This window comes from Manduca sexta, chromosome 22 (genome assembly GCF_014839805.1).
Source record: "Manduca sexta isolate Smith_Timp_Sample1 chromosome 22, JHU_Msex_v1.0, whole genome shotgun sequence".
Classification (NCBI taxonomy): Eukaryota; Metazoa; Arthropoda; class Insecta; order Lepidoptera; family Sphingidae; genus Manduca; species Manduca sexta.
The window spans coordinates 7,978,489-8,042,373 of NC_051136.1; the positions used below are offsets into that span (position 1 = coordinate 7,978,489).

Genomic DNA, 63,885 nt, shown 5'->3' on the forward strand with positions numbered 1-63,885 from the left:
GGTCATCGAGGAAGTAGATGAGCAAGCCACAATTACAAGTATGGGCAAACGGCCGGATGTTAGGTACAGTATTCTAATAAATTTACATTCCGCATTTCATGCAACAAGGGTAAAGATTTTAACAATCTTTCAACAAATTTTAAAAGGTTTTTATTTTTAATGTTCATATTAATCTATTGCCTTGAAAAGTTGATTGAGATAAATTAGGTAGTTTCACTAGAATTTGATCCAGTACGAACATGTTTTGCTACATTTTCTTTGTTGTATTTATTGCATTGTTATTTGTAAATTACGTGGCAATATAATTAAGGACGCAAAAACAATTACATGCGGATACAATCTTTTGTTCTTGGAATGTATTTTTAAAATTGAACTAATTTTCAAGGTTGTTCTTTTTCGTATAGCCAACCCGCACAAGAAACTATTCAACAATAACAAATCCATTCAAATAATAAACTTTAGTAACAAAATCCAATGCTTTTGTTTCTTGAAACTTTCAACATAGTCCTATTTATAGGAATGACGGGCTGGCATTGTTTATGAAAGTTTTTAATATTACACTTTAACTAAAATTATACTAGGCACTTACACTCATTAGGTGTGAGTGAAAGTTTTTATTATTTCTTACTCAGATATTAAAACACAACAGTAAAAACAAAACGTATCAAAATATTGTTTTAATCCAGCCACCCCTAATGAATATCTCCAATTACACTGATAAGAACATCCATAATTATATAATTCATGGATTGGGTCTTTATCAATGTATGCATTAAGACTTGCTGTACTCATTCACAAGACATAAGTTAACTAATACCTGTCACCTACGAGTAAATCTAAACTAGCAAAAAGTAGTGACTCAAACATCTACGTTTGAATGTTGGTTAGGAATTCTATTGGTATGTAGTTTCCATTGTCATTTACCTTATTAAATAATAGACGGTGCATAGACTATGTTCTACGATAGGGACAAAATGTTTTAAATTGATGATGCCACATTGAATGGATAATTTCTGTATAATATAAGCTACAAATATGATTTATACCATATCAACTACCATCGATACGATCTAAGTTAGGTCATAGGTCTATCATAATTTTATAATATCAAGATAAATTACGGAAGTCACTTTATACCCACACATTTAAATAGGTACTGGTTTCTGTATTAGTAATGAAGCTTCAACCGTCTGTTCGTAGTATATCATGTTTCTATAAATTATCACTATAACAATTACCGTGTTATGGCGGCTAGTCGCGGGTACATATCGCGAAACAACCCGAAAACGAAATGGTTTTGAGTTCACACTTCGCAACGTTCGAATATTGGTGTCTGTTTTTACTCCCGCGATAAAAGTGGTTCATGCTTAGTTTGTGGCGAGTAAAATTTATGCATAGAAGTTCAAGGGGGAGTGTAGAGCCGGATTTAATTAAGCTTGGTATCGATAGACGTGAATGGGATTTCTACGCTAAATTCGATATAAATTCATTGCTATTTGTCAGGAAATGCTTACGTCATTTTTTCTGAGTAACCAACTCACAACATCACTTATTACAGCCACTGAACAATATAAATGAGTCATAATACGTACCAATGATAATACAGCATATTCACGTGACTTTTTATGGTACAATATCAATTTTTAAAATAATAAGATAAGATTTAGAATAACGGTAACGAATAACAAGGGCTTACACACCATTAAGTATATGTAAGCCCTTCCAAATCTTGTGAAAGGCATAAGTAATCAAAAACGACGGATGGTCAAAAACGTTATCATTATACTGATACTAATATTCGGAATATGAAACGCTAGCTTATATTCCTTATTTTCTTTCCTATTCGTGTTTGTAAAAGATTTTTGTATATATAAAATATTTAATGTGTAACGGAATTAGCAAGTTCTCACTATATTTTTTTTATTCTTCAATCGACATGACACCACAATATAGGTTCTGAGATTTTTATACGAACCATCAGTATAAACTATAAACTCACCCGGGTCCCGATAATATAATCATTTAAATATCTATTCTATATATAAATATTAAAGACTATAATAATGTATTCCGATTATAATTCCTATTTTTATTGGCAGGCCAACGGCGATGAGTCTCTTCGCGCAAAAGCCGGCTGCACCCAGTGATCCAGTCAATGTTCCTTCGCGAAACTCCAATCACAACTCTAGTAAGTATCTATTTATAATTTTAAAAGTAATCAGGGATTGCTGTTGGGTATACGCTTCCACATTGCCAAGTAGGTAAGTTGTATACAAAAGTCCGTAATAACTCAAAAAGTTCTTAAGAGTTTCTTATCTTAACATTAAATTATATTATGTTGTTTGTGTATAATAGCTAAGTAGTTGCATAATTCTGATTATTAATTTACTATGAATCATAACGAATGGTCTGATAAGTGGAAAGAACTGAAAAATTAACACGATCAAAAGCTATGAGTGTTTATGTCGCATATTTTGAAAATTCCCTACGGAATTAAAACCTATAGAGTACTTGCCTTTGACCTAGAATCAATAAATATAGTCGTACAGCACGTATACTTAAAGAAACAAATCTGAAAATCAAAAATATGTACTTACCTACTTTAATAACAAAAAAGGCAAATTTACAATTACAAACGTATTATTTGCGGTTGGTACCATAACTGTGTCGAGATATCGAGCAGCTTTGATATTATAATATACTAAGATACCTTACTTACATTACCATTTCCTTGTACGGAACCCTTGATGGGCGACTCTAACTCCCACTTGTCTGTTTTTTTTTGTCACCTTTATTGGAACGCTGCTCTATTCATTGACATGAGTTCGTAAATGTTTGGCTAAAAATTAAATATCTCAACCGATATTCATTTTATTATTATTAGGGTAATGAAATATTACCAATTAATTATTTTGTTAATTCCGTTTAATCCAACACTTGAGTCCGGCTGAAGTTATCAGTTTGTAAACTGATTATAATTAAGGCGGTTGCAATAAGCATTGTTAAATGCCGTTGTTGTTACGCCTCGCGCTCTCCGGCCCGGCGCACTCTGGCAGAACGACTTGCGATGCCGACTTTTAGGGTGTGCCGGGCGTTCTCGAAATCTAGTCATTGATCCGAATACACACAAACACACAGGCATTGCCCTTTTTGAGCCTCATGTGATAGGTACTAAAATGATACCAGTCTTGCATTTTATTACCGTTTTGATGCGCACGCGCCTTCTCTACTACTGAGATGATTAAGGTCTTAGTCCGCCATACTAACCTAGTGCGGGTTGGATATACCTCCGAAATTTTGACGAGCTGATGGGAGCAAAAAAAGTAGCTGAATTCAACAAAGGCCTGCACCACACGAAGCCCGTATAAGCGCAAAGCTTCTTTGGTGGACAAAGATTTTAGTGTAGGCATCGACCAACCATATCATACTCTACCCGCTATGTTCATTTGTTGAGGTTTCTTTACGATGTTTTCCTATACATTAATGTGAACGGTAATATATATTTGCAGAAGAGGACACGCGGCTGTCGCAGTCGGCGCCGAACCCGTGGGGCACCGCGGCGGCAGCGCCGGGTGACCGCAGCCCGGCGGCGCGGTCGCTCAGCACGCAGGCGTCGTTCCCGAGCATGGACGGCGAGCGCCGCCCGCGCCTCGACAGCGACGTCGGCGCCTCGCTCAGCGCCGCCGGCAGCCAGACACTACGTAAGTTAACATGAATATTTTATGACTAGCTTTTGCCCGCGGCTCCACCCGCGTTATAAAGTTTTTCGGGCTAAAGATTTCCGTTATAAAAGTCACGCTATATATTTTCCCGGGAGTCTATGTACTTCCCACGGTCTCAAACTGTCTCCATACAAAATTTTATCTTAATACGTTGGGTAGTTTTTGGGTTCAACACGTTCAGGCAGACAGATGCAGCGGGGGGCTTTGTTTTATAATATATTTTTGTAAAACTTTTTAAGAGGAACAATCCCGTCATACATCATTGTTGCATAACTTTAACCGTTTACGCAGCGCACGCAACAGAAGCTCTCAAAACTAATAATTTTTCCCGTTTTTGCAACATGTTTCATTACTGCTCCGCTCCTATTGGTCATAGCGTGATGATATATAGCCTATAGTACTTCACGAACAAAGGGCTATCCAACACAAAAAGAATTTTTCAGTTTGAACCGGTAGTTCCTGATATTAGCGCGTTCAAACAAACAAACAAACAAACTCTTCAGCTTTATATAATAGTATAGATTCCCTAAACAACTAGTTGGGCTCTTAATTACACTTCATGAAGCTATTAAATGGAGTTTTTTCACGGTTCTATTTCAAATCGTTTTTCCACGATTTTAACTTCTTGTTTGATTGTTTTCATCAAAAATTCTATTAGTGTATGGAAATTGCCATGCCCAAGCCTTTTATCACTAATAGCTAATAAAATTTGTAATGTAGTTTAACATAAACCTGTGGGCATAATAAGATTGCTTTCTTCGTACTTTCCTTTCTTGGACATACGATAAATAAAATCCAGATGAAAGTTTTGAATAACCATCTGAAAACTGCAAAAAACGTTGTACCCTGTTAAATAAAATTATATTAATTTTCCATTGCTATTTTCTTCTCGTAATCTTTATTCATGTGCACGTCAAAAGTGCTTCATAAACGTTCGCGACTTGCTTCGCAATTATGCTGTCCCAAGGTAATATATTTGCCGAAATACATTAATTCACATCAGCCGATCATTATTAAATACCTACTACTAAATTGTGCACTTTTTTATTACCCATCCATAAGGGGCCGTTCAAGTATTACGTAAAGCAATTTGAGGGGGAGGGTGGTCTTGTAAAACGTTACGATGCGTTACAGGGGCGGGGGAGTCTCGTACAAAGCTTTATGTAACATTGTTTTTTTTATTTTAAAACAATATCAAAAGTATTTTAGCGACTTTCCGGTATTTTGCGTAAAATAATTGTGAATATTACAAAAAAAATTAAACTTTAAGTGTTACGTAACTTTTGGCGGGGGAGGGGGGCGTACAGGAAAACGTGGCAAGGGGGAGTGGGGGGTCAAAACTATTCAAAAATTGCGTTACGTAATACTTGAACGGCTTGTAAATTTCAAAAATTAATTATTTTAAAAAGAAGCAACTATTTCTCAATTCATTATATTCTACATTTGTGTATTATGTTTATATTTCAGTAGACGAAGTGGATGGCGAAGAAGAGCCCGACATGGACGACTTCGACAGGCTGCGCAGCATACGAGAACAGCATCGCAGAGAAAAATACTTGCAAAAACTGATGGCGCGATCAGTTAGTGCACAACAGGTACTCATGAGTTTCATTTAACCTTTATGTCCGAAAAGTGTTGTATATAAGTTGGGTCAAAATCTATTGAATCGTTATAAAAAAATATTGGACCAGCAGATAGACAAAAAATTAACTAAAAGTGTGGGAAAACGCTTGTATTTCCAAATCACAGAGACACATTTTTGTTATATACACTTATTTACATTGAATAACTTCAGCATAATTTATTTTTATAGTCTAAAGCCAAGTTTAAACTAGCAAGTTCTTCTAGCAATTTATTGTGTAATAACATATTGATGCGTTTACACTAGCGAGATTATATATGTATAAATGATATACACATGCGACTTTCCCCAATTGTACCAAGCTTCAAAATAATAATATGTAGCAATTGTGATTGTTTATACGAGGAAAATAGCTTGCGGACGATAATTTCTGCAAGTTTTGCTAAACTAAACCTGACTTAATTAAGATATTAGTATTTTTTTTAAAGTATAAACTTTAGAATAAGCATAAATTCTTCCTAAGACTGATGTAAAATATTATCCGAATATATGCTTATTCTTATATAGGGCAAAGAAAGTTAAGTCGTAGCAATTTCTGTATAAGTAACTACAACAATAATAAACAAATAAAACACTAACCACTAATTCGATAGTTATGGAGTCAGTCACCGCGCGGTCTTAATGCTACGGGTATGCTGTGTCATATCATATGCGGAGTTGTGGTCAGTGGTCTAGAGATGACTCGTAATTACTAGAACAAGTCTGCTAATGGGGTATTTTACAAGACTAAGCGGCACCTTTAAAATTTTCGTGTCTCAACGTTACGAACGTTATTGGTGAATACTAATAACGTTCTATTCTATGAAGTATGCTTACGCACGATGGTTTGTCTTGAACGATGAACTTAGAAACAGACTATTTAGCATATTATTGCCCATTTAAGTAACATTTGTGAAAGAATGGCTCATCAGATTTTAGCACGCGTCCATTGCAAGTCTTTATAAATATTAGTTTATCTAAGTACTAGAGACTATAGACAAAGTAGTTGTACCATAATCAATTAGCAATTTTATTGTTAACCCTTAAATAGTTATTTGGATCGTGTATTTTTAAAGTATAGAATTAGGTTCTGAGTGCAAATAATTTCAAATTTTTGCCTAATATTTAAGAAGATATGCCCAAATAGCGTAACTTAATTGTGTATGAAAATTCGTTTATTAATTTATCTTACCAATCTTTTTTTTTTCAGCGAACTGGAAGTACAGAACTAATAGATAATGATATTTTATTAGAAGATTTATTAACACAATCAGGAGCATTAAAGAAGGAGGAAAAGAGCGGTCCCAAAGAAGACACCACTTGACATAGCCGAAGTATGATATTTATGTGGGATTAGATCGACATCTCAGCGCCTTACAGTATTAACCAAAATGTGATATGTTAAAATGAAGTACAAGAACATGTACGTGGCAGTGTTAGATTTTAACATAAAATCGTTATCAAAATGTAAATAATATATTGTTTTATTTAAAACGACTTTTAATTTTAACGAATAAAAATAGATACTTGCTTATTATTATACATTTTCCGTGTTTTCATTAACGACCAAGAGCAAGATGTTATCGAAGTCTGTCTCCAATCTCCGTATTCTGGGTGTAGTTATTGTGCCTCGTCTATCAAATGAAAACTAGATATTTAAGTTTTAGGTAAACTCGGGCGGTCTTAGATTCGAAATCTGATCGGACACTGTACAACCGTCTGCCTTAAACAATGCATGATCTGAAATTTATAGTTCAACAAGTAGGTAGGGACAGTAGTCGTGAAATGCTTTATAGTCATGCGCCCAGTTCCACGTCTTACGTAACGGACGGCACGCAACAAACGGATCCGTTCGGGCAGCTTAGTCCACTATATCCGCAACAATCCAAAGCAGACTCAGTTATCAGATTTCCGATGCCACTTTTCGTAAGCCGACGTGTGAAAACTGAATGGCAATCCGTAAGACTTCATCGGTACTTACGCATCACTGCGTCGGCATTCCAGGTCGATATGTGGTTAGGTAGTGCGATGCAAACCGGTGGACCCATTTGTAAGAGTATCTATACAAAGTATACCTACTAAAATCTGTTTCAGGTGATGAGTTTGATATGGAACTGTGGACTTCTATCGTTCCGTACTCCCGTACATAACCAGCGCGTATCGATATGAATTTTACCAAGTCCGTGAATTACAGTATAAATATATCTTACTTTCAAAACTGATAATTATCTTATTATTGTCAAATTTTATTTATATCTTTTTTTTCGATTGAATTAGTATACAAGTAAAGCGCTTGTTTGACTAAGCGAGAAGATTAACCAATATTACCAATTAACATAATATTTTTTATTACAAACAGAGCAGTGCTCACTATCCTGAGACATCATGTGAAGTCTAGTCTCATATTTTTATAATCCTTCAAACAGCTACAAAATTTTCTTGGTGAGCAATATATAGGTTTTCACAATAAAGTCAAACTTTTATAGTAACAGATGTTATTGAAATTAACGAATGTGTCTAATGTCTTTACATAATCACACAAATTGGGATATAAATTATAATGAAACACATTAGGGTTTTATGTTGGGGATTTATTTAACTTAGTCGATATGCTGGTAAGCTTACAACTTGAGCTTAGTCCTCCTCCAGTGACGCCTCTTGGCGTTGTATCTGTAAAACAAGGAATAATTCTGTTAATAAATGTGAATACAGATTTCATTGTGCATAAAAAGACATCTGTAAATAGTCTGTATATTGTAGATATTGAGAAGAAACAATAATGTGGGGGGAGTTCTTTAATAGAGCAATACAAGCTAAAATATAAATTTTTAGAATTATATTTATTTTATTATATATATTTTAACTCGGAAATATGAAGTGGGACCCAAAAAAACTTTTTCATGCAGGCAGAGCTGCAAGCAAAAGAAAACCATGGGCAATTTCTACATTCACACAAATTTACATTATGGTAAATTAACTCAGTCTATAAAAATTTCATGCTAAAACTACAGAAAAAAATCTACATGGGACAGAATAAACATGAAAAAAAATGAGTGCACTAGTTGCCAAACCCTTACCCCCTTATTCATAGATATTATTTATCTAAGGACAGAGCATTGCTGTGATAACAAGTATGTTTCTCAGCTTTGTTTATCTGACAGCCAACTAGATTCAAGTTGTATCTCAATATTAGCCAATCACAACGGCCATATGTCTACGCACTGCGAAGGCTGCCATGCCGTCAGCACTGAGAATAACAAGTATGTTTCTCAGCTTTGTTTATCTGACAGCCAACTAGATTCAAGTTGTATCTCAATATTAGCCAATCACAACGGCCCTATGTTCACGCACTGCGAAGGCTGCCATGCCGTCAGCACTGAGAAACAGATTTGTTATCACAGCAATGCTCCGTCCTTAGATAAAAAATGTCTATGAATAAGAGGGTTAAAGGACAAACTTCACAAGTATGTATGTATACTACATAATATAAAGTAATGGATATATGGACCCAGTTATGCCAAAATGTACCAACCAAAAAATATTAAAAAATAAGTTATTCATATTTAACATGCAATCAATTGAAAAGTGATCATTAACTGTTCAGCAAAACACACCAAGATCTATTTCCAAGTCCCTCAAGAATAAAATCTCATCTGCAAAATATCTAGTTGCAGTTTGAAGGTTTAAAGTTAAGTGAAAATATAAAAATCAATTACTTACCTCAAAATAGAAATGAAATAATTTTTTGATAACAATCAATAACTTTGAAACAAGTAATTGATATTTATATTTTTACCTAACATAAAACCTTCATATTGCAACTAGACATTTTACAGATGAGATTTTGTTCTTGGGGATTGTCGATTTATACCTAACACAAAAAAAAAGTATGTGTGAATCAATCTACACAATATCTCTATACATAGAAACAAGTCAATTGTTGTTTAACAGTAGTTGGTAAATTTTGGTATAACTCAGTCCAATGAATAATGTAACAGAGGGATGTAGCCAGGTATTTTGTGAATTTATTGTGGCCGGAGTTACCATTGCAAGTGGTAAAGGCTGTTTAAAAATACTATTTAAGTCTGCATATACTAGGTAATCCAGTAGATGCGGTAATTAAGTCTTTCTCATACAGGGCTGGCACTATTACTTTTTAGAATTAATCAGTAAGTTACTTCACTAATTTGACTATACTATACCTATAATACCGACAGTATTTTTTTGGTATATGCTTCCAATCATACAACCAAATATAATACGAAGCAGCTTGGCTGTGTCCTTGCAATTGAGAGGTGCATATGGCAATGTTTACTGTTTACCATCAGGTGGTTCATTAACAGGATTTTAACTATAAGCCCATTATATACTTCGATATTTACACCAATAAACTGCTCTAAGGTCTAATAAGTCGGTCATATTAATAAAATATTGAACCATTGGATGAATATTGGTTATATGCCTATCAATTACTTTGTAATGTTACTGAATATGCAGTATTTACTCTTTGGCAAGGTTACAATATTGTGCGTAATTGTCACACTTATACTATCATTTTTAGGATGTAGAAAAGGTAAATGCGAGCACCTCATGTGTTTAAAATGTCTAAAATAAAAGATATAAGGCTCGTAACCAAGCTTTTGCCTATTTTACAATTCACATTGAAAGTACTACAAATGACCAGAATACAGTATTTGACAATTTCATAATCCTTGTACCAAATTGTATAAAAAATAACTACGGTACATACCTAATAGTGTTCCCCGTGCGCATTCTGACCCATTGGGGAATAGGTCTGTTTTGTTTCAGCTTCTTAGCAAGTTTTCGCTTAATAATAAATGTCTTGTGGGCCGACTGGAATGAAAGAAATTATAAATACACTGTTAAATAGAGTAGAAATATAATGATGGCTAAGATATTTTCAAGTTTTTTTAAGAAAAATACACTAACCATTGCGACGGCTTTGGCTGTCAAAACAAAGTGAACGAAATATGAATGAACGATCAATGATTGTTATTTGAACTTAGTTGTTGCCAGGGGTAAAATTATTAAATAACAAACTGCCTTTTACGCCTGGCTTATACATCTGGAATAGCATGCTAAAACCAAAAAACAAAATTAAGAAATTGAGGACTCTTGCCTCACATTTACTTGAATACTATGTTGCCATTTCCTTAATAGATGGTATAAAAAAAAGGTAAATTACTTACTGTTTATATAAAAACAGTGCCAGGCAAGCGTCAGTTTTTAGAATGACTTAAATTCAATTTCAGATTTTAGATCGTCATTCCAAATGAATAAACCCGGCCTTCCAGGAAACAGTCTTTACGCGTGATTCAGGGTAAGTAAAAAACAAAAATTTGATACATGACAGACGAGTGTAAAATTATGATTTGGAAGCATGGTCTGACTTTAGCTGCTTCTTTGTGAAACGAAGTAAAAAAAAGTGATTGCAAGCTGACACTAGAGTTGGATAGGACATGACATGAAAAAGAGTTTGTAAGAGTAGCCTCTTTTTAGCATTGAGCCGGTACAATGTCCTACTTCAAATGAGACGAGGCGAACTGAGGCTCGGCGCTTCAATGCGCGCCTTACAGTATTTTATAATGTTAACACTCAAAATATTTCCCTTTTGCTCGCGAGTCGAAACGCAGTAATTTAATGTTCATTGTAAAATAACGTCCTATTGTAATTTGTAGCATTCGGTTCTCTACCTCACTGTCCTCGTCCTTTAACCAAAGACGGAGAATGAGTAACGCGACTATCGCGACATAAAATTTGAAGTAGTACAATATATAATTTTGAGCCACTCTTACATTTTGACGTCATGTACCGGACAAATGTACCGCCTCTTGTATGTCCTATCAACATTAGCTGACACAAGATATGACACTTGACATACGAATTTCCATATTATATATTATAATTATTTGTCTCTGTCTGATTATAACTCTGTTTAGGTTTAGTGTTATTGCTTGATTTATATTTTTACGGCTTTATATGGAATATCTATGAGAATAATTGAACATAATAAATTCACTATGAATAAATTTATGGGACTTTTTCGTATGAAAAGCTTACTGGAGTTCCGGACAGTAAGTACACGAATAACAGCAGATGGTAAAGAAGTACCCAAAACCAAAAATTTAGAAAATAGAATTACTCTGATTGGTGCTGATAATAGCGTTAGTATAACAGATCTCAAAAGTGCTCAAAATTTGTCTTTAAAACGTGAGTTAAAATTAGTAAAAATTCAAGATGTTGATTCCAAAACTAGACGGCCTGTCTATAAGTAAGTATACAAAAATTACTGCAATGTAGCCATTCTGTATACCCATTCTTTGAAACTTATCTTTTGATATAATAAAATTGAAACAAAAACAACACCTAGAATTATTGTTGTCTGTATGTCTTTATATTTTTACACGCATCATACACAAGTGCTGCATGGAATTGAATGCAGTTTTCACTAATGAATTATTATATTACCAATGTCTGTAGGCCCCACTTTAATCTGGAAAATATAAAGCAGGACTTTTATCACAGATGCAAACTTTGTCATGCGATGAAGCAATTGGCAATTGTGTTAATATTATTATCTGGACCTCAACTTTAATTGATGTTCATTCATTAGAATTTAGGCTATAAAGTACTAATAGGGTACCAGACTCATTTTTGTTCTTTACTATTATCAAATATTTACGTTATATAAATTATAACACAAAAGGAATTATGAAAATCCAGTAAAAAATCAACAAGTTATAAGTCTTTGAATTTTGGTGGAAAGGGTAGATAACAAGAAACAAAAAAGAGAAAATATCCACATATGACATCATCGGGAATTACGACGCGTGCGAAAGAAAGAGATGAAGCAATATCCCCACATCGTGCCCACTTCTGCACGTTACAATATTTTAAATATGAATTACTCGCTCATTTTTTAACCAATTTTTATGCTGTTTTCGCAGACATGCTTCTTTTTCGTATTAAAAGCCATTACATATAGAATAATGTACAAAATCAAGCATAGGCCGGTCCCCTATTCTGGTTTTATTCTGAAAATGTGTTTTAGTCTGTGATAATGTTGGATTATAGGATTTTTGTAAAAGTAAGGGATAATATTTTTAGGAGAAAACAAAATTTTACTACATCCAGTCCTTTTTAATTGAAATGTTTGGGTGCACTATTCTAAGTTTGGAATTTTTTAGGCTTATGAACAATGCAGAATATCATGCAGAAGAATTAGCAAGAAGAAAGGAAAAACAAGCTGTTCGGCAAAACAGTTTTATAAAACGAGAAAAGTTTCTAACATTTTCATCACGAATTGGTGAACATGACTTAATGACTGGTGTGAAAAAAATGATTAAATTATTGGAAAAGCAATATGAAATAAAAGTTGTTGTGGCTGGTGAAGGGGAAGGGACAGCAAAAATAGTAAGCAATTTTTTGTTATGTATATTGTAGCATATGAAGACAAAAACAAAAATATTATGTTCTATATTATGAAAAAGTTTCCCCATCCTGGTATCACTCTTAACATATTACATAAGCTATTTTTTAAGCAGTTAATCATGAGTACTGCATCTAAAACAATAGACATATCTCATACCACAATAGTATCTACTTTGTACATTGTACACTTTTAATTAATTCTTATTTTAGTTGTGTAATTTTTTCTTGAGGTCATGTTTAATGAGGTCTTTAAAAATAAATATATATGTTAATTTCTTACTATCTTTAGATACAGTTTATGTGTCTACTTGCTAAAAGAAATAAAATTTGCTGCTAACTAGATTATATTATAAGCATAGGCACATAAAACACTATAAAAATTTTGGCAGGTCTGTCTAGTAGGTGTTTAAATAGCAGTGAAAAATTTAAGCATTTCAAAAATACTTATGTGAATGTATTTCATTTCAGGAACAGATTTCTGATGTTGTGGAAAAGAATATTAAAGCAATTGGTAAAATGGTGCAAAAACGAAACAAAGGAAATAACTTAAAATTTCAATTAGTACCTATAAAACAGAACTTGTCTCAAGACTCCAATGAAAAGAGCTCAAGTGGAAATGAGAGTGACCATGGGCCCCTATGACTAGCAGCGTGTTTACTGGTAATTTTAGTTACAAAGTATATCATTTGGAAAAAATACTTTATTTCCAATAGTAAAATGTCATTAAGAAATTCAGAGCACTTGCCTAAAGATGTAGAAGCTGCAGTAGACGATGATGCTACATACAGTCATTGAGAGGAGTTTAAACTATTTGTACATAAAACAAAATGAGAATTTTATAAAACAATCAATTTAGTTAACATACTTAGAATTTATGTTTGTGTAATAAAATATGTAAATATATTTTTGTGCGTTTTTATAAGGGGCATAGCAAAAAATGGACTTGGTCTACCTGATACAGGGATGGTAACACCTATTATCATAATATACTAGGAGAAAAATACAAGAGAAATATTCCAGACATGCTTAAAATAAATATCTGAATACTGATTTCTAAAAAAAATATTGCTTGACTAGAATGTAGTATTTAAAACCCTTTGTATTATTATAGGCACAACTTTAATTTCTAATATTTCAGATTTATTAGGACATTGCATTTTAATATTTTAGTAAAAAATATCAAAGGGGGCGTCCATAAATTACGTGAGATGTTTAAAGGGGGGGGGGGGGGGGGGGGTCGAGTCAAATCTCATCTTACGTTGGGGAGAGAGGGGGGGGGGTCTCGGCAAATATCACGCAATTTTTATTCTGGTTGAAACAAAAAAAATATATACTATTTTGGTCCATTTAATCCAGATTGTACATGCTTAAAATTTCTTCCTAAGCGTAATCGTAATACGTATAAGATCATTCACTAACCCGTTCGAAAGAAAATAATTTCATTCATATTTTGACGTGACTGTCAAACCACCATATTTGTTTCATACCAAATAGCTCAATTTAAACTGAATTTACGGTAAAGTGTAGCCCGTCCTTTGCTTTCGCACCACTGTCAGCTGAACGCGCGACTCGATGAATGAGAACGTACGAGCTGAGTGGCAGCGACATACGGACAGTTTATTAAAGAAACCCACATTTTGAAAAATCTCACGTGAGATTGGGGGATGGGGGAGGGGGTTGAATAAAATCTCACCAGTGTGGGAGGGAGGGACAGAAAATTTAAAAAACAACCCACGTAATTTATGGACGCCCCCAAACATCCTGTGTAGGTAGGTCAGTTATGTTCAAAAAGAAAAAAAAAAAATGACCGTTATGTTTTGTTCAGCATTATTGCTATTTGCTATACTATATTATTGATCTCTAGAGGTTTACAATTTGTGTCTTTTTTATTTAGGGGGTGCATATTTTTTTACAAATGAAAATATTCATTCAAAATAGATTTTTTTTTTTTAGTGTAGATTACTAAAGTATAATGTTTGTATTGGAAGGCTGGTTAGTTGGTTAGTGGTGGTTGCTGGTATAAGCCATAAGGCCTCTTTTTAATTCCTTTAATGCAAAGTGTATAATCCTCTCAGATATTAGACGTATAATGATATTATTATTTGAGTCCGTTTCACAACTTCTGAGTAAATGCTGTTAGAATGTTATGGTTAGATCTCCTTCCGGATCCTGCTCTCTGGTTTATCGCGTCATGTAAACGAATGTCTACGAAATAAATAATTAAGTAAAACAAAACGTTTCATTTGTAGACCAGCCACTAGCCAGCACATAAACGTTGCAAATATAATAATAAATGCTACTCGTCACATAAACGCATAAGCCGATTAAATGTCATACTCTAATTTATGCTCCTAAATAAATGATGACAAAATTAATATTATCATCTACTTCAGCTGTTTAATATAACTCACAAATAAAATTTACTTGAAACTTGTAAAACAGGCCCTTGTTGTCATTGAAATAGCAATGTAATAGTATGGTAATGCTACAATTCGTGACATATAATATTTCGTTTTACAGTAATATATTTGGCTAAGGCTCAAAAAAAATTACCTCACCTATAATTTTCATTAGCCAAACTACGTCGTACGAAAAATGTGAGTTCGAAAGTTAATAAAATTAAAATAAATATTCCTTTGTTGGCTACTATTCATATTTCAATGTTAAGCTATTTTATGGTTTGATATTATTAAATTTAATCGAAAATTATTTGGTATAATAAAATAGCTTACTTCTTGTTTCATACAAAAATAAAATGTGCCCACCCCTAGTCAAATATATTTTTTTTTATAACGTCTTGAATCATATACTTATAGTGAGATCTCGTAGACATGTTAAAAGCATGCAAATAAAGCTATAATCAGTTTTGTAGATATATTAAAATAAGCAAAAGCTAAATGAATAACGACTTCAAAACAAAATGTTCCCATTTTATTTCACGTGTGTTACAAATGATTTGTTACGAAGTAGTTTTTTTTGTTAAAGTAGAAGCAACATACGATGCTATTTTTTTATAATGACGACTTTACTACTTTCAAAATGAGATATCAGTTTCTTGTCTAACATCTTAGTTTTTGTAGAAACGGGAATTCTTTGGTGAACGTTATTTTTCGTACTTTGTTTTTAGCGACTTTTCAGAAGCAATTTTGCATGGTAAGTAGCTAAAATTGTCTATAAAGTATAAAAACCAATAAGAGGGATATGTATATTGTGATATAGTGTAGTTTATCACTCATTTACATTGCATTTAATTATTTTACGGGTATTTTAGGTTCTGTTATTCACGTGTGTTTGTTCACGTGGGTTACGTGTGTTACGTAATTGTGTGACGTAATACACATGAAAGGTATTAAGCTTAGTTTACATTGGAAATATTATCATAATGGCGACCACATATCAAATTTTGACGATTGAAGTTAGTCGTTCCATGTTTTGTAAAATAAAATATTATCTAAATATTGCCTTTTTTTTAGATGCCATTAACACCTGCCGAAAGACAAAAGCTCTATCGGGAAAGGCCAAATTATTATTATAATTATATAATATTAATTATTTTGATTAGGATGTAATAATATTTTTCTTGAGTTAAATAAACAAATTGGTGCATATAGTATTTTATTTAAAATAAAGTACTCTTTTTTGGTGTGCACTAATCTTAACAATATTTCCAGTGTGTTGCCTATTTTCTGTGTGTTATCGTGTGTTACAATTCCCGTGTGTTATGGTAAATTTTTTGTGAGCCTTAGTCATTTATGTACTAATTGCTAGTGTAGTAGTATCTATCTATCTAGTACTAGTGTCGAATCACACAGGTGAACTAGTTCAGATGTCTGATTGACTTTGTCTTTAAGCTACTTACCATAAAAAGAGACGGAAGGCTGTAATTACATAAATTTGTATTAGGTATACAATGGCAGTGCCTCGTACTCGATCGCCTGGTATCTGGAACGAGCCGAACAAAATTTCTGCAGGTTCTAACCCAGAGCACACACCTCTGACTTTTAGAAGTTCGTCTATTGTTTATCAATTATCGTGCACTGTAACGGTGATAGGAAAAATAGTGAGGAAATCTACATACCTAAGAATTCTCCATAGAAATTTCGAAGATGTGTAAAGTCTGTCAACCCGCACTAGGACAGCGTGGCAGACTAGGGGCTAATTCTTCAGAGTAGTAGTGGGCAATGCCTCTTGGCGAGTATTCTAATCGTCAATCAAGTATCGTCAAACGAATCTTCTTGTAAAAGTTTAGTCGCAGCGATAAATTAATGATACGAAGTTTTCTTTTCCGGTTTTATTGAATCAACCTTGGTCAACTTATGCAGCAACTGCATAAAATTAATTTTGGGTGACCTTTAAGATGATGAGATACCTAATAGGCGGTATATCCCGTTGCTTACTCATTAGCGGAGAGACTTGTAAATATGGCTTATTTCAAGACATATTTAAAACGTAAAAGGATTCGTGAAAACAATTAAACATTATAGATATACAATGAAATGAAAATCTTTTCTTTTCAATAAATGAGTTTAATACAGCAATCGTTTAGTCAGTCACGTTTATTTATGCTAACTTACATACACTGGGGTATCTAGTATAAGGGAATACAGATAATAATTATTTCGTAGAAAGTACTAAAATAATATTATAAATTAAAGATTTTTTATGTTTATCAGTTGGAGTTATCACAGATGTTTTAGAGATCTTTAATTCTTAAATGGTAGGACATTTACGTATAATTCTAAGGCAATAATTGTAATCGTGTCTACAATGTGAATATTTGTGATCGTTAAAATATAATCCTATCGGTTATATTTGAATATACAGATATAAATTACATGAATTATAGAAACACACTTTACATTTAGAAGAGTATTGAACTGTGTTCAGTCTGATATAGCGAATCTTAAAATAAGCTATGAATACAATTGGGAGCCTCAATTACAAATATTAACTAATGGAATGATGATACGTAATAAATTAGTGTGATGATGACAATGTTGGCACGTACAGTTACACAGTAAAAGCATCAAGCAAAATACTCAAATATCCATACCACATTAACGCAAAACAAGATAATGTTATGGCTAGTGCCAGATAATAGTGTCAAATAGAAATATAAAGAATCTTCACAGTTACACAGATAATTTCCAATTAATTAATGGTTTTGTTTATTAAATTCTGTGTTATATCACATTCATCAGAATTAGATTAATGCATTAACACATTTGTTACGATAGGTTCAAAAACATTTTATAAAGTAAAATTCTTGAATATTTATGTCACTAAATATTCAGGTAGGTGTTCCACTTGTAACTACTTTCTGGGACGTCCGAAGAAAGTCATATAATAATCGATAAGCGACGTTTTATTCCACTAGGTAAATTGACTACACTGCATGTAGGGTCACAAAATTTATTTCATTAAAAAATAATTGTGATAGGTAGTGAAACTTAGAAATGTGTCAAAAAAGCTATGTTAGCGTCTTTCCCTCTAATATTGCCCTTTCATTCATCGGGCATGTATGAGTTGTTACTCATTTATGTAGACATTTTATACAATCTGATTTGATCCTCCATCACAAAGTTTCAGCCATTGCAATAGTCACCTATTAATTCACAGAGCTATGGATATTTTTTTAAAGAAATTCATTAGTTTCATCACCTATCATTACCTCCCTGCTAGATTTTGTGACTCCTGCTTGCGTTTGAATATTAAAAATGTAAAAGTTATGAGTTTAATCTCGTGGTAGTTATAAGTATCAATCAATCAATCAATCGGAAGGTACTATAATGTATTGGGTAAAGCAATCTTCAAATCGTTAAACTACATACCTACTAGTTATAACAGTGATTAGGTATACCTGGGCCGCGATATAGACACATGATATAGTCATTGCTCAATATTGGTTGGAAATCAGAATTAAAACACTATAATAAATATATCACTATTCTACGAATGAACACTTCGGCAAAAATACCGCCTATTTTGCTCACACAGAGTCAATCAAATTGTTTTTTGATCTTTGCTAGCATCGAGAGCCTGCAAATTATTCCTTTAATAGGTTAGACATGATATTTAGCACACATCCACGACTCACTCAGTTTTTTATACACTTGCATTTCCAAAATTCACGTTATTCTTGAGCGGCGGGTTTCATTAGATTCTTGAAAAATATGATTACGCATAAACTATGTAAGCGTACCGATCTCGGCTGGCTATCGGTAAATCAGTATTTAGAGTCCTGCCCCACGTTATGAGAGGAGAAACGGTGCCCACCACGGGAGCAGCGCGTGCTGCACTTTTTACGAAGCCCTGTAATTAAAAAAATATTTTCATAAGGTTACTAAATTCATAAATAATGTACACACTTGTCTTGGATTGCGAAGAATAGCATCTAAAGTATTTTTATACAATTGGGCGAGTGTACTGGACGAGAATATTTTAATATTATACCTAAACTAAAGAGAAATGCCATGAGACGACAGAAATAATTATTGTAATATGTAATTAAAAAACATACTTTTTTCAAGAATAATTATTTTAATCAGTTCATTTCAAGTAGTAATACTTGTGCCTTGGGTATATCAAAATATAATTTGTATTGAATATATTGTATATATAGTTATATTTCTACAAATGTCTTGGTTATTTTACGAATCTTAGTAAAAGCTGTACACATGTAGTAACATTCATGCTTATCATTCTCAGTCATGCAAAGAAAGCCATGAATTTAAATTTGTGCATAGATTCAAAATCATACCAATATGTTTATAATGTGTTATTTATTAATTAAGTTACGTGCAGTAAGCATTAGTATGTATGAGGGTTAGTTTTCGCCGTCATTTTTGTCTCATTAGCTTTAAAAAATTTTTTTTTTTATATTTTAGGATTGAATAAAACCGAGCGCACTTGATCGTATTTTCGTAACTGCTTTAACCTATTTAATGCAATGTACGTATGAATACACACGTTACTACTAACTCTTCAGTTCTTTAAAGTATCACAATGTTATCAAAGTTGAGTTTCGCGTTTCAAATAATTCTTGTTTATAAAAGTTAAGGTAAAAATATAGGCCCTCTGCCTAATATATAGTAGGCTGTAGGTCTGTCAGACATTTACCAACTTGTAATAAATATACTTATGTGTATGTTCTTATCAATATCCAGGTATCACACAGTTTTTAATCTTTCCTAATACATTTTTGCTGTAGATGATTTAGTAATATAATTTTCACCGAAATTATTAACCATATGAATTATTATTAACACAAAGTGGTATTATTAGCTATTTGCTACGCTTTATCTATCATTTTTGATTCTGTTAAATATTTGTCTAGATGCTGATCTAGATCCGACCGCTGGGTCGGTAACCTTTTGGCAGACAAGGGCCACAAGGTGGCAAAATTAACTAAAGGTGGGCCATACGTATAACCTTAAACCTAGAATCCCTTCTTAGATGCGCTTACTCATAATTTAATACATTTATTTTGATGTTTAAACCTTATGACAAAACAATCACGGACCACAAACAGATCGTCCGCGGGCCGCGTGTTGCCGACCGCTGGTCTAAATAATAAAAATTCTCCAAAGATTATCTAAAGAAATCGTCATGCTAAATAAGACGACTATTTGTAGGTTTTTTCTTTATAACATAGTTAAGCTTTTTTTGTCATTTGCTTTACCAGAGTTTGTGAATTTATCGTTCGCTTTAACGGTGAAGGAAAACATCGTGAGGAAACCTGCACATCTGAGAAGTTCTCTATAGGAATTTCGAAGGTGTGTGAAGTCTACTAATCCGCACTAGGCCAGCGTGGTGGACTAAGGCCTAATCCCTCTCAGTAGTAGAGGAGGCCCGTGCTCAGCAGTGGGCAAGTATATAATACAGGGCTGATATTATTATTATTTACCAGAGTTTGTAGGCTTTTGTCTTATAATGTATTAGAAACAAGTATAATTTGCAACCATTTTAAAAATGCGCTCGGTGTTATGTTACAGTACGTACATATTTTGACTTCTTATTTTAAAAAGTCATACATTTTTAGAAAAACCAATATGACGGCGAATGTGAGACACACCATGTTACCCATGACAGAGGTTCGCCGGCGGGCCGGGCGCCGTTTGCGCCGGCACCAACAACCGTGGCCTCGTGCGCGCCCGTACCCTCGACTTCGTGCGCGTCCCACCTCGCGCCGTGCGCTCTTCATGCCATCAGGTCCCCGCACACTGGTCTCCAGCGTTGGCACCGACTTTGCCGTTGTCGTCGTCCGCGCACCGCCCATCGTTTCAACCTCTTGCTCCGCAGAACGATCCGAAATTATATGTGTTTCTAAATCTTCTAATGGCGACTCTGAGCTGTTAAACATAAGTAAGGTCATAATTTTTGCGTAGATAATACTCTAAAATTAGGCGTATGTTATTACTTGTTTTTCGTTGAGATAAAATAAATATGTCAACTTGTGACAGCAGATACTTACTACGCACTAATAGAGCAGTATTCACTAAGTTGTTCCCACGTGCATCCGATTATACAGCATTCGTCAGCTATACCAAGTTGTCGTCTTCTCCGGACTACCGGTCCTGGTTGCTCTACTACTGTAATGATGAGATTAGCATCATCGTTTTCGTTTACGCAAACTAATTGGGACAATTTTAAATTAAATCCAACGACAATAATAATTAAGATCCGATAATAAAAAAAATCGCAACGGCCTTACTGTGTTAAAATATAAACGTACACGTTTAAAAATATTTGTTGGAGTAAAAAAATGCAATGGACATTTTAAAATAATATGTACCTATGTGAAAAAAATCACAAATGTTAATTATAATTATGATGTACCAGTATACAACAATTTCTGTATCGCCAGCTGCAATATTTTTCTGGGATAAAAAATAGCTTCTTATTATTAAAATAATTTCCAAAATCGGTTCAGTAGTTCCAGAGAATCGTTCTTTAAAAACCTACAAAGTTTCCTCTTTATAATTTTAGAATAAATAACAGTCATATCCAAGGTTTTTTTATACGGTCTGCAAAGACGTTTTACTTTTGTTGGCTCGGGCAACAATTTAAATTAATTAACCTACTTAACAGTGACTAACATGTAAATAAAATTTTACGTTTTATTTATTAAAATGCATTCAGAATTAACTGGATAAGTGAATTCTTATTGGTTCAACGTATTTACTTCAAATCATATTGAAAAAACCTTTGTTCAGATTAAGTGAAATTTTTGAAGTTAGGTGTGCCACTTTTAAAAGCTCGGCGGGTCATTTGCAAAGACTGGGGATGACCCCATCAGCAATACTTAACCTACGCAGGTTACCTATACGAAACGACAACTAACGAATTGTCAACTTTGATCCACTGGGGACGCTAATAACTTTTAACCAATATAAGACTCAATGTAGATTCAAGATAGAAAAGTATGTTGTTAAATAGAAAAATTGAAAAATTCCCAATATTATATCCACGTCTATAAAACATATATAGAATAATAATACATGTGAATCTACATTAAAACTATAAACAACTTTTATTTTTCCCACGATTTCTCTTATTTACAATGATGAAATGATACGTGCATATGTGTCAACGTCCTCAAACATTTATTGATAAGCTTAAAATAGACATTAAAACTTTTGTACGGCACCAACTTTATGTAATAAAGCCAAATTCATGACATACTAGAAATTTATATTTAACTTGTACGCTTCTAATTATTCATACAATCACATCGCAAGAAAATAACTATTTGTAAAAAATATTATTTTGTAATCGAATATCAATGGCCTTTTATATGTTACTTAATTCTGTTATTAATGATAATAACGATAACATTTGTTGCCTTGCGGATGTTTTTATGGCATGTTAAAATAGTTTCATTAAAGTTAATTGGCAAAACTGGGTGTATGTTTTGCCCTTGATTATGATATTTAGAAGTTAATTATGAATTCGAACCCAAAGTAGATATTGCTAAAGTTTAAAACCTTTCAGCGCAAGTTTAAGCTAAACGGATGTGGCGCGGCACAGCTTCCACTTAAAAATATTTAAATTAATATGACTGCCAAGTTTCTATGGCTACACTCATGCTAATTGAAGGCAGACAGAGTATTTTGCAGCTCAGGGTAAAGCAGAGTTTGTAAATGAAAACTTAAATTTCGTGTCGTGTACGCAGCGATCCACAAGCGTGTGACATTTAGATACATGTCAAAGGCTGAGGTCAAAGGTATTTAGTTTCTGGAAGCGTCGATATAAGTTTTTGAAGACATCGTGTACTGTGCGTTGTCAACTTATTTAAAAAAGGTTTTTGGATAGCTCTTAGGCGTCATTAACAATAAAATTAAATACACGTAGTAAATAAAAATAATGATTTGTAGTTTGTACCTGTAGGTCCGTTGTATGCGTGACAGACTCTGCTCATGATCTCACTTAAATGTCGGCCGCAGAATTTGACCGAAGCTTTGGCAGCAGCTTCAGATCTGTTCTCCCAGAGCACCGCTGCTGTTAACACAGCAAATTGCATAGCCCTGTTCACGAGCATATTTGCAAATCTGTAACAACAAACATATAAAAATGAAATATTTTTTCTTTAACTGTAACTAAATAGTAAACAATAACAAGATATTACTCGTGGTTTCCCTCTACCGGCCACAGTTCAATGTTGTATTTGAAAGGTGACTGTGCGTAACTCTAGTAGTTTTCACGTTTTTATACTGAAGGGTAAAGGTGTAACTTGACACCAGTACGGCGCCGCCCAGTTGATACAAGATACGAATCCCTCAAAAAGACTTTTCATTTCCTAAATGTATTGCTAATTTCAGGGTGAAATGCATTTTTTATCCGTGTTCAATAAAAACTAAGTATACTCGATGATATGCTCTTGCTGCCTAATCGTATTTATTATCGTATTTTAATGTACTCGTGCGGTCTCACTATGGCAGAGTTCAAATGTTACTCATCTCATTAAACTCTATGAACCGCTTTACATAATTAATTTAATTCACGATGTTTACTAATGTTGAAAATACAATATTAATAACAGATATGTTTCATACTTATAGAGTAAGTTTTGTATAAAAAGCTGATGTGGGGATGCATGTTTTGTATTATCTTTATTGGTGAATGAATCACGAGCGTATTGCAGACAGTACCTAGGTGTAAGCATTCACGCGTAGCTAAGTTAATATACTTATTTACTAAACACATCGTGGGTCAGTACTCAGTAATCTTAGAAAACATTATACCAGTGACCAAAAATCTATTAGTGCCATTAGCATTGAGATCATTCAATGATGATTTCAATTAAGCTTCCTTGTTCTGATGTTCATAAAAATGCAAATCAGCTGCTTCCTTTTATTACGTGCCATTTCAAGAATAGAGTAGGGTGGGTGCGACATTATATTATTACTGTTGCATGAGCATCATGGTTTAATGACTTTGCAAGCCTTGCCCTGTTTAGACGATTGTTCGTAATCACGTAAAAAGTTTGATTAGAAATTGTAACACGTTTATTAAGAATTTACAATTAATAAATGTGCTTGTGAACTACGTTCACATAACATTAGGTGGATATATATTTACATATTTATTTAAATTTCACAAAACATCAATCCCTATAAATATTTCTGAACGGTAAACATGTTCTGTAGGTAGGTAAAGAAATTCGATATATATATAAATCTCACTTATGAGGAAAAATCTTAGTGAAACTTATGGTATTACGAACAAAAAGTTTTACTTGCAAGGACACAATGAATGAGAGCAAAGTTAGTACGAGTAGTAGTAGTAGAGCGGCCGTCGGCAGTAGTTAGCAGCCGGTCACACACGGAGTGCGTGTACCACACATACGATGTACCTACGTACTCTCGCAAGCCGCATCTCTCATATTATGTTGTTGATTCGCTACTCGTTACTGAGCGCCGGCTACGCCGCGTGGCCGTCGTATGTCGGCAATGTGATGCCACGTCGAACTAAACAACTCAGTGCTCGCGCACTCGATTGGATAATTACTTGAATCTCTGCTTCAAAGCAGGTACTTACATTTGCATTTTTCCTTTTACTTAAACACTTCTTTGCTACATAAGTTTTCTTTTTTGTTAAAAAGGCAGGCCGCTACTTAAGTTGAAGGTTAAGCTGAGGTTACTTCGTTCCCATGATGTGATGTGTTTAAACAAAGGAGTTATTTAGTTTTTAGTCTTTATTAAAAATCTTGCTACTAAATGGCTACTAGTTGTTAGGTCGTTTGCGATTCCTGATTTCTACTTTGACCTGTACTACAAGAATTAGAATAATTAGTGACGAATGACCGTTCTCCTTTTTCTTTAAAAAGCGGTGACAATGCCAAAAATAACCCATTTTTTAATATCTGGTTTCACGCTTGACATGGATTCTGAGGTTGCTTTAGATATATTGGTTAACTTAAACATATTTGGATCGTTTCTGCTCTACGTAGTGAATCACTTTTACATGGCCCTGGAAGACTGGAAGTCATTATCCCTTAAAGGCATTCAACTGCGTTGATCAACCGAATCCTTAGTTCTCGCAATATAAAGACTTAATTACTAAGTAGTGTTTGCTTCATCTCATGATCTTTTACGTCGATCGGGTCGTGAACAAAGTACATCTATAGGGTTTTTCTTTATTTTGTAGGGATAATGCAATTACCACTACTTAAGGCAGCTTGCAGTCAGATAAAAATACGATTTGACTAAGCCTGATATTTTGCTCCTTAGCCTTCTTTGCAAAGTTTAAAATTTGTCGGGTATTAGAATCAGGTTTAGCGAATATTTTTTTTTTAACAAATAAAGGGATTTCCAGCAGTCTATTACGCTTAATTAAATATTGGACTACCTAATAAGGTGGTCTGTGAAAGCGAGTGAAGTCAGAAGGACCAAAATGACAAAACGAGGGTATGGGTTTTGGACAAAAACATTTAAAATGAATTTAATCGCCCTTACGTGTCCATGTGGTGTCGTTGTTTGTGTATAAATAGGTTCTAATCATGTTATTAATGACATAGTTTTTGCTTATCTCATATAAACTCATAGGAGGGCTAAGGTAAGGGGATTAAGGTGAAATTACCTAATATTATAAGGTACCTATCAACATTTAAATGTATTCCTTACTTAAAGAAAACTATTAACATAACATTATAACTTTAAAAACACGGTTTCCGTTTCTAGTTATAAATAGCTCGACCATTTAAGTTTAAAAATAAACGCACGATGTAAATATCGTGGGCAAAAACAAGCAACGTCCAACATGCAATTACGACTAATCAGCTGACCGTGGCATACGATTGAAATTGCATAGAATGTAAAATTGTATCATTGCCTATTTCTAGACGACACTACACCGCATTACATTAATTATAATTTTTGGATAATATTAAACGTACTCACTTACCTAATATTGATATAAGCGTTTTATGATTGTCTTGCAGAATTATTCGAATAATACAGTGAAAGGAATATTTACTGCAGATAGTGGGTATACGCTTATGTTCTTTAATAACATCTAAAACCGGATTGTTAGCTGGTGAGAATTCACAGTTTGTAATTCACGTAAGTGCACGATCACCCCGATGTAACAACTCCTGTACTACTAACTGTACTAACGAGTTAGTAGTAGCTATCTATGTCAGAACATCTGGTCATCTACGGCACCTTAGCAACCAGATACTATACGCGGCAGACGTAGGGGGCAGACGATAGGTAACAAAAGATCATTTAAGAGTTTGCGGGGTCAAGTGTATTGTCGGTTCGCCAAATTGTCGGGTTGACTCGGTCAATGGCATCACACAACGAACCACCTTTCTAGTTTACCTATTTTATTCTTTTTATATATTCACATCTAGTATTTTACTATTTTTGTATCAGTAGCAAAATATAAAATGAATTATAAAAATAAAAACCATGACTTATTGTTTTCGCTGGTACATCCCTGGTCTCTATAAGTAAATTATTTATGTATAAGTGGCTATATCCATTCTGCCTGGGTCCGTCGTTTTGTCTATTTCTACAGGGAAGCAGCAGTTTGCAAGCATTGTTTTGTTTCGATTTTAAGAATTATAAGAATAATAGCTTTTCCTCGCGGCTTCGCCCGTGTTAAGTATTAGATAAAAAGTAGTAAATGTCCCTTCCAGGACTTCTAACTATATCCATACCAAATTTTATCGAAATCCACATGTAGTATTGATAAGATTGTGGAGCCGTACATCATATTTTTAATTAAAATATTTGTATGAATTTTGTACGAATGAGCCTCCTTAACTAATGTGATTGCATGATATTACTGTTTAAGATAATAATCATTGTTATTTATGAAGTACTTAACACTTCCATATTTTGGTTTTTAAATTTTTTCTGGTTCAAAATCCTTTCCTGTGTTCCCTTCCCTTAAAGGCTTGAAACACCCATAACTACAAGCTACAAGCGTCTCATCTCTGTCATAAAAATAACGTTGTTATCAAACGTAAAGCTGGCTAAATAAAGCAAAAACTAAATTGAATATAACTTAATTATGAGGACTTTTGTATACGATAATTAGTGTATCTACCTATTTATATAATGTAATGCTTTCTCTTACACACTCAGTGTCCATATAGGTGTCCGTGTCTGCACTATTAAAGTACGGAATGTAGACTGTGTAGCTCGCTGGAAATGCTATTAGGGCCAATATTTTCCAATTTACCTTACTAGTGCAATGCCCTTTCTGTTATTGATAATTGTTTTTCTAGCTTTATCCTATTAATATTACAATCGTTACATTTAGCGAAGTCGTTCGGATGCTTGTTAGTTGTAAGACAGACACGTATAAACTGATGAATGAAATTTGACACACAGACAACACATCCCGGAACCCTTTTATCTTAGAAAAATGCAATTATGGTCTGTTGTCTTGTGAAAAGAATTACAGGCGTGCCGAACGGCCAGTATCTGTTTATTTTAGGTAGCAAAGAACATGTTTGAACATTCCCACTACCATCGTAAATTAAAAATAAATAAATTTAATATAATTGTTATATTTCAAAAACTGTGATGCTGATGCACATGTGAATTGGTTGAGAATATAATATTATACGTGAATGCTAAGGTACTAGTGACTCGCCGGACTTTGCTAATAATATTGTGGGGATTTATATATTTTAAATATTATATCTACTAGGTATTTTATACAATAATGTAAAAAAAACGTTAAAAATTAGCAAGTAAATACTATACTGTGTAAAATTTGTGTTTTGCATATTATGTATTAAATAAGTAGGCATGGAGAAAGAAGATGATCTCAATCTTAACCCACCTGTGTTCCTTACTATGAAAGATAAATTTGTGGATCTGTTAATTGTAATTCATAATATTGATTGCAGCTTAGTGAATGTGTAAGTACAGTAGTACCCCCCCGGTGCCCAAGGAAAACTTATGTACGATGCTCCGTGCGACAATTTCATATTTAGTTAGGGGTCAATCACAATTTATTGTGACGAGAAGAGCGAGAGTTTGTCAAGTGACCGATTCTGACTGCAATTTAAAAGTTGACCTGCCTTAAAGTTCAAACACGTAGGTGGCCGATACAAAACATGTGATGCACTTTGCACGCGTGATATCTTTGTGAAGTATTGATCGAGTGGATAGCTTGTGTTATTTGTCACTCAGAAATAATTTCTTGTGCCTACCTGCGTTTATAATTTAGGTAGATTTTTGATTGCGGTTATAACCTTTATACATTTATATATTAGCCGTAGCTGGTAACTTTATCGCACATAGTGTTGGGATAGACGGACCTCAATATTATACATTACTCAAATTTTTACACCGTATAAAATAAACGACATCAAAAATAAATATCGCATTGCATGAGTTTTATGTAAATCTGTTTGTATCTATATGTGGAAGAATATTATAACTTATAACCATGTATGGACTGTGGACAATATGGATAATCACGCAGCTATCTATTTATATATAAACACATGATACACATTTCAAAGTACATAATTTAAAATCTTACTCTTACTTGCTCACATACTAACAAATATTATAAATGCGAATGTTTATGAAAATATTAAGATCTAAGAAGACAATACAGAACCCGCTGCCCGGATTTTGATGATATTTGGGACACAGATAAACCATGGCTTGGTTTGCCAGATAACTGATAGGTTATTTTATTTCAGTAGATATCTATTTAATGTTTTAATCTGATTCTTTCAATAGACGTTGCGGGCGTCGTACAAATGGCGCTAAGCGTCACTGTAGTGATTTAGTGACTTGAAGTAGGAGAAGATTTTTACGCAAGCGAATCCGCGAGCAACACTAGGTGCACAGCGTAGATTTATAATGCACCAGATGGCCTCATAAAGTCTGGGAAGGTAAAACATCCTGAATATGGTTATTTATTCTGGTATGCATCGTTTTAGTACAGAACGAGAAATACTATTTCCCTATTTCCTGCTTTACTTAATACCAACATAGGTACTAAAGACAATGTTGTTCCTCATATTGCAGTAGGATAGGGCTGCCATATAAACTGCCATACAGCTAGCTGGATATGTCTCGGCTTGGAGCGCTGTATCGCCGTGTGTTGCCATAACCGTTTAGTTCGGAAGGGAATATTTATAGCATTATATGCATGACTATTCTTTTATATACGCGAATGAATACACAATATTGGCCGTATTAAATAAATGTAAGTAAAAAAGCTCCCGCATTTTTGTAACACTAATTACCTTTAAGAGTTAAAAATGTCCTGTATTGTCTTCAAGCAGTTATAGTAGCCCTAAATAAGGAACTGGTTTTTAGTTAGAACTTGTTTTGGTTAGGTCTTATTTAACTACTTCATTCCTTCCAGAATTTCCTAGTTATAAGTAGCATTCCCAAAGTTCTTAGATAAAACTAAGTTTTGCCAAAAAAAATATTTTGTAAAAATGATTGGTAAATATTAAGGAATCACTTAGGTATCGTTAGAATTTAAAATAATAACTACGTGCCTATTACTCGTGATATACATATAATATAGGTACTATTTTATTCAGATCCTATAAGATTTGTACATTACTAATTGTATAAGTGAACATTAATGATATTATAAAACATTATTGCCTGAATGACAGTATCCAGATTTGATAAAGCACATTTGTTTTGCTTCCTGGTTTTATTCAGAATTGGATATTTAGATATATTAACACCCGTTTGCTGTATATTTAAATAAATAATATTATTATATTTACTCTACAAAATATATTACAACTAAATAAAATCATCAGAGTGATTACTGAAAAATCCTCAAGCATTTTTAACATTACTTAAACATGAAACTAAGTAATGATGAATAAGATTTGTTAATTTCAAATAAAATTGACTAAAATTTATTTTAAATTTAATTTTAAATTACTGAGTGTAATGTAATAGTTTTTAGAATAAACTTACTTATAGTTTAGCATGGCAATATTATTTAGGTACCATTGTTACAGTCGGTTAAGCTCTATCGTTTAGTCACGCACTAAGACTGTTCTGTAGTCTCATCAGTAATTACTGAGACCACAGGACATTACTATTACTACTACTACTAGGTTAACAGAAGTTTTTACCGATATTAATTTGTAACCAATAGTACCTATTTTAGTTATTTGTAACTTGCAATAACGATGGATATCGGGAAAAACAGTTTTATCTAATATAAAAAGCTTTCAAATTTTGCTTTTCCAAATTGTAGTCTTTGTAATATTTTGTATAATCCTCGATATGATAAAAGATATTGTAGGTCCTATCAAATAAAAAAATATTGTTCGCCTTAGCTAACCTTATATTATTGTCGGTTAATTGTTTAAAAGGCTGACAACTTTAAAATCATCATGCACTTGATATTTTTACTTAATGCACCCATTATAAACCGAAATAAAAAATAAAAAACAGAAATAAATAATAAAAAAAAACTGTAACGAAAAATATTATGGTTAGTTAAAATGATCCGAAACATGTTCCCAATTATAAAGGCTTTTTTAATAAACCAGATATAGTATGGAGGACAGAGTTCGGAGTATCTCGGAATCTGTTCATGGTTGCACGTTTACATTGTCGTGTAGACAGCCATAAAAACGGAATTATGCGACTCACTGGACGGGAGCGAAGATGCAATAAAAACTATGGCGGTAAATGCAAAACTCGCTGCGACTGAATTGTCATCGTTTCCAAGAATTTTAATTTCTCGAACAATTTCTAAGTGCCTTTACCCATCTATTACCTTGGTTAATTAAAACTTGAAACGTTTCTATGCTTGATTTGTAGAGCTTGTTTATAGTCGTTTCTGGATAGTTATTCATTGCTTACTTCATGTATACTAGTTACATTATTTCGTTGTGACTCCCAGAGGTTATAAGACAATTTATTCTTAATATATAGATGCAACTATAAAAAATTTCTTTAATGGGTATTTTAAGTTTACTTTTATGGTAGAGCAATAATGTCATCAATCATAACTTTGTTATTTCTATCACGTATAGTCAATTCTGTAGTAGTATATTATAAGTATGTACCTAATCGAATGGTAGAAAAAATTGTAGATTAAAAAAAATAGAACTTGTTTGTACTTCAATTAAGATATTCGTTTAATTTTGTATAGTAAGTGTTAAATTAATATTTTTCTCACATAATTTAGTAACTGTCGCAATTATCACATAGGTTAAAGGTAAGCAATTATGAACTACATACCTTGTTTGATACGATGAGAGGTAGCTAGTAGGTTTCTTAGTGGTGTCAGCGGTCCAAGCAGTAGATTTAAGTAAGAGTTGTAGGTAGGATGCACCGAGGTGTCTGTTATGCGTGGTATACAGCTGGTGGACGGTGAGCTGTATGCCGTATCACAGAAGCACAGGTCGCGTTCGTACACCGCACACTAAGGAGGCGCAACGTCCACCAGCGCGACCGCTGTCAGCACTCGTGCCGCCGCGTGCGCCGCGCCGTTAATATAACTGATGATGGGCGGCGCGCGCGCACCCGACGCGCCGCTGACACGCCCCGCGCCGCGCCCCGCCCCCCTCACAAAAACAAAGTCACCCCTGGACTCCGTTCCAACAAGGAATTCAACTCTAATCCGCCGACATTATTGACGTTGCTTTATAACATCAGATACAAGTATAATTAAAATGTATCGGGGTCACCCGGATTTGCAACGCGTCAGGTTTGCTTTTACATATCTCATATATGCTATTATTACACTGTGTTATTATAGTTTTTGTCTTTCATGTACACTACGTGAGTACTTACAAATCGTGTCATTCATTCAACGTTTCAAGATGATAATTTAAATACCATATGTCTTCATCATATTATCCTGAACAGAAACGGGTATGTAGCTCAAGGAGACAGAGGTAATGCCTGACCGAATTTAATCATAAATGTTACGCTTCAGATAAGTGCAGTAGGTAATTTGTTATGTTTTAATATTAGTAAACACAGCCGTAAACAGTCACATCTATAAATAAAAAAGGTGAAACGAGGATATAAACAATGAAGATGGAATATCCCCAACATTCCACTGTACCGATTGATTACATCTTTTCCTACACAACCTACATAATTAATAGTTTCAACTTTTGTGTAACGATACTGATGATAATTACATAGCTCCTTACTTATTCACTTGTCTCCACCGTCTGTCCATATAATCCGCAAGCTCACTATGCACAACTGTGAATACTGTATTCAAATTATAAGAATTTCTAACTTCTGCGTCTAACGCTATACGCATTGCACATTATGCCAACTGTCATCTGGGTTGTTGAAATGTCTGTAAAATTTTTGCTCTTTGTCGAATTTTACGAAATGGTATTATTCTCTGATCTTATCAGTAGTGGCCTTAACTAATACGAGGCACTGAGGTGCATATTTTTGCGTTTCCTTATTTCTTTGTGCCCTTTTCCAGAGGCTGGCTTTAGCCAGCGCAAAGCCCTGGGTAGGAACAATAAAGAAGTTACAGATTTTAACAATTTCGTAGATAAGATGCCTAAGATGCGTTAGTAAACAGGATGGTCATCTACAAAAAGGATTTCGATTAACCATCATGCGAAGTCTATCGTTTAACCTAAACGCAAGGCTTCAAGTGATTATCCGGTTTGCCCCCTAAATTCGCCACTAATTTTGATTATGCTGGCAGAGATGCATAGGCGATGCTGTATACTACTTTGATCAATCAAAATGAAATAAATATTAAAAGCATGTCTTCATAGAAATCAACAATATCCAAGGCTGCTGTAAACTTAAAGTGCTCAATGTTCAATTTCCCCTGTGTCATACACGCAAGTTACCTATATGTCATATGTGTATTACATATAGGTACACATCTTATCCCTCTAAGAACTAAGTTGATAACTACGTACCTAACTACCTACATTCATTGTGTTCCTCGAACACTACATAATATATTTTCTGTAAGTATATTGGATGCACGTGCGAGATACAAAAAGGTAGGTTAAGAGTTTAAAGTAATACTTAGTTTTATTATTCAGAATATTCTCTTCACTTCATATCTTGTCGTATTTGCTATACTTGTATGTAGGTATATACATAATTATAATATTATTATGATGATATCTAAGCCGGCGACCTCCAGTTAATTTATCTTTGAAACTTTATCTTTGGTCTCAGTAGTTTTATGTTGTTAACATAATTATAATATTTGAGTTATCACTAGTCTGCTCCCCGACTTAATAATTGGCAATGATAAAGCTCCAAAGCTGTCAGTCATCTGATAACCAGAGTAGCTAGTTGACGCCTTCGAAAATATTTGTTTATTTATAGAACTGTCTCATTACTATCTATTTATAGGTGCCGATAAGTCATTTTACTTAGACGTGATAGACCGACCAAGAGTACCTAGAAACAAATCCAGAAATTGTCTTGCAGGGGTGTATTGGAGTTAAATAAAATTGATTTGAATTTGTTTATTAATCTATTTTAAACTGATCGATTTATAGGGAAATGTAAAGTAACTCTCCGATTTTATTAGGTTAATGAGGGGGCGTTAAAACTATTATAATATCCAAGAGATCAAGAACCAAAATAAATAAATTTATTTTTCGCGTTTTAAAGTTTTTGTGGAGCGCTACACTGATTCACATGAAACTTATTGTGAAGTTAGTTTTATAAAATTCTAAGAAAGAACACATAAACCACAATAGGTATTAAGTATTGTCCTTTGAGAACGATCGTGGGGACTTAGAGAAAATATAGAATAAAGCATTGAAATAAATTTGGTTTCCTTAACGTTTATCTCTTACATAGATAATTATTAGTACAATTTACACTGAGAACGTTCTACTTATAACGGATAACATATGTAATTTATAATACTTATCTGCGTGTCTAATGCTGATCTAACTTTAACGAGAAATTACTGGAACCGGGTAATAATATGAGTTCTGTTTGGGGCTCAACGCTTAGAAAATCAAATCTGAAGACGTCTGTCAGGTTTACGAGGTATACACATTGTTTACTTCTACCTTCAAATATAATGCCTCCAATACTGTCCTATTCCTTTTTGCAGGTCATTGTTGTCCGTGTATATTGCACATTATAAGATTTAGTAATCTCCATACATCTTAGTGTTATCAGTGAAGTTGAATCCCATACACGTATCTAATTCATAGTTCCGAGAAGGTAGTTAAGTTCTGTCTATGAGAAAACGCGAAGCTTTTGTCGCGACTTTAGTTGTAAAAAATATTCGGACAGACCCTTCGCGTCACTAAGATTATATGCGTATGCAGTTTTAGGTAAATACAGTGCGGCAATGTAGTGTTAAGGATTCGAAACTTAACAAAGTCTTTTTACCACTGTCCCAATTACATTGTTTGTAATTCGGGACAGCTATCGTATTCACAAGAATAGAAATAGAATATGATTTATTTGATTGCTTGCAATCTCGAATAGGATTGACAAGGCCAGATCATGTTTTATACCAGCTAATAAACAACGTCTCATTAATTGCAACTAAGTGATAGATATTGCTCAACAAGACGTATTTAGACATATTCCTTATTTTACCTACGATATCATTAAGAATATTTGGTACAATTATTTTTAGGTACGGAATTTGTATGGTTAAGTTATCTAAATGCATTTTTAAATAAGTAGAAGCTTTAATATCTTGAGTTAAAGTTGTCTTGAGTGTCAGTGGTATGCTCGTATTTGTTGAGTTGTCGTAGCGTGACTTCCTTATTTGTGTTACCTACAAGTGTAACAATATGCTTAATTATAGAAACAATTACGGTACTTATTGAAATTTAAATGATCCGTGAATACACGAGAGAGAAGATAATTGCTTTATATGAGATTCGTACCCTCTAAGCAGAAAATATAAATTGATGGAATATTACTGGTTGCATAAGGTCACAATGATACACCGCATGTATAGATTACTATTTTAGTTACGTGTAGAGTTATATATATTATTTTTACATGTTTATATAATAACTAAACAAACCTTTATGGTTATTTTATTTAAAATGAGGAAAATAGTAGATACGCAGGTGAAATCATAAGTATGTGCTGATGTGTGTTGTGGAGTAAAATTTTACTTTGTAAACTTGACTCTTATTGTAAATATGAAGAGCAATTTGTACATTCTTCAGAGACAAATATGATTACACTAGCTTTTGCCCGCAGCTCCGCCCGCGATATAAAGTTTTTCAGGCTAAAGTTTTCCGTTATAAAAGTAGTAGTTTCCCGGGAGCCTATGTTCTTCCCAGGGTCTCAAACTGTCTCCATACCAAATTTCATCTTAATACGTTGGGTAGTTTTTGAGTTTAACACGTTCAGGCAGACAGATGCAGTGGAGGACTTTTGTTTTATAATATATTTTTTAGAACTTTTTAAGAGGAACAATCCCGTCATACATCATTGTTACATAACTCTAACCGTTTACGCAGCGCACGCAACGGAAGCTCTCAAAACTAATAAATTGTTCCCGTTTTTGCAATATGTTTCATTACTGCTCCGCTCCTATTGGTCATAGCGTGATGATATATAACTTAGAGCACTCTACAAACAAAGGGCTATTCAACACAAAAAGAATTTTTCAGTTCGAATGGGTAGTTCCTGAGATTAGCCATTACTGCTCCACTCCTATTAAGTATAGCGTGATGATATATAGCATATAGCACTCCACGAACAAAGGGCTATCCAACGCAAAAAGAATTTTTCAGTTTGGACCGGTAGTTCCTGAGATTAGCGCGTTCAAACAAACAAACAAACTCTTCAGCTTTATATAATAGTATAGATTACCTTTTGTCTGCGAATGGAGAGGAAATATGTTGCATTGCAAGATTATTATAACGAATTTAATTCGAATATATAATTACATAATATATAGGGCTGGTTTTTATCGACAGTTGAAAATGATTCTTTGAAAATTATTATCTTTGTAAGTTTGACTGATCATGTAAAAACAAAGGTAAATTATACCTGTGTGAAGTAGAAGGTAAGAGCAGGTTGGTATATAAATATGGAATAACATGGAAGTGGGTGAAATTAGCTAATTAGGCCATCGTGATGGACTAAGACCTAGACACTTTCAAGTAAATCTCGTACTCCCACCTAATGTCCGTTCTTTACTTACTACATTTTGTAGAGTTCAATGGATACACATAATTAGTATACGGTAGGTAATCAACTGCCCATGTTGCATTTAACATATTATTATTTAAGCTTAAATCAATGCGAAAAACATGCGTCCAGTATTAAAATCTGTTTCCGTAAGTAAAATGTAATATTTAAATTTTATGCAATTACTTAGTGTTTCCATTTAGATAAATACTGCTACTGTATGCTCTATTTATATGTCAATTCTTACATATTATATAATAAATATAAAATATATGAAGTGACTTATCCCGCTTGGCAACATGCTTGTGATTGACCCTAATAACTCATAAGTCATAACATACTTAGTCATAATGCTTCCCAGCCGATCATAAATTGCATTATATTAATAATACTGGCATTATGTAGGTACTATAATTGATCAATTTAATATCATGTTCTAATACTAATAACTTTGGCAATACGTTTTAAGAAGGATCCAATTGTGTCTAATATTTGTAACACACTTGCAGTGACCGAGCCCAATTTAGAGTGTAACGCAGGATATTAGGACCGTTACTTGCAGGGATTAATGTAACCGGGTCGTGGCGTGGTTCACAACTCGCGGCCCACTACTCAACGCAATCTATTTATAACTTATCCACTAATGCTTCTCTTGACCAACTCCCAGTTGAAGTCTAATGCAAGTGCACGCGTCGAACACTGCACTCTATGAACTGACAGTGAATATGTAGGTACTTACAGACCTATGTATAACAATACTGAGTCCTTAAAAAATTCATAATGACAAGCAGGTGTATTTTGTATTTACAACCATTTGGTTGTGTTCTGTAATCAATTAGTCACTTACTTATTATACATTCATGCTTTATAGGCAGGTGCCTATAGGAATAGGTAGGTACCTATTCCTATAGCTTCTGTTCCGCAACTGCTGTGGCTGCCACCTCCTTTAGTCACAGGACCTTGTTACTGTATGCTCGTAGAGTGAATGTATTCAGCGATGTCCTAAATAAATAATAGACTTACCAATATTACTCCACTTATTTTGACTCTTGTGCTTCACAAAGAATAAAATGTTATCTTAGTCCCCAACTTATTCTGAATTTAATATAGGCTTAGGCTATTCAAGTGCCTGTTTTACATCTACATCCAATCCAATGATATTTAGAAAGTTCTCCCAACTAGGCTATCGCCCTTTAATTCATATCCTTACATATTATAATTTAAAACTAAGTCCCCCACCGCGTCTGTCTGTCTGGACGCGATAAACTCAATAACCATGGAACGAATTGTAATGAAATTTGGTTTGGAGCTAATACAAGACCCATCTTCCCCGAAAGTACGCGTCTTATTAATTTACAACCAACACTCTTAAACAGACAATTGAATAAGTAATATTTTGGTAGTTTAATTTTTTTAAATTGACTGCCTCGGTGGCGTAGTTGTATTGCACGTCCGGTACAATAGCGCTCTGAGGTCCTGGGTTCGAATCCCGGGTCGGGCAAAGTGATATTTGGGTTTTTCTGCTCAGTATCAGCCCGGAGTCTGGAATTTGTGCCCGATATGGCGATAGGCTTCGCCCCCTATCACATCATGGGACGGAACATACTTGGCGAAAAGTGGGTGCCCTAGTTGCGCCTCTGCATACCCGTTCGGGGATAAAATGCGTGATGTTATGTATGTAATTTTTTTAAAAAGATCTAAATGCATATTAAAAGCGCTCACGGCCGTTCGCTCGAGGAAGGATCATAACTACTGTAACGACCCATAGCTCCTTTTGTACAAACCATCGCTATCTATTTAAAAATTTAAGAAAAAATCCATATATTTCCTACGAAATCAAATTACCAAAAATAAAAAGTAGGTAAGTAATATTTTAATTTAGGAAATTGTCTAGCTATCCTTATGCCCAAGTTCAGCTTAATCCATTCAACGGTTACTGCGTTTACTTCTACAACGCATTCTAACATTTTATAAACTTTCATAATTATAATACTATAAGTAAAGTAATAACTTATTTTATTAAACTTTATTCTAGAGTTTTGAATAAGGCTTCATAATAATAATAATAGTCTCTAATCCATGAGTTTATCTGAACTGAGTAGACATATTCATCTTAAAGTTACCTACAAAATAGGTACAATTATGAGGTTTCATTACAATGACAATATTTTATTACAAATTCATAAATACTATTGGACCCATTCTACTCCGCACCAATGTGTTGATAATGTACAAAAATATTTGAAAAGCATATATAATAGGTTAGGGAAAAGGTCTTTTCGTATATAGTATGTATAAAATTGTATTAAAATCTCTTTGACTGTACTACTTGTACCTGGCTGGTTTTGATGATATTAAAAAGTTTGCATTTCAAAACAACTATGTTTATAAAAACAAATTAGTAAAATGTTGTTTTCAGATATTTTTCATTTATTTTTCTTTTTGTCAAAAACGTGCGTAATAGGTACATTTTAAAATATTATAAAAAAATGCAACGCAAAGCTCGAAAACAATTATGACGATTTTGGATTTAATCTGGATTTTTTTATGTCAAAGATGCACCCCATTCTGGTTGCTATTTTGCGGATAAAGTGGAGTTAAAATTACTTAGTGCGTTTGAGTTTAAACTCAAAAAAGATTACATTGAAAATAGTGAAAACTAGGTGATTTTCAATGCTTTCTGAAAAAAAAACTGTGCATCAATATGTTTCATGGAAGAAAATAGTTAATCGGTTGGATATAAAGGCTGGACGAACACGTACTTAATAGATTCAATATTATTATTTAATATATAATAGATTCAAATAAATTTTAAATCATTGCGATGTGGAGATGCGGTTACCTGGGGCCTTATTCTCTATTCCGCACGTTATTTTAACAGTGCGTAACAAACACGTAACACAACGCCTCATGTTTAGGACTATAGAAATTTGGCTTACAGAATACCATTCCACGCACATTTCTCGAAGATAACATGACACGGCCGCGTTACGCGTTTACACTATCATACAGAATAAGGGCCCTGACGTTTAGGTACAACAGGTGTCCCAAAAATAATATTGATTTTTTTTTATTATATAATAAGAAACACTATTAGGTATTATTGAAATTCTGTTTATGTCATAAAAATTATATCCAATCTCCAAATGTGAACCGTTTTACTAATCGAAGTGAAATTTAGGAGAACTGCGCGCAAGGTGTTTACAATGATTGCATTCCTTTCCTGTCCGATATTTTCTTTTAAATCATTCGAGCTCGTGGGATTAATACTATAAAGCCTTATGTGATGTATTCCTATACGAAATAATCGATTATCGTCGAGTTCGGGCAGAACTCGCTCATTTATGAACCGATTTGGAAAAATCTTTTTTTATTCGAAAGTATTTCTCTCCAGATTGGTCCCATCAAATTTTTTTCAACATCGCTTCGGTAGTTTGGTTTTAAAATTAAAAAACTAGAATAATTATGTCGTCCAAGAAAACGAAATCGCTTAGAAAACGAAATTTAGCTTTCTTGTGACGTATTTAGTTATGTTTTTGCATTGAATTTGGTTGACTGTACTTCTCACATACTTATACATATAGCATAAACCCTTTTTCCCGTGTCAGGGGTAGCCAGAGACGTAACATTTCATCGCGATAGTCGTACTGTGTGTGAAACATATCAGTTGTGTTTTTTGGTTGGATTTAATTGACTCTATTTTTTACATGCATACATATATGTATATAGCATCACACCTTTTCCCCTTTTCAGGGGTAGGCAGAGGTGTAACATTTCAGCGCGATAGTCATACTGCGTGCGAAACACATTAGTTGTGTTTTTGTGTTGTTGTTAGTGGACTCTACTTCTTACATACATACATATATATAGCATCACACCTTTTCCCCTTTTCAGGGGTAGGCAGAGGTGTTACACCACAGCGCGATAGTTGTACTGTGAGCCAAATATATCAGTTGTGTTTTTGCGTTAGGTTCGCTTGAATCTTCTTCTTACATACATACATATATATAGCATCACACCTTTTCCCCTTTTCAGGGGTAGGCAGAGGTGTTACACCACAGCGCGATAGTTGTACTGTGAGCCACATATATCAGTTGTGTTTTTGCGTTAGGTTCGCTTAAACTTCTTACATTCTTCTACTTCTTACATACATATATACATACATATATATATATATATATATATATATATATATATATATATATATATATATATATATATATATATATATATATATATATATATATATATATATATATATATATGTATATGTATATAGCATCACACCTTTCCCCTTTTCAGTGGTACTCAGGGGTGTAACTCCTCAGCGCGATAGTCGTATCGTGAGCAAAACACAACCATGCCATCGAGACGGTCTATTTTTTGCTAACACAAAAAAGCAAAAAATAAAAATAATTTTAACAAAAATTTAACCGCCTTCAAAAACCACTCAAAACCAAAATATAATTTCACATAACAGTTATATATTGGATACCTATTTTGGAGTCGGTGCCTAATTAAAATTGCTAGTTAAGCTAGATAAATACATTAACAAATATACGAAAACAATGTGCTGCCAGCGTACAAAGTCAGCAAGTCAGATCGTCACCGGAGATGAACGCACCGCCGTAGCACAGCAAATGGAAGCTATTAAGGAAATATTTAAATTTGTGAACTATAGACTACCCAAATTCTTCCCCTGTTACATATAGCTGGTTAAATGTGGGTATATTACACTCCCTGCCCCGAAAAAAGAGGAAAGAAAAAGATGAAACACCATACATGTGCTTGGTATTACACCTTTCACTTCGTATGTTTGTTAGTAGTAAACGCGAACCTACTCCTTTTAATTGACTTGAAAGAAATGTAGCTCATAGATAGACTATGCAACAAATATAGCTTAACTAGCAATTTTAATTAGGCACCGACTCCAAAATTGGTATCCAATATATAAATAACTGTTATGTGAAATTATTTTTTGGTTTTGAGTGGTTTTTGAAGGCAGTTTAAGTTTTTGTTAAAATTATTTTTTAATTATCAATTTATTCAGTAAGAAATTACGAACAATTATGGCAAAGATTCAAAGTTTTCGAAGTGTGTGATGACCCTCCCTCTTGCTATAACCAAGTTTTCTAGGCGCAGCCTGTGGAATTTTGTACAGCCGTCATTAAGAAATTTCCATATATCGTTCCAAATTAACATTGACTGTGTAGTTTCAGTCATCCACATAAAGTACGCGCCGATGATACCGTGCTTCCATAGTGTAGCCCAAAACGGTTACTTTAGGAAATTGTAGCAGCTTCGAATTTTATTTAAATCACGTAATTTTTTTTTGACAGACTTGTCGAAAATTCTCCGATTCATTATTATTCTAAAACGCAACACGCAAACTTCGCTCCTATAAAACGTTTCATAGCGGGAAAATTGCGAAACCCTGAACAATCGTAAGATATCTTCCGCTCAGCCGGCCTAGCATGCGCACGACGACAAAATTTTGTCGACACTTTTTCTCGTGATTTTGTCGTTTATCTCTATATGTCTACCGACACTAACATGCGCGCTCATTTTCTCGACTTGTCACGAGAAAAGTAGAGAAAAATTAATGTTTTATTAATCTGTGGTATTTTTGTCTACAAACCCTAACATGAGCAAATAATTTTATCGTTTTTTGACACATGTAAACGAGATATTTGTCTTCTTTGATATTGTACGAAGAGATAAACCGAGAAAATTATCAATTTAATTTATTCGTTAAAACGCGATGGTGGTATCTTACTATAGTAAAATAATATCGATATACGACAAACGAGAGGCGTGTAAAGTGGAAAGAAGACATATTATACTTAATTGATTTATGATATCCCTTTGCTACAAAACGAATGGCATTGATATTAAAGAAAAGTTTGCTCCCGATTTGGAGTCTCAAGCCAAAGGCATAGCCGTCCGTTTAAAGGTAATTGAATATATTTATTACATACTTAATTACATAAGTAGCTGAGTTTAATATCAATTGAAGTATTTTGATTTATAGATAATGGAATCATTTTTATTTTTTTAGGTGAGACGCGTGAATTTTACGTGCAAGGTATGTTAGGGCTCTTAGATTGTACCCATAGAAAAATAGTACCTCCTAATGAGCCACAAAGTGCACAATATCAAAATATGAGGAAGGATGCCTGCGACACCAAGGTTCAACTGGTAATGTACTATTAATTAATTATTAGAGTTAATAGAAATAAAAATGACTGTACTTTGAGAAATATCTTCACAATTAATACATAGCGTGTTACCTTTCATAAAAATGAAATTAGTGTGCCAACTAATGAGGTAATAAGAGCTATTTAATCAGATTAATTGCAGTTTTAATTTTGTTTATTTTAATACTACAAATACAAATGAGTAACTTGTTTTACCATAAAGTTTTGCAAAACTAGTACCTATATGTTACCAAAAAAATGTCAATGAGGTAATAAGAGCTATTTAATCAGATTAATTGCAGTTTTAATTTTGTTTATTTTAATACTACAAATACAAATGAGTAACTTGTTTTACCATAAAGTTTTGCAAAACTAGTACCTATATGTTACCAAAAATGTCACATTATGGATTCAAACAGCAAAACTCTTAATGTGAATGCCAGGTATCGGAGAAGATACTATTACTATGCAACTTAACAATATGAACAAACAATATCTTGCTTTATTTCTTTATTAAAAACTTCATTTACACTGATTGTATACTGATGGACTTAACAATAATGGATATATGGTTATACACTATTTCAAATAGTTGTTTGACTATATTATTTTACCACTGGTACAACTTCACATTATATTACTATTGTTAAGTAACTGTAGGTAATGCAGTATTTTATGTTACAGTGTTCCAATGGAGGAAACTATTATAAATGACCATCATATGTGAGAAGAACCTGTACAATTATCAGTACCTGCAAGTGTCTCACAAGCAGGATGACCTCAATTATAATAAATAGATATTTTCCTATGTAAATAATGTATATTTTATTATATTCACATTTTAAATATCAAGATAGTTTTCATTATTACAACAAAATCTTCTACACAAATTTAGGCAACAATAGAATATTTCATAATAACTTGTTATACAACAAATTTCCTACAATTACTGTAATGAAATACTATGAACACTTACAAAAAACAGAAATTGCACTTTCAAGTAATTGCTGCAGTTTACTTATATTATTAATTTCCTAAACCAACAGAACAAGAACACAACAGAACAGAACCAAATTTCCTAACATACAGATGTTTTATCTAGTGTATAAATAAAGATACCTAACGAAATATATATACATGATATTAAGTATTTAAAAATGTAGTTTTTCTTAAATAAACTGGTTATAAAAATACATATTTTCATTAAAGTATTAAGTTCAAACCGAGCAACAAAAAACTTTTTGGGAGTAGTATTTGGTAAGCTCTTCAACATGGTGTTGACTGCTGGGCTGGGGACATTCCAATGAATGTAGAGGCACTTGATTCACGGAACTAAAACAAAAAGAAAATATATACTTACTTCATATTTTAATAAACACTAATACTAAAAAACATCAATTACCATCGAATAAGAACAAACTTGAGCTTTGTGGCTGCAAAGTTCAACTTACAACATTGGTGTTTTGCTAATAAGGTTATTGTTTCACTATACTTACATCAATTGGGTATTTTGTGAGGCCCAAAGCCACAGCCATCTCCTTCCCGATTGGACTACTGATTCCATTAGGCATTATGGTACATCGTTCTCACGGCGGGGCGTAGTCACCCGAGGTAAAGTCCGGCTTGGGCACCATATACTCGTACAAATAATTGTCTTATTAGATTTTATTTGATTTGTGTCTTGTTACTTCGTACTCCAAAATAGGGCGGAGCTGTTATTTTGTGTTAGAATCCTTATTATATTGTACAATATTATTATTAATTTTGAATTTGTTTACTTATTTACGTTTTTTATTTATATATTGCTCTTTGTTATGACATAAACTGTCACATAAAACGTCAAAAAAACCTAATTGGATCATAGATCTATAAAAATTGAATGAACTAAAACCATTGTAGCTATATTAGAAAATAAAATGTTTAGAATATATATTTCAATGGGCAACATCGGTTTGTCTTCACGAGTAAACTTATGTCTTCAACGAGGAATTTGTCGATCGTGGTGCGCATGTTAGAGAAAACGAGATATTTATCGACATCGACAATTTGTCTACTCTCGTTCTCGAGATATCTCGTGATGCGCATGCTAGGCCGGCTGGAGTGGAATCTACAACACGTCTATTTTGTGTAATAGACAAAACAAACGTGAAAATATTTATGGGACACTTTGTATATGTAGGTATATTTATACAAGTGTTCTATAAGTAATTTTACAATTTGCCATCTATCGGCCTGGTTATCTTGGCTCTATGATAGTATTTTAAACTGGAGATACGTATAATATTTAAAGTGGGTAGTATTATTTTCGTTGTAGAAATTTAATAAAAACATTAAATTCAAAAATGTGAAAAGGCTTATTAAGTAGGTATTATGCTATCACAAACATGTAACAACTCAATTTTACTTATATGTATAAATACAGATTTACGCAACATTATGTATTGTATTTATTGTTATATGTTTAATAAAAATATTAAAATCGACAATAATCAGTCATACTTATAAAAATTCGTAAAGCTATGCTTAGTTAAGACACAAATTTACTCGATCAGCTGTAACTCAAAACTCGCCATCTTGCCTCTTAATAAGGTTAAAACTTGTTGTTGTTCTGAGGGTTTAACTAGGAAACCGGTGACATTTTTGACAGCTATTTAAGCAATTCCCTAAAACAAGTTTATAAGTAAGACTGATTTATTTATTTATTTATTTATTAGCACTGCCACATTGTACATATAATAACAGTTACACATAGTTACACTAGTTTTAAACAATAATTACTGATATGTACAACAAGTACGGCGTACATAACATTCGCCACAGCACTCAGCGAGTAGCATATTTTTATGGGGCCTCAATACGGTACACATAATATTAATAATAATGAACAATTTTTTAAACTACAGATACAATATAAAAAACAAAATCAAAAACTTAACTTCTATGACAAAAAAATAAAAAATAATATGAGATAAACCATGTAATTGTGAGGGTTATGAAAGTAATTCGTAAATCTTGCGTTTAAAGATCGGGTAAGAGTCATGGAACACGTCTAATTCCTTACAATCTATTAAAAAGTGATTGTACTGGTTGCAGATTCTAGTACAGGGCGATTGAAGACCCAAGTTAGTTTTAGAAAATGGAGTATAAAAAATGTTGCGAGTTGGAGTTCGTGGGTGATTTCGCGGAACTGAAAGGCTGAAACGTTCGAGTATATGGTTACAATTAGTTTTACCGTTTATAATCTTATGAAGCTGACACATGTTCTGGAGTTTACGACGATTAGTGAGCGATAGCATTTTAAATTTATTCAACCGTAGATTATATGGAGATCTATGTGAAAAGCCAGGAGTGAGAAAAGCCAGGTGTCGTGTAAATACTCTCTGTATATTCTCTACGCGTTGTGAGTGCACGCTGTAGAAGGGGCTCCAAACTGTGGCTGCGTATTCTAGATGACTGCGGACTAATGCATTGTACAATATAATTTTGGTGTGCGGTTTGAAGCCCTTACTGTTTCTTCTTACAAATCCTAACATCTGAGCCGCCTTAGCGACTATTTTGTTAATATGTGAGATAAAATTAAGTTTGCTGTCCATATAAATACCGAGGTCACGGATTTCATTTACATGCTGAAGATAGACCCCGACAAGCTCATAGCTAGTATCATATGGTTTCTTTTTACGGGTGTAACTTATATGGAAACATTTATTGATATTGAGTGACATGTCATTCATATTGCACCAAGAACAAATGGCGTTTAAGTCTGTCTGTAAGAGAATCGTGTCGTTGCGATCATTAATTGGTTTGTAAAGCTTCATATCATCGGCAAAGAGAGATATTTTGCTGTGTTTAATAGCAAGCGTGATGTCATTGATAAATATCAAAAATAGTATGGGGCCTAAGTGCGATCCCTGTGGGACACCAGATTGTGCGATATAAGCCTGTGACTCGGCTCCATTAACGGATACTGTTTGAGTTCTCTCAGACAAGTAAGACTTAAACCAAGTGAGCAATGTTCCTCCTATGCCACAGGCGTCTAGTTTCTTCAACAGTAAGCAGTGACTGACCTTGTCAAATGCGCTTGAAAAGTCAAGATATATAGAGTCCACCTGTATACCTTTATCTAGTTCTTGTGAGAGGTCTGAGACATATGAGATCATGTTAGTGCTGGTGGATCGACCCGCTCGAAACCCGTGTTGGAAGTCTGATAATTGACTATCAATGTATTTTGATAGTATTGGACAGATAAGGGATTCAAATATTTTAGAAAAAGTACTGAGGATTGAGATTGGACGATAGTTTTTAACTGAGTTTTGCTCACCCTTTTTATAAATAGGGACTATACGTGCTTTCTTCCATTCATTAGGAAAATTACCCTCGCTGAGGGAACAATTAACAATGAGACTCAAGGGAAGAGCAAGAACAGATCTACATCTGTGGATAAAAAGAGGAGGGATATTATCCGGTCCTGCACCTTTCGAAGTGTCTAGTTTTTTAAGGGCTTTAAGAATATCAGATTCCGTGAAACTGAGTTTAGTTAGAGAATTTGTTATAAGTTGAGAATTTTCCTGGGGTTGATTAGTAGTTGAGGATAATATTTTGTTCATGTTAGGGTTGTAAACAGAAGAAAAATGTTTAGAAAATAGATTAGCAGCTTCAATGTTGGTTTTCGCAATTTGATTATTTAGTTCCATATTTGCAGGGATATACGACTTAGTTCCTCGTATGTTTTTTATATAACTCCAAAATATTTTTGGACACTTTGGTAAATTTGTTTCTATAGTATTTTTATAGTTTTTGAGGCAAATGTCGTACAGTTTATGACAGTTCTTTCGGAGTCTATGGTAATCATCTTTGTCACGAGGATTGTTAAATATATCTAGTCGCTTTTTAGTTTTATCTTTTTCAGCCAAAAGTTGAATTAGTGCATTGCTAAACCAAGTAGGATATTTGTTCTTTTTAATGTTTCGTTTAGGTACCGTTTGTTTAATGATATTTCTTACGAGTTCATAGAATTTTGCAACCATTGTATTTACATTATCACAATTACATAGTTCCGCTTGCCAGTCGATGGCTTTCAAATGTGAAAGTATAACTGTATAATTAGCCTTAAAATAGTTATAATCGGTACGATATTGTTTGCGCATAGGTGTTACATTATTAAATTTAATGTTTACTAACAAAGGTGGGTGTCTGTTATCTAAGTTGCTCAATAAATCAGTAGGTGTCTCTACACTTATGTTATTCAAATTACTTAATACTAAATCGAGAAGTCTATCATCGCAGTTTTTTAATACTATTAAATTGATACAAATTATTTAATGATATAAAATCTATGAGATTATACGCTAACCCAGAATTATTGTTGGACGGTGTCATGAAGGAATTATCTGGTCCTTTAGACCAGTTAATCAGTGGAAGATTGAAGTCCCCCATAAGCAATATGTTATCTGCCTCATTTAAAATTGTATCAACAGATTCTAAAAACTTGATCAAAAGTTCCGACTTTACTGGCGGAGGAAGATACACAACACAAATAGCTACTTTTTTACGTATATTATTGGCGTTTATTTCGAGCATAACCCATATATTTTCAATGTCCAATTCCCATTGAGACATGCGAGTCGAAGGGATTTCATTATTAATTGCCAGTAAAACTCCTCCACCATCTTTTTTAGTAGAGCTAGTATGTTGTCGATCCTTGCGGTAAACAGTGTACCGAGAATCGATTAGCTCATTGTTGGATATATTGGCATTTAACCATGTCTCTGTCAAAGCAATCACATTAAAGTTAGTTTGTAAAACATTTTTTAAAAAATTGTCAGTCTTAGTTCGTAAGCCTCTAACGTTCTGATAATATATATTAAACATAAATTACTATTATCTCTATCTAACTATAATTAAAAATCTAAATTTAAGCAAACTAGGGAAACAAAATATTTTTTCTGTGAAGTTATATCTTATAATTATATTATGTTTTATATATATAACTGCTTATATATATTAATTACGTACGTTCAAGTTGATATTATGGTCAATACTTCTAGATTTTTAATTAATATTGCTTGACTAAATTCGTCCTTTCTTAAATACACGCGTCCGTTACGAGTCCAGACAAATTTATACGCCAGATCTCTTGCTTTCTTTCTGGCCGCAGCGTGCAGAGATTTATTGGCAGGTGTCAAATGCTCTGCAACGAAAACAGGTTTCTTGGTACCTCCAAGCCCGAGATGATGGGAGTTAAGTTTGTTGCTTGGATTCCGTTTATTGTAGTGGGATACGGCGGACAGAATGAGATCACGTTGTCTAGGACTTCGCAGCTTGGCAATCACTGCTCGTGGTTTATCGCTGTCTCGATTAGATTTCGCTACTCGAGTGGCGAGTTGGATGTCTTCAGCAATCAAAGGGGCTTCTACTGTTTTGGTCAACTGTATAACCGTATCAATCAAATTTTCTGAACGATTCTCGGGAATACCATTAATTTCAATATTGCAGTTCCTAGAATGGAGTTCTAATGTGTTGAGCCTGCCTGAGATATCCTTAATATTTCCCTTAAGATGTTCGTTTTCTTTCTGTAGTTCGCTAATTACAGCTGTTTTTTGGTTAAGTTCAGTCTTTAATTCCTCAAATTGTATATTAAAAAAACTCATCGCATCACGAAAAGATCCAATATCTTCCTGTATTGCTCGGAGCTGACTTGTCATATATTCACGATCAACTTTTCGAGCTGCAGTTAGCTCCTCTATTAATATTTCACGGATCTTTTCTACAGTAATTAAATCTTCGGGCTTTCCTGAGACTAACCCTGGGCTTATATTTTGTTCGATACTCGTATTATAATCAGAACTGTTCTCTTTAGTGCGCGAGGAGTTAATGGTTAGTCGGCTCGCGGGTGTATTCAGGTTCTTAGGCACTTTATGTTGCGATTTTGAATTAGGCTTAGCAGAATTTTTTGAAGGCTCCATTTGTTATTTTAAGTACACGTGGTAAGGGAGGATATTATTTAATTTTGTATGAGTTGATAACATTTATTTTATATGCAATAAACAATCTAATCGTTGCAGAAAGCTCAGGCGAAGCAAAAAAAGTTGTAAATGTTTAAATACGTGTTATCGATGCGAGGATGAATGCACTGCGAGCCAATACAAGGGTGCGAAAGAGATAGATGCGCACTGTCTCCGCCGATGAGCCGCGACTCGCGGGTCGCCGCGTTAAGTTGTAAACAATGGCGTCCGCGATGATTAATTAGAAATTATTTGTGTATAAAATTAGTTCAAACTCACTGTATATTGGTCAGTTTTTTAACACAATGTGTCACAGTTTGCTTCAAGTTATAAAACACAATTTAATGTAAACTGTAAGTCAAAATTTACACTGTAGACTATTTTTGTGAATAAAAATTGAGGAGACATAAATTTTGCGTGCGTGAGTGCTAACGCGCGATTCTAACTGATAATCGGCAATAAATAAATATAATCCAGTTGCCGTTATATAAAATGCAAATGAAAATAAAAACACTCGTTTGTATTGTACCTATACAATTAATACAATTAATGATAATATAAGTATGTTGTTTACAATAACAATCAACCTCAGTATGTAGGTCTGTGAGAAATTTAGTGTTATCATGGAATGCTTAAACGTTTAAGATTGGGTTTGGACCATAGGTATCTCATAGCGAGAATCCACCCGTAAAAAGCTATAAGTTGACACAAAGATGACAATTGCTCTGTATGTGGACAATGACGTTTTACAAATAGACGCGGCATACACTAACAAAATGGCACAAAAAAACGGCGCACTATGTGCTATAGTCACGTACCTATACATATAATTACAAATTGGTTCGAAGAAGGAATAAAAAGATGCAGCATACATTCGTTAGAAAAGGATATATATACATCGACAGTTACGTAACAACTTTAGTGCCGCACGCTCATTGGCCAAAGCGCGTGTGACCTACAATCAGAGAAATTTGGGGAAAATTGGACACTTCATTTTAATAAAACAATTTATTGTGTGAGCAGAGAAACATTTATTTTAGACAGTAAGGTGAACTATATAAAAAAAAATATATTAATTGCTTTAAATGCTCTATGTACGTAAGACTAGGTATACAAAAATTCTTTAAGATATAATATATCATCGTCTCCATCATAAAACTCTAGTTATTTAGCGCCAGCGTGTTTACTTTATATAACTTCAAACAAACTTAATTTATTCTTTTTTGTCTTTTATAATCAGTTTTACAATCTATATTAGTTTTGTGTGCGAAATGTATGCGAACATTAATGAATTTATCTATAACAGCGCGGATAAGGTGTAATCTATGATTAAACGTCGGGTGTTGCTCTAGGGAATGAACATTTAAAGACTGAAATACGTCGTTACAACTTACAAACGATTTTAAAATCCGATTTTTAATAATTTGAATATCCTTTACATTAGGAAGGATTATGTGACCTTTTGCATTTATGTGATTTTTAACATTATTTTTGGTTACGTATATGTCACTCTCTAGGAAATGATCGAACCGTAAATATTTACAAGTATTTGATGTATTTTTTTAAATTAAACTATTACTTATTACATGATTTTATTTCATACCGTGTTATTATATTATAAAACAGAAATAGTAGGTTTATAAGGCCTGAGACAGTCATTACCCATCTTCCCCTAGCAGCTCGCATTGACATGACGCGAGCGTCGACCGCCGCGCCGTCGCCATGACAGTCGAATAAAATTCATTCGGTTTATTTGATAAATAATAAGTTAAATAGTGTATACTTACACATGAAATGAAACGTTTTTTTCTTTTATAGTTGCTGTATAATTTGTACATCGTCTAAAAACACGAGAAGGCATTTAATTAATAGAATACAAATAGGTAGTAAGCCGACTAGCCACAACAGTGGTTCGAGGTTGACTAAGTGAACGTCGGGGAATTGCCTTACTTTCGTCTTGCCAGTATTGAGCTCGGACAACGTATCTATGTAATAAAAACATCTTAGTATGTGGATTGACTTACCACCAGATGACATGGTGTCTCAAATGCCCCCTTTTTTGTAAATATAAAATACTTATACTTAAGGCGATACCTCAAGGTCCATTTTCATACATTTTGTTTCGGCTTTAATCTGGGTAACTAAACAAGTATTGGCAAGTAAAGAATTTAAATTCACGTCTAGTTAGTGATTAGTTCTCGCAGTTTAAAGAAAAACGTAAAAATAATTAATAATCATGGATATTTCGGCCTTTAAAATTTAATATGACGAAATTTTAAAGGCAGAAATATCCATGATTATTAATTATTTTTACATTTTTCTTTCAACTGCGAGAACTAATCACTAACTAGACGTGAATTTAAATTCTTTACTTGCCAATACTTGTTTAGTTACCCAGATTAAAGCCGAAACAAAATGTATGAAAATGGACCTTGAGGTATCGCCTTAAGTTTAATTATATATTCCTTCCTATCTTCAACTACTTAATTTGTCTATGCAGACGATTATATTTAGTTTAATCTAGGTAATACCTATCAATAATATAAAATTTTATAAATCAATCCTTATTTCAATATTAACAATTGTATTCAAAATACATAATAAAGCTATATAAGTTATATTATAAATTGATTTAGTGGTGAAAGGTCCGACATTTTCATGAATATTCGTATTTTGTGGCTGTCAATTTACAGCTTATCAAATGTGATTAGTTTCATTTTTATTTCGCTGGCCATTGGCAAAGCAGAAGTCTTCTGTAAATGTTGTTCAGAGTTGTCTTATTTATATGACAAGCTTCCTTTGATAATGTAGGTAATTTAATACATATTTTAGAAAATGTTAAAATAGTCGCAGGTATAGTAATACTTTTTCTTGTGTTCTCAAAAATCATCCTTAAATTGAGCATTTGAATGAGGTTCATTTACAACTTGCAAAAACATTTAACTGTGCCAAATTAACTAGTAGTGGGTATAAATGTAGAGTTACGAAAGAATTTAAGTATGTACACCAAACTGCACTTACATTTCCATACAGAGTAGTCACAGAAAAGGAAATTTATATTGGGTGGCCATTTATAAAACATGTAATAGAAAAATGCGCAATACTCACGTATAAGGGCGAGACAACTCTATCTATTTAAGGTTTTAAGTAGGTAATCTTCGAGCTACCAACATTATTTTAGTAAGACGTTTAAGGGCTTTCAGCTAAAATTGTATATTGGAATAAAACTATTTACTGATTTTATCGCGGTTATTTATATCAGGGGGCGGACGTGACCATGAAGGCTGCAAAGTCTTCGAAACGTCGGGAGAAAATAATAATATAAATACCTAACCACGATAAAATCCGTAAATAGTTTTATTTCAATGTCTAACATTTGCGTAAACATAAGAAATCATTATAAAATTGTATAGTTAGATATGGATGGATACAATATACGTATTATTTAGATATGCAATCATATCTTAGTATTTTTCTTTTACTGCGTCGTCTATAAAATTCAATATGAGCTGGTATTGTTCCCCTTCATAGCAACGCTCATTCTTCTAACGGGAGGAGCAAAAGTTCTAACTGTGCGGGGATGTCGTGGTCTGGAGGGGCGCGGGGGTAGCCTTGAGTCTGTGCTGGCGCGAGCTCTGAACTCCTCAGAGCACTCCGATTGTCCCGACGACGATGTAGAGTCACTACGTTCGAACGTTACTTCGTCTTCTTCGTCTAATTCCATCTCTGTCCAGCGCCGACCTGAAAATACCAGGCATATTTTTTTTTATTTTAATTGAATGATGAGATGAGCATGCCGCTTGCTCTATGGTAAGCAATATGAACACCTATAAACAGTAGCAACATCATATAGAAATTGAATTATAAAGAACTGCGTAGCACTCCACTGTTCTCGTCACCTTGACACTTAAAAAATGTTCAGCTTTATAATTTACGCATGCTATAATTTCCTTCAAACCGGTACACAATAAGTCATGCTCACTTCTGCCTGTGAGCACTCTGTGAGTAGAAATAGACATTGCGGCGATACCTACCATCAATAAAATAAAAATATTTTTTTCACCCCTTTACATTTTTTATTGGAGTATCAGCTCTACAGCTTTTCAGCTTGCTTGCTTGGTTTTATAGTTTTTTAGGGACGACAAAAGTACGAACATTTCCTCAACTCAACGCGAATATTTTTTGTGTTCTCTAATACCTATATTTTCACTGCTGGCCAGGTTTTGAAGCTCTTTTTATTATTCAGCTCGAAAGAGATGTCTCTACATACAGTTTTAAGACAATAACATAACTCGAATAACTGCAATTCGTATAACTATTAAATTATGTTTGTATACGTATTATTAGTTAGAATGATTTACTATTCAGTCGCCAAACTCAAATGTATATGCCAAAATTAAAGGTTAAATGTAATAATATAATCTACTTATGTAGAGGAATAGAAAAAAACATGTGAAGGACTAATTTTAATTGTCTACTTGTTAATACATAATCATAGGTAAATTTACTAACAAAAGGGAGTCCTAAAATCGGCAGTTGCGTCGGATGCAGCTCTAGACAATGGCCGGCCCAGTGCGATAGAGTGAATTTCTCCTTCGGTCCTGCCGCGAGTCCATTTATTACTCACACGCCAGAAACGCCGTGCGTCGCAAAACACACCCCATACCTGTGCCATAAAACAGATCGTAAAAATAATATTACCTATAAGTCATTTACTATAACGCGAAATAAATAATTATCAGAATACTAATTAGGTTTTCGGCAATGTCTTGTTGGCCAACTTGTTTTAAGAAGCAAAACCAAAATGTACGAGGAAAGCTATTTACAATTTCTTATGCTTTGTTCTGTCAGGTCTTTAATAAATTTTTTTCTACTATAGTCTATGTCACACCGATAAACGCGCCTGGTTACAATTTGCTCGAAGACCTATTGATAAATTGTTCAGGTAGTTCTGATAAGTCCTTTGCTAAAATATATAAAATACACTATATATAATAGAGATCATCGAAAATTGATATATTATTATGTTTTTCTATATGATGTATTAGCAATATAATTAGTAAATCTCTATAGTTTACTCGCCTGATCGATACTTTCTCTCACGGAGATTTCGTGAAAACAAACGCAGCCGATTTCTTTGCTTCGTCGTTTGCCTTCCTCCATAGTGATCATGCGGTCTCCAATCTGGTCGGTTTTGTTCCCAACCAATACTACCGGTGTCTCAAGCACGCAATCCTGGGAGTAAATCGTGATTTACCTATACTTTAGTTTACTACCTAAATTTTGTCGCAAACATTTTATTCGCCAACAATGACCTGTTTTCACAATATCCTTTTGAAGGGCGAATTTATTCGAGTATGAAATTCATTTAGATAGTAGTCCAATACTGGTTATATTGTATCTTATATTTTATTAAGAGGCTTTTACAAATAGGTAAGTATATTACCAATAACATCTGATATTCGTAGTAGATAAGAACTTTTGCTTGTGACTCCGACCGCCTAAAACGCTATTGATAAATTACGGGTTATATTTTTATTAAGCCATTTTAGTTGTAGCCTATTTACTGAAGCCTTCATACTACTTACAATTTCGTGAGAATCTCATCGTCTCATAAATATCATTCATAGATAAAACTGATAAGTACCTATATACATTTGATGCATAGTATCTACGTAAAGATTTTTGCGCAGGAGTAAAGCTTACAATAAACATTTAAATAAATGATAATGTTCCTGTATAAAATTGAAACATCTACCCTCATAGATGATGTAAGTCGACGTCGTCTTTTGTTGTGGTTAATAAGAAATTTGAGACGGTGACACTCGTCGAAGGAGCATTTGTCTGTGACTGAATACATCAAAATAAAGGCTTCTGCCCATCTTATGTTGCTTTCCAGGTTTGCGTATTCGGATTCCTGTTTAAAATATAAATCAAAATATATTTTGATACACCATGTCGCATAAATACATTAACGCCGGCAGTAATCAACTTACGTGTGAATCTCCTGCAGAATCCAGTATTTCGAAATATACCATCTCGTTATCTATTACAGTTTGGAAACCATATATTTTTTCCAAATTAGGATCGTATTCGCCGATGAACCTTCGTGTTATAAATCGAACTACTAAGGCTGTATTAAAAGAAATAAGTTTGAATTGCATAAAAGTAGGTATACTTAAAGTTATACAGGTGTATTTTTGGGACGTGGTAGTAAAAGCACCTTCCTTAAGTTCCTTTTTTTTATTAATCGCCCCCGAATAAAAGTTTTGTTATCTTTAAAAGAGAATTGGAATCGCATTTCCTACAAAATATATAGTAAAACTTTTTCCAATTTTTAAAGTACTCAAATCTTGAATAATACCATTGAACCTTAAGTTCCTTATAACTTTTAAGCAACCAGATCAATTAGTATCAAAAATAGTTTTTGCATAAATTTCCCCATGTTTTTGCTGACTGTACATGTTTCCAATATTTGTAAATACATATTTTCAAAATGGACAACCAAAAGATGATTTCTTGCAGCTACGGCGATTTTAAAAGTAGCTGCCCTTACTCTCCTGCCTTAAAAGTTCCCTCTGTATATAAATTTTAAAACAAAAAGTAATTAGTATTGTGTAAATGAGTTAGAAAATAACAGCGTACCTACCTGATTTTCCAACCCCCGATTGTCCTAATACCATGACTTTGAAAGGTCGTGTTTTAGGAGACAATACAAATTTTGCGAGCGAATTCTTGGGTGACGTTGTAGTGTTTACAGCCATAATGGTTGCCATTCTGTTTATTGTTCAGAAAAACAAAATTGGTTTCTCATACTAAATGTAGGTACCTGTAAATAAAAAATGATAATTCAACATTTTTTAAACGTCGAGAAATCACTTCATTCGCCCTTAGTGTGAGATGTTTAATTAATACCTTTTGTGGTCTTATTGATTCATTCATACCGTCTCTGTATTTCAATTTTATTATTCGGTACGCCAATAATTCCGATGGATTTATTATTTAAAAAACGATGTACTATCTGCAACCAGGGTAAGTACGTTAGGCAAAAGTGTGATAGGTCACATGATTTGCGTTGGGCCGTGTCTACAGCCATATTGTCACAAATTCCAAATTCCGGTCTCGTACTGAGCAGAGGAACTCAAAGTTATTTTGCCCGACTCGGGATTCAAACCCGGGACCGGAGAGCTGTTTCGTACTGCGTACGCAACACAACTAAGTACCTACGCCACAGAGGCCTATTGTGTTAAAAAAAGATAATTGTACTTCTTTTAGTATTATTTCGATATTTTAACTAATTTGTGGTCCCTACAAAAGTATGAAACGCCCAATGGAAAAGTCTACCGTCGCCTTCTCCAAACTTTAAAGGATTCTTGAGATCGAATTAAGGAAGAACCTATGTAAAAACATGCTTACTTCTTTTAGTTTGACTTTTAAGCCGGGCTTTGTTGATTTTCCAATACTCTTCATACCAGATTACAACTATACTAACCAGCAGGTACCCATGTACATATTGTAGGTACAGTACGAGAACTACGCTATTTATGTATGTCTAAATATAAACACAATTCATTATTTTAGTCAGCCACGTCTCTTCACATTTGGCACGATCTTGGAAAATACTCCATTGAACACATTGGTTTACAAAGGAATTTTATAATCAATAATCAACATAAAAGTCGTGGCTTATTTATGGACCTTACCATCATATTGGTTTCACCAAAGCTCATTATGCTCACTGTTTGGTTTTAAAACCTGAATCCATCCAAGATTCCTTTTATATCTTTAAATAAGTACAGTTTATTTATGTATTATAGAGTAAGGATAGATTCAGGAATATATTAAGATCCAGTGCAGCACGAAGGTTATTAGCAAGGTTAACCTGGAAGAGGACAGACGACTTGATAAATGTCGCAGGAACACGTTGAATGCAGACCGCTTTCGCATGGTCCGTCTGGAAATCTTTGGGGGAGGCCTATGTTGAGCAGTGGTCTTTATGTGGCTGATGATGTACGAAGTTGAGCAGTTATTCATTTTTAACGTGTTTGGTTTTGAAAATCCAAATTATAAGCATTAATTTCCTCAGATTTACCTATTAAAGTTTTATTTACATTTATATTCTGCTACCTAGCAGTTGAAAAATGCAAATTGTTAAAGAAGCCTGTAGATATCACGTTTGAGAATATTGGTAAAGGATGATTTTAGCTAAGATAATTTAGGAGACCACAAAATAATATATTAATAGTTGAAGTATTTTTGTAATCCACAATGTGGTAAATAAAATTCAAGGGAAATGCGTATGGTAGTTTGGTTATTAGTCTCATTATAATAAAGTAAAATGTTTTTTATAGGTACGCTGATCACAAACGTTTGCATAAACTTTTATGTACAGTCAGCCACAAAAGTTGGTGAAGAAATAAATAATTTCAAATCACCTTTAGACTTTTGTCTTGTCAACAATAGTGTTTACTTTGCTAAAGTAAAGTTCAAAGTGTTATGTAATTTATTTTAAATAAAGAAAAGAACTTTTTGATTGCAGTTAATGTGTATGAGCGTTTTAAAATTTTTAAACTGTTTAGCTACTTTTGTTATAGGTAGAGTCGGCCGACTCTACCTATACCGAAAAGGCAACCCAAAAAAATGTTACCTGTCGGGGAAGACGACTAACTTTAGTTGCAATATATAGTAGAGTTGTTCATCGAACATTTACTGTCAACTTATATAGCACAAAATGACTTCAGACTTACAGAGTAGGTATTTATCTTCTATCGCTTAAAGCTTATACTATTATCTTCGAGTTAAGTTAATGTTTTCTTCCTTAGATACTTTTTTTTTATATCATAAAGTGGCTCAAGTGAGCGACCCACTACTATTTCGGAAATATTTTCTTTTTAATTTAATGAATTATCTTTCTGAAGTTACCTAAAATTATCGTGATGCATTGATATAAAAACGAAACGATAAAAGTGTTAACATTTTCATATTATTAAACATTTCTTTGAAACTTTTTAAACGCTTTTGTTAGGTATTTTCATATTGCACTGGTCATAGCAGTCATAACAAGAAAAATATTAAAGATCAAAAGCTATTTTCGTCTACAGCGTTAAGAACAAAAAAATGTCGAATATCTTGACGCCCCTGCATTTTTACTTTTGCGCAATAGGATTTTTGTTGTAAACTTCAACATTCAGCCTTTTTGTGATACGTAACCAACGTGCATTTTTACGAGTATTTATAAGGATCTACACAAGTACCACCTAACCACATTATCAGAAAACATTACTCGTAAAAATATCGCATCGCTGAAACCAAATGTTAGGTGCTAAGCTCGATACATGTAGAGATGCCGGGGTTATTACAACTAAAATACTCACATATCATTGAATACACGTCTTTTAGTTTACTATTTGAACGGAAAAAATCAATCTTCAGAAATAGTTGGGTATTTGTGTCTCGCACTGTATAATCCCGTTTAAATTTTTATTACAACGATGTGTTGAAAGCAAACGTATACACGTAACATGCACATTAAAAAGCTCGTAAGTAGATCAGTAGCGTGCGGCCACGTTCGTACGCGAGTAAAACACGAATGAGCATAACTTCCTCCTCTCTTTCCTCGGCAGAGAGGTCTCAATGAGTACCAGAACTCGACATATTTGCGAATTAATATAATTTACGTGGGCGAAATGTTTTTGTTTCTGAGACGTTAATGTGTGTTGATTGAAATCCATGTGTGTGGATACATAAATATTAATTATGTAAAACGTAGACATATTTTATAAGGAACACGTTAATGGACAAGTTTGGGGTGGTAGAGTATAAATAGGCCGCCTCTATCAGCATAGTACCCTGTGTTTCGAAAAAAACCGCAGAGAAGCAAAAGGTTGATTTCGTAAACGTAAGTGAGATTTTCAGAAATTCAAATGTCCTTCGTTTCCTAATCTCTATTCCTCCTGTTTAGGACTGGCACACCATCCATTGTGCTTCTATGAATATGGGTATCTATAAGGGGCGTTGATAATTATTTAACATCATGTTAATATTTAGCCCTATCTGCTCGTATAATAATAAAATAAAAAGATGTAACTTCATGTTTGTAAATTTATGAAATAGAGTCCTTACCGTCTAATTTTGAAAGTTTATCTTTGTGCGTTTGCAACCAAATATGTTTTATCTTATCTAGCCGCCTATCATTATTGCGCGATTATCAACATTACCTAGTGTTATTGGATTTGTAAATGAAACAATTTCACATTTCGTCGTGCTGGTAGATGCGCTCGATCCGCATTTCATACATAATTAATGTGACCGGCCTGGGCCATGACCGAGTCGTTCGCTGTCAAGGACAAAACAAATCAGTGCTTACATTTTACGATTATGAATGACTTCTCACAATCACGCGTCCTCCGAAAAAGTTTCGATGTGTGTCAGTCACCTCAAATAAACTGTTGACGTGCAGACCTTCAGACCGCGCACATTTATTTTCCGCATGGGCTATTAATCGCAAATTGCAATAAGTGCACCCATAGCTTATCACAGTTATTTAGCTTCATGTCGTGCCAGGATGCGAGCCTGTCGTTATGTCGGATAGGTTCATCATTAGTTTCAATAATTTGTTTTAATCAAAAGTTCACATTTAAAAATAAAAATTATAATATACCCAAACAAATTTGAACAGAGTGCATCTAATGCAATCAGGGTAAGTATGCTAAGCTAATGCTAGTCTTTTGTTATAGTATAAAGCAAGTCAGATCTGTCGTCATATCGAAATAGTTTAGTTTGCAATTCAGTTAATTTTTTTTATTGTTGGTTGGGTATATTTTTTTATATATTTCTACAACTGTAGAAGTATTACTAAAGGAAACTCCTCTAGTAACTATTATGTCACTATATAAGAGTTATTGCTCGTAAAAAGTATAGGATATCCTATCCATAACGTTGCTAGCAATAGACACCTGCCACATGTATTCCGTAAACACTGCAACAACATATTATGTAGGTTTAAAACTGCTGTATTTTTTTCAAATTTGTTGGTATCTATCATGTCACTTTTTATTGATCTTTCTTATTGATGTGCCAATTTCCCGAGATAAATGTAGCATAGCATATTCATCTGTTATTTTTCGACCAAAAATTTTAATTTTGCCGCTTAACCTACCTAAGCTACTCAAAATATCGTAATTCCTGATTTTATTGTATTTTTGTGCATAACTCTATAATATATCCTAGGTGCAGCTACATGCATACCTGAGTAGCCTAATTTAAACACCTTTTTAAACCAAACAAATTACCATCAGAATGGTTTTAACTGATTTTTAAAAAGAAATTTATTTATACCGTTATATGGTTAGTATAGGTTTAGGTAGGTGTCAGGAAATTTATCGGAATATATGTACATATATATTAGATTTTAAATAATGCTACTGTAATTTGATGTTTACAAAAAAATAATATGTACTTATCTACTTGTGGTGTTCGAAAATATCCTGTTGAATTTTAATACTCGGAAATGTACCTACATAAAATAACCATAGGTTAAATACTAATATTTTTTTTTATCTAAGTAAAACCTTTTATCGCACTTCGAATCCTCGTATGGGTAAAATAACACCTGGATTACTCCAATAACTAAAAACATTGTTATCGTAGTTTGTGGCATAGTTTCCTGTAATAAGAGATGATTACATAGCACAGTCCCCACATGCTATAATACATATTATATGCTTTAAACATCTAGGCTGTTTGAATTTTTTTTTGCTTGCATTGTAACTATTGTATAAATTTTGTACTTTCATATCTACTTAGGCGTTTTGGATAGGAACCACTGCATTATCTGATGAGTTCCATTTAAAAAGACACTAACTAGAGTAATTACTGGACGTTATGTTATGAAAATTAACAATTTATCATTCAGGATAAGCTGAATGAAGTACTAGACAATATTTTGTAAGGTTAGGTTCTGAGTTGCTACCGTGCATGCAGATAGATACCGATGTAGCTGCACCCAGGAAACCCGTGGCAAATTTATGGAATGAGGGCCTTCGTCAGTTCAAAATCTAGCAATGTTTTTCTTTAAGTTATAACACTATTTTTGTTTGCATACTTGAGCCTCAACGCCAAGCTCGTGCACCAGAGTGAACTTCAACAAGTCTTTTTCTGCCCAATAAGTGATAACGACCCAAATCTGTTTAACTTCCATATTTTTGTCATTCATTGACAAAGTAAGTAAGTAAGTAGATATATTTTTTAATTGTTTTGCTCTAAATTACTAGTTAATTTTTTTTAACAAAGTTTCTAGAAGAATGGTAATTCTTTTATGTCTCTTCTGCATCAATCTTTATCATCTATTTATAGTTCACAGGTAAGTACTTAGTAGATTATTAAAGGGAACGTTAAACTTATTGATTTCAAACAACCTAATTACGCGCCTAGGTACCTAATAAGTTTAAAATGTTTGGATAGTGCCGGACTACTTTATTATGTAATGACAAGACCACCTACCGCGACAGGTCATAAGTAATTATAATTCCAAGGTCGTTCTGAGGTTATTGATGTAACCTACCTGCATATTGGTTCGATATCAAATGTTATGAAGTGACTGTTATGTGGAAGAAAACTTAATATCTAAGTAATGATACAAATAATGGATCAGTTAAGTAGTATTTATTCCTTCGACACTGATAATACATAAAGTACTTACCTAGGAAATGAAAATAACGAAGTTAAAATTAAAGCTATTGTTATAATTTTATAATAGGTGCTTTTCAGTAAGTTGAGAGGAAGCTCGAAAATATTTTTTTCTCATAAAATATTTTAGTAATAACGATACGATTTATATTATCATACTAGCTTTTGCCCGCGGCTCCGCCCGCGTTATAAAGTTTTTCAGGCTAAAGTTTTCCGTTATAAAAGTAGTAGTTTCCCGGGAGCCTATGTTCTTCCCAGGGTCTCAAACTGTCTCCATACCAAATTTCATCTTAATACGTTGGGTAGTTTTTGAGTTTAACACGTTCAGGCAGACAGATGCAGTGGAGGACTTTGTTTTATAATATATTTTATAGAACTTTTTAAGAGGAACAATCCCGTCATACATCATTGTTGCATAACTCTAACCGTTTACGCAGCGCACGCAACGGAAGCTCTCAAAACTAATAAATTGTCCCCGTTTTTGCAACATGTTTCATTACTGCTCCGCTCCTATTAGTCATAGCGTGATGATATATAACTTAGAGCACTCTACAAACAAAGGGCTATTCAACACAAAAAGAATTTTTCAGTTCGAATCGGTAGTTCCTGAGATTAGCCATTACTGCTCCGCTCCTATTAGGTATAGCGTGATGATATATATCATATAGCACTCTACAAACAAAGGGCTATCCAACGCAAAAAGAATTTTTCAGTTTGGACCGGTAGTTCCTGAGATTAGCTATTACTGCTCCGCTCCTATTGGGTATAGCGTGATGATATATAGCCTATAGCACTCCACGAACAAAGGGCTATCCAACGCAAAAAGAATTTTTCACTTTGGACCGGTAGTTCCTGAGATTAGCCATTACTGCTCCGCTCCTATTGGGTATAGCGTGATGATATATAGCCTATAGCACTCCACGAACAAAGGGCTATCCAACGCAAAAAGAATTTTTCAGTTTGGACCGGTAGTTCCTGAGATTAGCGCGTTCAAACAAACAAACAAACAAACAAACTCTTCAGCTTTATATAATAGTATAGATGTTAAATTGGAGCTACTTCATGTCATAATTTTATGTTTCAATTCTCCTTATGTAAGCTTCAGAAAAGATCGGACTTTCACAGGATAAGATCGGATAACGTTCTAATATCGCTTCTAAAGCTCATATGATAAGGTCCACAAAACCAAGTAAAATCTGACCAAAGTTAAGAACAGCGAGATTCAACTTTTTCGTTCATTTCCACAACGCTCACAGGTTCTTGGTCTTACCATCGGATGGTATAAGACAGGGCAAAATAAACACCGTCGCCGACTATGCGGCAATTTTTTTTTCTATTTCCAATATTTTCAAGAACTCTCTAAGTGACGGCCGCAGTGTCTCTACCTAGTAGGTAGGAAGGGGCAAAGGAGGCAGATTAGGACAAATAATATCTTAATTCCAACAGCATCGATACTTTATAAATACTCGCAAATGCAAGTATTTTGAGGGTTCCGTACCTCAAAAGGAACTCTTGACCTACAAAGGTTATAGGATCATTTTGTTGTTCGTCTGTGTGTCTGTCAAGACCTTTTTTTCTCAGAAATGCATAAAGGTATCAAGTTGATAT

The 63,885-nt window shown here is 33.7% G+C and overlaps 5 protein-coding genes across 12 annotated transcripts in view; 2 read left to right on the forward strand and 3 right to left on the reverse strand.

Annotated features, from left to right (window-relative positions):
* Window positions 1-6,837, forward strand: part of LOC115448880 (bestrophin-4) — a 29,759-nt gene extending 22,922 nt beyond the window's left edge. For all 3 annotated transcript variants that reach the window (XM_037441333.1, XM_037441334.1, XM_037441335.1), the window contains 5 exons: window positions 1-63; window positions 2,100-2,188; window positions 3,510-3,701; window positions 5,190-5,317; window positions 6,554-6,837. The exon at window positions 1-63 is cut by the window's left edge and continues 82 nt beyond it. In XM_037441333.1, coding sequence (XP_037297230.1) covers window positions 1-63; window positions 2,100-2,188; window positions 3,510-3,701; window positions 5,190-5,317; window positions 6,554-6,667 — 586 coding nt within the window. In that variant the 3' untranslated portion in view covers window positions 6,668-6,837. The remainder of the gene's footprint in view (window positions 64-2,099; window positions 2,189-3,509; window positions 3,702-5,189; window positions 5,318-6,553) is intronic.
* A 1,076-nt stretch (window positions 6,838-7,913) lies between these two features.
* On the reverse strand, window positions 7,914-10,507 carry LOC115453682 (60S ribosomal protein L39). The gene is made up of 3 exons (XM_030182397.2): window positions 10,294-10,507; window positions 10,094-10,197; window positions 7,914-8,013 (listed from the first exon to the last, which is right to left on the reverse strand). The coding sequence occupies exons 1-3, from the start codon at window positions 10,294-10,296 to the stop codon at window positions 7,965-7,967; spliced, it is 156 nt and encodes a 51-aa protein (XP_030038257.1). The 5' UTR covers window positions 10,297-10,507; the 3' UTR covers window positions 7,914-7,964.
* A 720-nt stretch (window positions 10,508-11,227) lies between these two features.
* On the forward strand, window positions 11,228-13,698 carry LOC115448890 (translation initiation factor IF-3, mitochondrial). Its single transcript, XM_030176488.2, has 3 exons — window positions 11,228-11,635; window positions 12,552-12,777; window positions 13,264-13,698. The coding sequence occupies exons 1-3, from the start codon at window positions 11,355-11,357 to the stop codon at window positions 13,435-13,437; spliced, it is 681 nt and encodes a 226-aa protein (XP_030032348.1). The 5' UTR covers window positions 11,228-11,354; the 3' UTR covers window positions 13,438-13,698.
* A 3,607-nt stretch (window positions 13,699-17,305) lies between these two features.
* On the reverse strand, window positions 17,306-31,769 carry LOC115448889 (bombyxin-related peptide A). 5 transcript variants are annotated; one of them, XM_037441416.1, is made up of 5 exons: window positions 31,503-31,769; window positions 23,179-23,345; window positions 21,269-21,383; window positions 20,870-21,146; window positions 17,306-19,107 (listed from the first exon to the last, which is right to left on the reverse strand). In XM_037441416.1, exons 2-5 carry the CDS (start codon window positions 23,333-23,335, stop codon window positions 18,973-18,975), a joined length of 684 nt encoding a protein of 227 aa, XP_037297313.1. In that variant the 5' UTR covers window positions 23,336-23,345; window positions 31,503-31,769; the 3' UTR covers window positions 17,306-18,972. The 5 variants fall into 5 exon arrangements, with proteins under 5 accessions (XP_037297313.1, XP_037297315.1, XP_037297316.1 ...); XM_037441418.1 differs by having other exon boundaries at window positions 20,978-21,146; window positions 21,269-21,386; XM_037441419.1 differs by having other exon boundaries at window positions 20,955-21,146; window positions 21,269-21,386.
* A 21,162-nt stretch (window positions 31,770-52,931) lies between these two features.
* LOC115448891 (ras-related and estrogen-regulated growth inhibitor) lies at window positions 52,932-59,189 on the reverse strand. 2 transcript variants are annotated; one of them, XM_030176491.2, is made up of 8 exons: window positions 58,965-59,189; window positions 56,506-56,611; window positions 56,240-56,419; window positions 55,587-55,723; window positions 55,349-55,507; window positions 54,673-54,825; window positions 54,103-54,256; window positions 52,932-53,331 (listed from the first exon to the last, which is right to left on the reverse strand). In XM_030176491.2, exons 3-8 carry the CDS (start codon window positions 56,364-56,366, stop codon window positions 53,090-53,092), a joined length of 972 nt encoding a protein of 323 aa, XP_030032351.1. In that variant the 5' UTR covers window positions 56,367-56,419; window positions 56,506-56,611; window positions 58,965-59,189; the 3' UTR covers window positions 52,932-53,089. The 2 variants fall into 2 exon arrangements, with proteins under 2 accessions (XP_030032351.1, XP_030032350.1); XM_030176490.2 differs by lacking the exon at window positions 56,506-56,611.
* Window positions 59,190-63,885: the final 4,696 nt, after the last annotated feature.

What these genes read in the sequence shown, in the direction of transcription:
- LOC115453682 (XM_030182397.2), bottom strand. An exon ending in CGCACGGGGAACACTATTAG is followed by an intron (nt 8,014 to 10,093) that starts GTATGTACCGTA and finishes CTTGTTTTACAG; the next exon opens with ATACAACGCCAAGAGGCGTC.
- LOC115448890 (XM_030176488.2), top strand. Translation starts at nt 11,355, where the DNA reads ATGAGAATAATTGAACATAATAAATTCACTATGAATAAATTTATGGGA. An exon ending in ACTAGACGGCCTGTCTATAA is followed by an intron (nt 11,636 to 12,551) that starts GTAAGTATACAA and finishes GGAATTTTTTAG; the next exon opens with GCTTATGAACAATGCAGAAT. An exon ending in GGGAAGGGACAGCAAAAATA is followed by an intron (nt 12,778 to 13,263) that starts GTAAGCAATTTT and finishes ATTTCATTTCAG; the next exon opens with GAACAGATTTCTGATGTTGT.
- LOC115448889 (XM_037441414.1), bottom strand. Translation starts at nt 23,335, where the DNA reads ATGCTCGTGAACAGGGCTATGCAATTTGCTGTGTTAACAGCAGCGGTG. An exon ending in CGCATACAACGGACCTACAG is followed by an intron (nt 21,387 to 23,178) that starts GTACAAACTACA and finishes TCATCATTACAG; the next exon opens with TAGTAGAGCAACCAGGACCG. An exon ending in TACTGCTCTATTAGTGCGTA is followed by an intron (nt 21,147 to 21,268) that starts GTAAGTATCTGC and finishes TATGTTTAACAG; the next exon opens with CTCAGAGTCGCCATTAGAAG.
- LOC115448891 (XM_030176490.2), bottom strand. Translation starts at nt 56,366, where the DNA reads ATGGCAACCATTATGGCTGTAAACACTACAACGTCACCCAAGAATTCG. An exon ending in ATCGGGGGTTGGAAAATCAG is followed by an intron (nt 55,724 to 56,239) that starts GTAGGTACGCTG and finishes CTTTTAATACAG; the next exon opens with CCTTAGTAGTTCGATTTATA. An exon ending in CGATTTTAGGACTCCCTTTT is followed by an intron (nt 53,332 to 54,102) that starts GTTAGTAAATTT and finishes TGGTATTTTCAG; the next exon opens with GTCGGCGCTGGACAGAGATG.